The sequence below is a fragment of the Dendropsophus ebraccatus genome, chromosome 8, assembly GCF_027789765.1.
Source record: "Dendropsophus ebraccatus isolate aDenEbr1 chromosome 8, aDenEbr1.pat, whole genome shotgun sequence".
Lineage (NCBI taxonomy): Eukaryota > Metazoa > Chordata > Amphibia > Anura > Hylidae > Dendropsophus > Dendropsophus ebraccatus.
In genome coordinates this window covers 70,044,778-70,116,866 of record NC_091461.1, presented here as the reverse complement: position 1 = coordinate 70,116,866, position 72,089 = coordinate 70,044,778, and the positions used below count along the sequence as shown (strand labels likewise).

At 43.4% G+C, this 72,089-nt stretch overlaps 1 protein-coding gene across 1 annotated transcript; it reads left to right on the top strand.

Annotated features, from left to right (window-relative positions):
- The first annotated feature begins 31,083 nt into the window (after nt 1-31,083).
- On the top strand, nt 31,084-65,242 carry LOC138798644 (protein NDNF-like). Its single transcript, XM_069979186.1, has 4 exons — nt 31,084-31,467; nt 42,408-42,591; nt 62,565-62,692; nt 63,759-65,242. Exons 1-4 carry the CDS (start codon nt 31,461-31,463, stop codon nt 65,111-65,113), a joined length of 1,674 nt encoding a protein of 557 aa, XP_069835287.1. The 5' UTR covers nt 31,084-31,460; the 3' UTR covers nt 65,114-65,242.
- Nucleotides 65,243-72,089: the final 6,847 nt, after the last annotated feature.

The window sequence follows — 72,089 nt, the reverse complement described above, 5'->3', positions numbered from 1 at the left end:
TCATCATACCACTACATCCTCATCATCTTCTTGTTCCATTATCATACCACTACACCCCTCATCATCTTCTTGTTCCATCATACCACTACACCCCCATCATCCTCTTGTTCCATCATCATACCACTACACCCCTCATCATCCTCTTGTTCCATCATCATCATACCACTACATTCCCACCATCCTCTTGTTCCATCATCATCATACCACTACACCCCTCATCATCCTCTTGTTCCATCATCATCATACCACTACATTCCCATCATCCTCTTGTTCCATCATCATCATACCACTACATCCCCATCATCCTCGTTCCATCATCATCATACCACTACACCCCTCATCATCCTCTTGTTCCATCATCATACCACTACACCCCTCATCTTCCTCTTGTTCCATCATCATCATCATACCACTACATCCCCATCATCCTCTTGTTCCATCATCATCATACCACTACACCCCTCATCATCCTCTTGTTCCATCATCATCATACCACTACATCCCCATCATCCTCGTTCCATCATCATCATACCACTACACCCCCATCATCCTCTTGTTCCATCATCATACCACTACACCCCTCATCCTCCTCTTGTTCCATCATCATCATACCACTACATTCCCATCATCCTCTTGTTCCATCATCATCATACCACTACACCCCCATCATCCTCTTGTTCCATCATCATCATACCACTACATCCTCATCATCTTCTTGTTGCATCATCATACCACTACACCCCTCATCATCCTCTTGTTCCTTCATAATCCTCTTGTTCCTTCATCATCATACCACTACACCCCCCATCATCCTCTTGTTCCATCATCATCATACCACTACATCCTCATCATCCTCTTGTTCCTTCATCATCATACCACTACACCCCTCATCGTTCTCTTGTTCCATCATCATGCCACTACACCCCCATCATCCTCTTGTTCTATCATCATCATCATCATACCACTACATCCTCATCATCTTCTTGTTCCATCATCATACCACTACACCCCTCATCATCTTCTTGTTCCATCATACCACTACACCCCCCATCATCCTCTTGTTCCATCATCATACCACTACACCCCTCATCCTCCTCTTGTTCCATCATCATCATACCACTACATTCCCATCATCCTCTTGTTCCATCATCATCATACCACTACACCCCCATCATCCTCTTGTTCCATCATCATCATACCACTACACCCCTCATCATCCTCTTGTTCCATCATCATACCACTACACCCGCATCATCCTCTTGTTCCATCATCATCATCATACCACTACACCCCTCATCATCCTCTTGTTCCATCATCATCATACCACTACACCCCTCATCATTCTCTTGTTCCATCATCATACCACTACATCCCCATCATCCTCTTGTTCCATCATCATCATACCACTACACCCCTCATCATTCTCTTGTTCCATCATCATCATACCACTACACCCCTCATCATCCTCTTGTTCCATCATCATCATACCACTACACCCCATCATCCTCTTGTTCCATCATCATACCACTACATCCTCATCATCCTCTTGTTCCATCATCATCATACCACTACACCCCTCATCCTCCTCTTGTTCCATCATCATCATCATACCACTACACCCCCATCATCCTCTTGTTCCATCATCATCATACCACTACACCCCTCATCCTCCTCTTGTTCCATCATCATCATCATACCACTACACCCCCATCATCCTCTTGTTCCATCATCATCATACCACTACACCCCTCATCCTCCTCTTGTTCCATCATCATCATACCACTACACCCCTCATCATCCTCTTGTTCCTTCATCATACCACTACACCCCCATCATCCTCGTTCCATCATCATCATACCACTACACCCCATCATCCTCGTTCCATCATCATCATACCACTACACCCCTCATCCTCCTCTTGTTCCATCATCATACCACTACACCCCAAATCATCCTCTAGTTCCATCATCATCATACCACTACACCCCTCATCATCCTCTTGTTCCATCATCATCCTCATACCACTACACCCCCCATCATCCTCTTGTTCCTTCATCATCATCATCATCATCATCATACCACTACACCTCTCATCTTCCTCTTGTTCCATCATCATCATCATACTACTACATCCCCATCATCCTCTTGTTCCATCATCATCATCATCATACCACTACACCCCATCATCCTCTTGTTCCATCATCATCATCATCATACTACTACATCCCCATCATCCTCTTGTTCCATCATCATCATACCACTACACCCCCCATCATCCTCTTGTTCCATCATCATCATACCACTACACCCCCATCATCCTCTTGTTCCATCATCATCATACCACTACACCCGCATCATCCTCTTGTTCCATCATCATCATCATACCACTACACCCCTCATCATCCTCTTGTTCCATCATCATCATACCACTACACCCCTCATCATTCTCTTGTTCCATCATCATACCACTACACCCCTCATCATCCTCTTGTTCCTTCATCATACCACTACACCCCCATCATCCTCGTTCCATCATCATCATACCACTACACCCCATCATCCTCGTTCCATCATCATCATACCACTACACCCCTCATCCTCCTCTTGTTCCATCATCATACCACTACACCCCAAATCATCCTCTAGTTCCATCATCATCATACCACTACACCCCTCATCATCCTCTTGTTCCATCATCATCCTCATACCACTACACCCCCCATCATCCTCTTGTTCCTTCATCATCATCATCATCATCATCATACCACTACACCTCTCATCTTCCTCTTGTTCCATCATCATCATCATACTACTACATCCCCATCATCCTCTTGTTCCATCATCATCATCATCATACCACTACACCCCATCATCCTCTTGTTCCATCATCATCATCATCATACTACTACATCCCCATCATCCTCTTGTTCCATCATCATCATATCACTACACCCCCCATCATCCTCTTGTTCCATCATCATCATACCACTACACCCCCATCATCCTCTTGTTCCATCATCATCATACCACTACACCCCTCATCATCCTCTTGTTCCATCATCATCATACCACTACACCCCTCATCATTCTCTTGTTCCATCATCATACCACTACATCCCCATCATCCTCTTGTTCCATCATCATCATACCACTACACCCCTCATCATTCTCTTGTTCCATCATCATCATACCACTACACCCCTCATCATCCTCTTGTTCCATCATCATCATACCACTACACCCCATCATCCTCTTGTTCCATCATCATACCACTACATCCTCATCATCCTCTTGTTCCATCATCATCATACCACTACACCCCTCATCCTCCTCTTGTTCCATCATCATCATCATACCACTACACCCCCATCATCCTCTTGTTCCATCATCATCATACCACTACACCCCTCATCCTCCTCTTGTTCCATCATCATCATACCACTACACCCCTCATCATCCTCTTGTTCCTTCATCATACCACTACACCCCCATCATCCTCGTTCCATCATCATCATACCACTACACCCCATCATCCTCGTTCCATCATCATCATACCACTACACCCCTCATCCTCCTCTTGTTCCATCATCATACCACTACACCCCAAATCATCCTCTAGTTCCATCATCATCATACCACTACACCCCTCATCATCCTCTTGTTCCATCATCATCCTCATACCACTACACCCCCCATCATCCTCTTGTTCCTTCATCATCATCATCATCATCATCATCATCATACCACTACACCTCTCATCTTCCTCTTGTTCCATCATCATCATCATACTACTACATCCCCATCATCCTCTTGTTCCATCATCATCATCATCATACCACTACACCCCATCATCCTCTTGTTCCATCATCATCATCATACTACTACATCCCCATCATCCTCTTGTTCCATCATCATCATACCACTACACCCCCCATCATCCTCTTGTTCCATCATCATACCACTACACCCCTCATCATCCTCTTGTTCCATCATCATACCACTACACCCCATCATCCTCTTGTTCCTTTATCATCATCATACCACTACACCCCTCATCATCCTCTTGTTCCATCATCATCATACCACTACATCCTCATCATCCTCTTGTTCCATCATCATCATACCACTACACCCCTCATCCTCCTCTTGTTCCATCATCATCATCATCATCATACCACTACACCCCCATCATCCTCTTGTTCCATCATCATCATACCACTACACCCCTCATCCTCCTCTTGTTCCATCATCATCATACCACTACACCCCCATCATCCTCTTGTTCCTTCATCATACCACTACACCCCCATCATCCTCGTTCCATCATCATCATACCACTACACCCCTCATCTTCCTCTTGTTCCATCATCATCATCATCATACTACTACACCCCCATCATCCTCTTGTTCCATCATCATACCACTACACCCCCATCATCCCCTTTTTCCATCATCATACCACTACACCCCATCATCCTCTTGTTCCATCATCATACCACTACACCCCTCGTCATCCTCTTGTTCCATCATCATACCACTACATCCCCATCATCCTCGTTCCATCATCATCATACCACTACACCCCCATCATCCTCTTGTTCCATCATCATACCACTACATCCCCATCATCCTCGTTCCATCATCATCATACCACTACACCCCTCATCATCCTCTTGTTCCATCATCATACTACTACACCCCCATCATCCTCTTGTTCCATCATCATACCACCACACCCCTCATCATCCTCTTGTTCCATCATCATCATCATCATACTACTACACCCCCATCATCCTTTTGTTCCATCATCATCATACCACTACACCCCTCATCATCCTCTTGTTCCATCATCATATCACTACATCCCCATCATCCTCGTTCCATCATCATCATACCACTACACCCCTCATCATCCTCTTGTTCCATCATCATACTACTACACCCCCATCATCCTCTTGTTCCATCATCATACCACTACACCCCTCATCATCCTCTTGTTCCATCATCATACCACTACACCCCTCATCATTCTCTTGTTCCATCATCATCATACCACTACATCCCCATCATCCTCTTGTTCCATCATCATCATACCACTACACCCCCATCATCCCCTTAAAAACAAAAAAATCTATACTCACCTGCATGATTTCTGTAGCCCCCAGGTCACACGTGCTGGCGGGCTTCCCCCGGCGGGCGGCGGGGCTTAGCGCGGAGGGGGCGGAGCTTCGCGGGACGGGCTTCCCCCGGCGGGAGGCGGGGCTTAGCGCGGAGGCGGCGGAGCTTAACACTATGCTCACTGCGCTGGAAGTACTTCCCCACCCCCGCCGCACACAGAGCTCCCTGGGGGCCGCAAGACAGCCTGGGGCCCCTGCCTCTTGTGATCGCAAGCAAAACATTGCTTGCGGTCACAAGAGGGAGTGGGAGGCGGGCAGTGCAGTGGTAAGGGGGGGCCTCGCGGGCCCCCCCTTGGTAGCGGCCCGGTCGCGGCGGCGACCCCTGCGACCGCGGTCGCTACGCCACTGCAGGACCCCCTACTCCATCTATACAGTACATGTATATACAGGACCCCCTACTCCACCTATACAGTACATGTATATACAGGGCACAACAGGTATACCAAACTGTGACTGGATAACACTGCCAGACCTGACCAATACCGCCATACTGTGACTGGATAACACCTCCATACCAGACCTGACCAATACCGCCACACTGTGACTGGGTAACACCGACACACCAGACCTGACCAATACCGCCATACTGTGACTGGGTAACACCGACACACCAGACCTGACCAATACCGCCATACTGTGACTGGATAACACTGCCACACCAGACCTGACCAATACCGCCATACTGTGACTGGATAGCACTGTCATACCAGACCTGACCAATACCGCCATATTGTGACTGGATAACACTGTCATATAAGACCTGACCAATACCGCCATACTGTGAATGGATAACACCGCCACACCAGACCTGACCAATACCGCTATACTGTGCTGGATAACACTGCCATACCAGACCTGACCAATACCGCCATACTGTGCTGGATAACACTGTCATACCAGACCTAACCAATACCGCCATACTGTGACTGGATAACACTGCCATACCAGACCTGACCAATACCGGCAAACTGTGACTGGGTAAAACCGCCACACCAGTCCTGACCAATACCACCATACTGTGACTGGATAACACCATCATATCAGACCTGACCAATACTGCCATACTGTGACTGGATAACACCGCTATACTAGACCTGACCAATACCACCATACCGTGACTGGATAACACCGCCACACCAGACCTGACCAATACCGCCATACTGTGACTGGATAACACCCCCATACCAGACATGACCAATACCGACACACTGTGACTGAATAACACTGCCATACAGGTAAATACAACCCTGCAGGTATACAGGACACTACAGGTATACAGGACCCCAAAACTATACACTACAAGTGCACGGGACCTCCACAAAACTACATACTACAGGTATACAGGACCCCAAACTTTACACTACAGGTAAACAGGACCCCAAAACTATATACTACAGGTATACAGGACCTCCACCAACTATATACTTCAGGTATACAGTACCTCCACCAACTATATACTACAGGTATACAGGACCCCAAACTATACACTACAGGTATACAGGACCCCAAAACTATACACTACAGGTATACAGGAACTCCACCAACTATATACTACAGGTATATAGGACCTCAAACTATACACTACAGGTATACAGGACCTCAAAACCATACACTACAGGTATACAGGACCTACACCAACTCTATAATACAGGTATACAGCACCTTCACCAACTCTATACTACAAGTATACAGGACCCTAAATATACTACAGGTATACAGGAACTCCACCAACTATATACTACAGGTATATAGGACCCCAAACTATACACTACAGGTATACAGGACCTCCACCAACTCTATACTATAGTTATACAGGACCCTCAAACTATTTACTACAGGTATACAGGACCCCCGAACTATATACTACAGGTATACAAGACCTCCACCAATTATACACTACAGGTATCCAGGACCCTCAAACTATAAACTACAGGTATACAAGACCTCCACCAACTATACATTACAGGTATACAGCACCAACTATATACTACAGGTATACAAGACCCCCGAACTATACAGTACAGGTATACAGGACCTTCACCAACTGTACACTGCAGGTATACAGGACCTCCCTCAACTATACACTACAGGTATACAGCCCCCCCAAATACACACTACAGGTATACAGGCCCCCCCCAACTATACACTATAGGTATACAGCCCCCCCAACTATGCACTACAGATATGCGAGACCCCTAAAAACTATACATTGTGGGTATACAGAACCCCTCCAACTATGCACTACAGGTATACACTAATTCCACTGATTAACTCAGATGAAACAATACCTTTAGCTTGGCCTCCTGGGCACCTTAGAACAAATCTAATTAACACACTGACACTTTATACCCGGGCAGCGCCGGGTACATTTTCTAGTCTATATCATAAAAATCAAAGTCTGTCTGTCTGTCCGTCCTGTCTGTCTGTCTGTCTGTCCTCTATAGACTTCCAAACGCCTGAACCGTTTGACCCCAAATTTGGCACACAGATACATTGGGTGCCCGGGAAGGTTATTGCGAAGGTCCCGTCCCCTCCAGATGTACAGGAGGGGAGGGGGAGGGGAAAGAGAGGCGCCCCATAGAGATGAATGGGAAAATCTCCTCACTGCAAACACAGGTGATATAATTAGCTGCAGCAGACACGGCAGTTGGAGCCTTAGCAACCAATAGGATTACTGCTTTCATTTTCACAGGGAGCAATGGTTGCTAGGGAAGCTGCCTCACAACATCCACAGTAATAACTGGTAGACCCCCTACTCCAACTATACAGTACATGTATATACAGGACCCCCTACTCCATCTATACAGTACATGTATATACAGGACCCCCTACTCCATCCATACAGTACATGTATATACAGGGCCCCCTACTCCATCTATACAGTACATATATATACAGGGCCCCCTACTCCATCTATACAGTACATGTATATACAGGGCCCCCTACTGCATCTATACAGTACATGTATATACAGGGCCCCCTACTGCATCTATACAGTACATGTATATACAGGGCACAACAGGTATACCAAACTGTGACTGGGTAACACTGCTACACCAGACCTGACCAATACCGCCATACTGTGACTGGATAACACCTCCATACCAGACCTGACCAATACCGCCATACTGTGACTGGATAACACCTCCATACCAGACCTGACCAATACCGCCATACTGTGACTGGATAACACTGCCACACCAGACCTGACCAATACCGCCATACTGTGACTGGATAACACTGCCACACCAGACCTGACCAATACCGCCATACTGTGACTGGATAACACTGTCATACCAGACCTGACCAATACCGCCAAACTGTGACTGGATAACACTGTCATACCAGACCTGACCAATACCGCCATACTGTGACTGAATAACACTGCCATACCAGACCTGACCAATACCACCATACTGTGACTGGATAACACCATCATATCAGACCTGACCAATACTGCCATACTGTGACTGGATAACACCGCTATACCAGACCTGACCAATACCACCATACCGTGACTGGATAACACCGCCACACCAGACCTGACCAATACCGCCATACTGTGACTGGATAACACCCCCATACCAGACATGACCAATACCGACACACTGTGACTGAATAACACTGCCATACGGGTAAATACAACCCTGCAGGTATACAGGACACTACAGGTATACAGGACCCCAAAACTATACACTACATGTGCACGGGACCTCCACAAAACTATATACTACAGGTATACAGGACCCCAAACTTTACACTACAGGTATACAGGACCCCAAAACTATATACTACAGGTATACAGGACCCCAAACTTTACACTACAGGTATACAGGACCCCAAAACTATATACTACAGGTATACAGGACCTCCACCAACTATATACTTCAGGTATACAGGACCTCCACCAACTATATACTACAGGTATACAGGACCCCAAACTATACACTACAGGTATACAGGACCCCAAAACTATACACTACAGGTATACAGGAACTCCACCAATTATATACTACAGGTATATAGGACCCCAAACTATACACTACAGGTATACAGGACCTCAAAACCATACACTACAGGTATACAGGACCTTCACCAACTGTACACTGCAGGTATACAGGACCTCCCTCAACTATACACTATAGGTATACAGCCCCCCCAACTATGCACTACAGATATGCGAGACCCCTAAAAACTATACATTGCGGGTATACAGAACCCCTCCAACTATGCACTACAGGTATACACTAATTCCACTGATTAACTCAGATGAAACAATACCTTTAGCTTGGCCTCCTGGGCACCTTAGAACAAATCTAATTAACACACTGACACTTTATACCCGGGCAGCGCCGGGTACATTTTCTAGTATATATATATATATATATATATATATATATATATATATATATATATATCTTTTAACTAGAAGTTCAGTTAGGTTTCCATGCACAGAACTAGTGGGAGAATTGTGATTGTGTCAAGTTGTGAAACGCACAATTGAAGTGTTGAAGTGTAAAGAATAGAGCTGCCTAGGTCTCTGATGAGACAAAAGTTCGACTTTTTCCCCAGAACAAATGTTGGGAATGGTCACCTAATAATCACAGAGAACAGCTATGTCTTCCTTAACTGTTTACTTACACAGAAATAACCTGGCCAATCTGTCAAGGAGAGAGGAGGCATAGCTGCTATAATATAAACACAAAGCCACTATTGAGGCTGGGTAGAAATAGGAAATTGCCTTACTTTTGGCCTGGTACCTCTGGGTAGGAGCTCATTAAGGAGACCTCTGCCTACTAGGCTGGTAGGCACAGTTGCTGGTGGTTGCTTGCAATGGGGTATCTAGAGCAGTTTTCCCAGCTCCCGAAATGAGTAAGGATCATTTTTAACTGTATACAGTATGTGTCCACCTGCACCAGAGAGGAAGGTAAGCTTTTCTTTTTTATTTATGTTGACACAAAGTGGTTGATATTAATGGAAAAGGAGACCTTCCTAATTGTCTTCATAATTCAGGGAGATACCTATCAACTGGGGGGATGTATCTTTCTACCTAGGGTGGGGACTCACCTTCCTACTAGAGGCACTCACTTACTTACTTGGGAGCCTACCTACTGGGGGGACCTACCTATTACTAAGAAACCTACTAATTTACTGGATGGCTTACCTACATAATAGGAGATCTATCTCCTATCATAAGGGATATAGTGGGGAGGGTCTTCCTACCTAGTAAGAAAAATGTACCTTATGGAGGTATCTGAATACCTAATTGGGGGTGGGGTGGGGTTGGGATAGGTGGCTAATACATATTGGTTGCTACCTACTTAATATGGGGGACCTGCCACCATACTTGATGGGGAGGACTTACTTTTAGACTCACCTACTTAACTAATGGAGGGAACTACATACTTAACACAATCCACCCACCTAAACTCTCATCCATGGTCCTGCACTGTCTTCCTGGCTGATGCACGCATGCCCGCCTCCTAAGACACGCACACCAGCTGTCACAGATCCCGTTCCATCGTCTTTTCCAGTAAAGGCTCGCTCAGTAAATTACAAATTGACTGGAATGGGACAGCTCCGCGGCTTCTTATTAGTTGAGGGGGTTGTCATTCTTGTCTCTAGAGTGACAGTCTGCTCAGCCACTCACAGGCTGCGGTCCTCTCCCAGTGAGCCTGTGATTGGCTGAATGGACTGTCACTCCTGAAACAAGATCACAGGCTGACTAGAACAGGACAGCACCGTGGCCTGTGATTGGCTGAGTGGGCCTTCACCGGAGAAGACAATGGGACCAGACCGGAGAACAAGGACCCAGGGGGAGCACGGGCATGTAAGTATAATGAGCAGTCTGTTAAATGTCCCGAACTTTACATTAAGGTTCCGAACCTGCCGAACCAAACTTTTCACGAGTTTGCTCATCTCTAGTAAATACTAAAAGGGTGGACTAGATGGACTGGGGGGTCTTTTTCTGATGACAATTTTCTATGTTTTTATGTAACTGCACTGGATTAATATCTTTGGTGTGCAAAGCCTGTGTAGAGCTAGCATCTACTAATTTATGGTCATTGGTGATAATAATAGTTTTCATATAGTGTTTATAGCATTATGGTGGTATAATTTAGAAAATAGCATGGTATTATTGGTAAAACTGTTTTTTACTGTTACTATGTTATATAGTATGTGATAGTATGTATTATGTGATGTCATATCTTGTTAATATGATATTTTTATATTACAGCCCTACTTTTAATTATGATTTTCATTTCCATATCTTACCTTTGCATGCACATTATTAATGACTATTAGAATATTGAAGAGATTGTACTCTATTCATCATGCACAGGCAGCACATGCACTATACCAACCAATTAATAGGATTATACTTACAGAGCACAGGAAAAACATCCAATTGTTCCCTTTACTATTCTTAAAAACAATCCTATATATCAGTTACAGGTTACAGCACCTATGGAAAAAAGAAAAGGAAAACCTAAATATATATCCAATAAAACCTGTTTTTAATGTTTCCTGTCAGATAAAATAGCAATAGGTTTATTAGCCTGCTACTACTTTCCAGAGGAAGTGGTAAAATACTCCTGGTATCAAATTAATGCCTTAGTTATACTAACAAGAATAATTATTGGGAGTGACGGAAGTGCTCAGATATGAAATGTCTAGCATGTGAAATTCTTGGTCCTCTCAACTGTGAGGTTTTGTGAATCTGGTGGGATTATAAGTGCATTGACTAAAATGCCAAATAGTGATCGCATTTCCTATGAGTCCTTCCAAATGTCCAAATTATCGCAGTGTTCAGTGACTAATTAAAATTCTGTCTCATATTTTAGCAGTAATTTCATTCTGGGAATTTCTTTGAAGTCTAGATAGGCCACTTAATGTTTTGCTGCTGGGTGGGATATATAACTTCCATGGTTAAAAGGACTGTGTATTTCCTTCTGGTTCAATAAGCATCAGTCTCCCTTGGAACATTGTAGCAGGTCATGCTTCCCATTAATATGTAACCAGCAACATTTCTTTCTGAAAGTGCCTATAGCATCAAGCAGCCTTTCAGGCTAATTTCTTGTGCTAAGAGATTGATACGAGCTGCTCTTGTCACATTACTCGCTTCCTTTTTGTGTTTTCATTAGTCTTTCCTCTACAACGGAAAAAGTCAAGAGTAAGGAAATTAATTAGCAGTTGACTAGTCCACCAGTCATCGGCTTCCCATTAATTGGTCTTGTTGAAAACTACAATAGGTGTTAGAGAATATTGGAGCTTTTGATATTGGGGGTGGGGGATTCAAAGCATTTGTAATGTTAAAGAGAAGTATAGTACTTAATAACACCAATATATGTCATCTGCTCCTGGTTTTCCAAGGACCTCCTAAAATCCTACCACAAACATGTGGAATCTTTTACCCCTTCCCCAGTGGCGTAGTAACCGTGGTCGCCGCCGCGACCGGGCCCTCCCGATCAATCACTCTTGTGACCGCAAGCATTGTTTTGCTTGCGGTCACAAGAGTCCGGCTCCGTCTTCCCCCGTCTGCTGCACAGCTGCCGGGGGTGTCACGTCTTATCCCCGGCAGCGCGCACATCCCAGAGCTCTGGGATGCGCGCTCTGCCGGGGATAAGACGCGACACCACCGGCAGCCGCGCAGCAGCCGGGGACAGACCAGGAGGAGTGAGGATCAACGTGGGAGCGCGTTGTCAGGTGAGTTAAGTTTTGTTTTGTTTTGTTTTTTTATCAGCCTGCAGGGTGAGGGGGGGGGCATTTATGAGGGTGGGGGAAAGAGGGGGGCATTTATGGGGGTGGGGGAAAGAGGGGGGGGCATCTATGAGGGTGGGGGGGAAGAGGGGGGCATCTATGAGGGTGGGGGGAAAGAGGGGCCATCTATAAGGGAGGGGGGAGAGGGGGACCATCTATAAGGGAGGGGGGGAAGGGGACCATCATTAAGGGAGGGTGGGGGGAGAGGGGGCCATCTATAAGGGAGGGTGGGGGGAGAGGGGACCATCCATAAGGGAGGGTGAGGAGAGAGGGGGCCATCTATAAGGGAGGGGGAGAGGAGGCCATCCATAAGGGAGGGGGCAGAGGAGGCCATCTATAAGGAGGGGGCAGAGGAGGCCATCTATAAGGAGGGGGGAGAGGAGGCCATCTATAAGGGAGGGGGTAGAGGGGGCCATCTATAAGGAGGGGTGGGGGTAGAGGGGGCCATCTATAAGGGAGGGTGGGGGGGAGAGGGGGCCATCTATAAGGGAGGGTGGGGGGAGAGGGGACCATCCATAAGGGAGGGTGAGGAGAGAGGGGGCCATCTATAAGGGAGGGGGAGAGGAGGCCATCCATAAGGGAGGGGGTAGAGGAGGCCATCTATAAGGAGGGGGCAGAGGACGCCATCTATAAGGAGGGGGGAAAGGAGGCCATCTATAAGGGAGGGGGTAGATGGGGCCATCTATAAGGAGGGGTGGGGGTAGAGGGGGCCATCTATAAGGGAGGGTGGGGGGAGAGGGGACCATCCATAAGGGAGGGTGAGGAGAGAGGGGGCCATCTATAAGGGAGGGGGAGAGGAGGCCATCCATAAGGGAGGGGGTAGAGGAGGCCATCTATAAGGAGGGGGCAGAGGAGGCCATCTATAAAGAGGGGGGAGAGGAGGCCATCTATAAGAGAGGGGGTAGAGGGGGCCATCTATAAGGAGGGGTGGGGGTAGAGGGGGCCATCTATAAGGGAGGGTGGGGGGAGAGGGGGCCATCTATAAGGGAGGGTGGGGGGAGAGAGGACCATCCATAAGGGAGGGTGAGGAGAGAGGGGGCCATCTATAAGGGAGGGGGAGAGGAGGCCATCCATAAGGGAGGGGGTAGAGGAGGCCATCTATAAGGAGGGGGGAGAGGAGGCCATCTATAAGGGAGGGGGTAGAGGGGGCCATCTATAAGGAGGGGTGGGGGTAGAGGGGGCCATCTATAAGGGAGGGTGGGGGGAGAGGGGGCCATCTATAAGGGAGGGTGGGGGGAGAGGGGACCATCCATAAAGGAAGGGTGAGGAGAGGGGGGCCATCTATAAGGGAGGGGGTAGAGGGGGCCATCTATATGGAGGGGGAGAGGAGGCCATCTATAAGGGAGGGGGTAGAGGGGGCCATCTATATGGAGGGGGAGAGGAGGCCATCTATAAGGAGGGGGCAGAGGGGGCCATCTATAAGGAGGGGGGAGAGGAGGCCATCTATAAGGGAGGGGGTAGAGGGGGCCATCTATAAGGAGGGGTGGGGGTAGAGGGGGCCATCTATAAGGGAGGGTGGGGGGAGAGGGGGCCATCTATAAGGGAGGGTGGGGGGAGAGGGGACCATCCATAAAGGAAGGGTGAGGAGAGGGGGGCCATCTATAAGGGAGGGGGTAGAGGGGGCCATCTATATGGAGGGGGAGAGGAGGCCATCTATAAGGGAGGGGGTAGAGGGGGCCATCTATATGGAGGGGGAGAGGAGGCCATCTATTAGGGAGGGTGGAGGGAGAGGGGGCCATCTATAAGGAGGGCAACATGGGGGGAGAGGGGCCATCTATTTGGGGGGGACACATAGGGGGAGAGGGAATACACACAGGGGGGGCATATATTATTAGGGGGTCACATAGAGTCAGGGCTACCCACTAAATGAGAGTGTAAAGGGGTCAATACAGAAGTGCAGTTTGTAGAGAGATGAGGATGGTGCCAGTGTGAAGAGACCAGGGCAGTTTCTAGGTAATTTTGACTACAGGGCGAATCTTGATAAAAACGCCCCCCCCTCTCTTCTGAACCTACCAGACAAGCATGCAGCCCCCCTCCACACACTATCCCCCCTGCAGCCCCCCTCCACACACTATCCCCCCTGCAGCCCCCCTCAACACACTATCCCCCCTGACCCCACCTCCACACACTATTCCCCCCTGCAGCCCCCCTCCACACACTCTGTCCCCCTTCAGCCCCCCTCCACACACTATTCCCCCCTGCAGCCCCCCTCCACACACTCTGTCCCCCTTCAGCCCCCCTCCACACACTCTGTCCCCCTTCAGCCCCCCTCCACACACTCTGTCCCCCTTCAGCCCCCCTCCACACACTCTGTCCTCCTTCAGACCCCCTCCACACACTCTGTCCCCCTTCAGACCCCCTCTACACACTATTCCACCTGCAGCCCCCCTCAACACACTATTCCCCCTGCAGCCCCCCTCAACACACTATCCCCCCTGACCCCACCTCCACACACTATCTCTCTTCAGCCCCCCTCCAAACACTCTGTCCCCCTTCAGCACCCCTCCACACACTCTGTCCCCCTTCAGCCCCCCTCCACACACTCTGTTCCCCTCCACACACTCTGTTCCCCTTCAGCCCCTGATTGCATTGGAAGAGCGCGGGCGGGCAGAAGGTGAGGCTGAGGGGCAGCCGGGGCAAGTGTTGGGCGCTCAGATGAGCGCAGACTGGGGGCGGACCGAGCGGGTGACAGTCTGGGTGTGGGGGGGCGTGGTGCGCTATCCAACCCAGGCTGTGTGAGGTCCCGGGGGTGCCACCAGCGCCCCCTAACTGTCGGAGCCCCGTGCCATTGCCCGGCCCGCCCGATGCAAGAAACGGCCCTGGAAGAGACTAATATGTCTGTCTGGCAGATTCGGTGGATTCGTGGCTCGGAGAAGTTCTAATAACGGCCCAGGACGGATGGAGAAGAAGATGAAAAGGGAAGAACTCTGATCAGAAAAGACGTCTCCTGTGAGTCACCTGATATAACTGCACTGTAATGTATATGGTGTATAGAACCTGTGTAGAGCTGGGACCATCTCTATTTGACTGGATGAGGTGATTTAGTATACTGGATTTGGTCAGCAACAATATGGTGGTGATGGTAGTGGTTGTGGTGTGGCGGTAATGTTTCCTTCCTATACACTGGTATTACTGGTAATATTGGTCTCAGTATACAGGATTTGGTCGGTAACAGTATGGCGGTAATATGTACGGTGATAATACTTTCTCTTCCAATATACTGTTGTTATTGGTAATATCTGTCTTGGTGTGTATATATATATATATATATATATATATACACCAATAGCATCACTTGGTCGTGAAAGGAGGGGGGGGGGGCAAGTTGGCCTCTCGCACCAGGGCCCAGGAGACATTAGCTGCGCCTCTGACCTTCCCGTCAGCAATCTGTATATATACATTCCTACTGCCCATACCCCCTGCAGTAGGAATGTATATATACGTTCCTGACACTGATGGGGCTTCCTGATGTGAGCTGCAGTGAGAGCAATCCTGCTTACATTAGTGTCCAGGGCCGGAGGTAACGAGAGTCAGCTGCGATCCCGCAGCTAACTCTCATTATCCCCTTAAACGCAGTGATCTACAGCGATTGCGGCGTTTAAGGTGCTCAGTGACAGATCAAGGGGCTCCATGCTGCGGGGGTCACAATCGCATGTGCCAACAGGCGGGGGTAAGCTCCTTTCCTCCGTCCTGTTGGATCGGTGATCTATGTGTAGAGCCTGCTCTCAGGCAGGCTCTATACACAGATCGCCGATAGCACTGATCTATGCTATGCTATGGCATAGCATAGATCAGTATGTGCAATCTAATGATTGCATATTTTACAGTAAATCAAAGTGTAAAAAATAATAATAAATAATATAATAAAGTAATAAAAACGTTTTTTAAAGTATTAAAAAAACCTTATAACCCCCCCAATAAAAGTGTAAAAGAGCCCCTTGCCCATAATAAAAATATATATAAAAATAAATAAATAAACATATTACATATCGTAGCATGCGGAATCGTCCGATCTATTAAAATTTAACATTATTGTTCCCACACGGTGAATGGCGTAAACCGAAAAAAATACACCAGGATTGCTGATTTTATTAAACTATATATCACAAAAAAATTACTAAAAAGCGATCAAAATTTTTTTGTTTCACAAATATAACAGATATAAACAGATATTAATGAAAACTCGAGATTATGGCGCAAAAAATGACACCCCAACCAGCCCTGGAAAAATTAAAGCGCTATGGCTCTTACCCGGACCCGGACTTTTGTGCATCAAAGGGCTCTGTCTTGAAGGGGTTAAAGCAATCTTTAAAGCAATCTATACGAAGTTTTATCAAACTGTGTAGAAAGTGGTGTAAACCAATCACGCTTTCACCTCTGGTAAAATAAAAGCTAAACTGTAATTGGTTGCCTTTGTCAGTTTACAATAACATGTACAAGTTAAGTGATATATCTAAGAGCATGTGGTGCCCATGGTGATAAAATAATTATGAGGAGCACATTCTGTTAAACAGCACAGAGGAGATATATCAGGCTGTAGTAGTAACTAGTAACTAGTAACATTGTCTTTGTTGTCCTCAGCAACCAATCACAGCTCAGCTTTCATTTTACCAGAGCAATATGAATAAAGAAAGCTGAGCTCTTATTGTTTGCTATGGGCAACAAAGACAGTGGAATAAATCTCCCTCCTCAGTCTCTATATGATTGATGAGTGTAACCAGGGGTGCCGCTGGCTGCTGTTGTGGATGTGGGAACATTGGAACAGGTCTCAACTTGTCCTAAGGTCTGTGCAGGACCATAGGATCTTTATACTTTGCCAAGACACTACGGAACTACAGGCCTCCTAGCATGTAAAAACAGCTTTACCATCTATGCCATTAATTCAGGGGTTTGTTCTTTGTTCTGACCTAAAGTGTACATCTAGAGTTGGTCTTGTGCCAGTTCTGCAAATGCTCAGCAAGTTCCAGGCATAAGTCCTATTCATCAGGATGGGTGGGAGACCACCTCTGGATGTACAGAATTTGGTGGTCTGGTCTGGTGTCTGAATGAATTTACGGGTATATAAGAGTTATAAGAGGCCTGATATGGGGTCTGAATTAATTAGGGGTTCCCGATTATTTAGTAGTCTGGCAGCTGTAGAGGCAAGGGGACAATTATATATCAGCAGCAAACTCTGGAAAAGCGTAGTGTAATTATTGTACACCACCACAATGTCAAAAGACCTTCGCTAATATACATGAATGATCAAAGAAGGATTAGCTTAAAACATAGCTTTTATTCAAATGCAGATAAAATAGATATCCAAACAATAAACTCAAAAATTCAATAAATAAAATTACAATAATCTCAACAAAGAATGCTGCCACAATATAAAATCCCAACAGTGTGATTGTGGGAAGTAATGACTCCAGGAACTAGGTAACCCTATTGCAATGATGTCACCGTTAGTCTCCATCTGTCAAGTAAGTATTGTGTGCAGTCGTATCACAAACATGTGGCAGATACGGTACCCAAATGCCCAACAGTACCAATCAGGCCAGCCGCCTAACTAGAAGTATAGGTACCGGCAAATTTTATTGTACTGATCTACACCAATAAGGACAAAAACGTTACAAGCAAACACCAATGATAATGGCCCTGTCGCCTGGCTGTCCGTAACGCTCACGTCCCATCTGCATATACCAACACCTATCCCTACGCATTTCATAACTTGCATAATATGCATGTGAGAATAAATGCGCAGTGCAATAACTGTAAGACACAACACAAGAATATAACTAGGATGATATATGGCAAGGATCACTGAACCTGCAATCGCAGATAGGGGGTCCTATGCTGGCAGTGGCTGACCCAGGATACTGTATAAGCAAAAGCAGGGCATTAGTTTCCTATGATATATCATCCTAGTTATATTCTTGTGTTGTGTTATACAATTATTTCACTGCGCATTTATTCTCACTTGCATATTATGTAATATTCACCTATCCAGCCCCTGATAATTTTGCCATACTGGTGATTGAAGCGCGTAGGGATCGGTGTTGATATATGCAGATGGGACGTGAGAGTTACGGACAGCTAGGCGACAGGGCCATACTCATTGGCATTTGCTTGTGATGTTCTTGTCCTTATTGGTGGAGATCGGTACAATAAGATTTGCCGGTACCTATACTTAGTTAGGCGGCTGGCCTGATTGGTACTGTTGGGCATTTGGGTACCGTATCTACCATGTTTGTGATACGACTGCACACAATACTTACTTGACGGACGGAGACTAACGGTGACATTATTGCAATAGGGTTACCTAGTTCCTGGAGTCAGTACTTCCCACAATCACACTGTTGGGATTTTATATTGTGGCAGCATTCTTTTTGGAGATTTTAGTTATTTTATTTATTAAATTTTTGAGTTTATTGTTTGGATATTTATTTTATCTGCATTTGAATAAAAGCTATGTTTTAAGCTAATCCTTCTTCGATAATTCATTACGGTAACACTTCTAAAGCACTTTTTGACATTTTGACACAAAAGTATTTAACATAACATAAAGTGGGAATTTATCAAGAATTTATCAAGATGCACACACGTGTTTTGTAAGTTTGGCCATTACCGCGGATTCGCAATTATGGACAAATGGATATTTGGTTCAATGGACAATGCTGGTTCAATGTCTGCACAGAGCTTGCTTTGATGATATCTCATAGAGAAATAAAACTCTACATCAGGTAGAGACGGTAATTTGATGTATAGAAATAAAGTAATGCAATGTACTTTCAAAGCTTTCAACTTTTTATATATATACACTGTAAAATGGTGTCCAAATATGAAACTGCAGCTTAGGGAACACTGGAAATCAATGCATGCTGAGTGGTATAAATTCTAGATCATCACTTTCTAAAAATACTATTTCCAGTCTGATACAGATTACAGATACTGAAGTATTTGTTTCATCCTACAAATATTATTTAAGCAATTTACTGTAAGTGTATGGAGAGCTATGCCAAAATAACATCTGAATGTAACCAGGCTGTTTTTGTATAGCTGCAAAATGTTCCACGTTCAATATAGATATTTCGTCATTAAACAGTAAGTGGAAACTGGGCTGACATCCCATGGCATAGCTAATCATATTTCTTTGCACATGCAGTTGTCTATAATTCTCTAATGGAGAGGGAATCATTCTTTTATAAAACTGAACTGATGTGAAGTATTATTTCTTCATAATCATGTCATGATGTCCCCTCTGGGGTAGAAAGCATCTGTAATGAGATAAGGGGCAAAAGTTTAGATATCAGTTTTACAAACTGAATAAAATATTACATCTGCCAAGATCAGCCGATTGAGAACTCTATAAATTCTTGCGGCTTTTGCTTTTCTTGCAAATGCAGAAAATTTGTGCTCAGCGTTATGTTAAATCGCTCATCTTGGAACAACTGGGGATTTTATTCCACATTATGCATTTTCTATGAGATTTTAAAGCTAACCAATATTGATTAAGGATAAGCTCAACTGGTTATAATGATTTCATGAAAAATACATGCATCTAATAAGAGAGCTATTAAATATTAGCTGAGGCAGATAACATTGGGTACATTGGTTTTCTGCTATTCTAATAAACAGAGCTCACATATACATAATTTATTGCACTGAGAAAGCTATTTTCTTCCAGCTACTGATTTTTTACGACAGCATTGCCAGGATAGAATTTAATTCTTTTACAATACAACAACCTTCAACCCTTTCAAATGGGCCTCTTAGGTTCTTTAAAGTGTAACTGTCATTTCAAATAACTTTGTAGAAATCAATACTTTAAGCGATTTTAAGAAACTCTGTAATAGGTTTTAATGGGTAAAAGAGCTTCCTTCTCTAATAACAAAGCTGTTTTCCAACCCTCCCCCCACACACTTTTTATCTGTTGCAGAGAAGCAAAGTGAAGATGCATTTGCTGTGTCTAGTATAACCTGTGGAGGGGGATAAGTGAGCAGCAAGAGGAGAAATAGGTCCTGCAGTTTGCAGTATAGGAGACAGCACAGCACAACATTCTGCAATCTTACCTCACCAAGTTCCTAGACCAGCACTAAGCAGTCTGACTTGTGGCCCATCTCCAAACTGCAGAGCTTGTTCTGTCCTCTTCCTGGTCACTTATGCCCTGCGGCCCCTCCCACCTCCTTAGATTATAATGGACACAGTAAACTTGTCTTCACTTTGCTTTTCTGTAATGTAGATGACTTTGCCTGGATAATAAATATGTAAGAATTGAAGGAGGAGGCTGGAAAACAGCCTTGTGAATACAGAAGGAAGCTCTTTTGCTTAATAAAACCTATTACTGAGTTTCTTATATTTACTCATACTATTGATTTCTGCAAAGTTGTTTAAAATGGCAGTTACACTTTAAAGCTAAAGCAGGTGTTGTACCTCCCTCTGATGCCCCATGACTACTCCTGGTCAATCCTCTGCCCTACCGCCAAAGCCCCTTGCCTGTGTTCAGCAGCTGGTCTCCACAGGTGCACAGTCCTCTGCTAGTCCTGGCCTATGTTCTGCTCGGCACTGCTATGCTTCTGCATCTCTATGTCTGGCTTATAGGGGCACTCTTTTCCACATTTAAAAGGCCTGTATACACATTACTAATTCTTGGTCCACCTATCTGCTCTTGACGCTGGGTTTCTGGGGTCACATCCCACCAAGGACAACATCTGCAAAGAGTTTGTAAGCTCTCCTTTTTGTTTGCATCGGTTGCCTTCCACACTCCAAAACATACAGTATAGATAGGTGAACTTGGAATCAAGATTGTTATGAGGCTAAATGGTTAAAGGTTAAATTATTATTTAATTATGTACCTTAATGTTGGATCCTTTTGCCTATTGGGAAGGTGTGTTATCCCCATTATGCTGTCCTGAGTATTCTGACCTCAACCTTGTTTCCTAGATTCCAATTTTACCTAACCCCTCTTATGCCATTCTAAATCTCCAGACTCAGATTGTTAACCTTAACCTGTAGCGTCTGCCCTGACCATCTGCCTGTATTGCCTCACACCAGTAACATCTGGTCTGCTGGGCCAGCTGCTGCCCATACCAGGACCACATTTGTGGAGTGACCTGACACCATCTAACATCTAACCAGCTTCCTCATACTGTAGATGGATAAATGGGTAAAAACCTAGAAGGTACTTAGACTCCACTTCACGGCCATATTTAACACTTCAGTAGTACAGCTGAGCCACACTTGATCCTCACGTTATTAAGGAACATGTAGAAAATTAGAAACCTGTAAATCTGTGATTTGCTTTTGCGAAAATTTCTATACACCTCCTCACCCAGAAGCCACAGTCAGTACTAAGGTATTATTTGCATGAATGTTTATACATAAAAGAGAATAGTATTCCATAAGTTCAGTAAAGACTTATACGGTCACTATGATCCTCAAAAGCACTATTATGTCTTATATAAGTAGTTCTGATCTCAAACCTGTTAGTTATCAAAACTAGATAATAGTTTATCCAGTTTCTGAGAAATTAAGTTAAAACTACTGAACAGTAATGGCTTAGGCTGCCTTCTTGATCTGTAACGTTGGCTAAACATTAATTCATGAGCTGCACCTCTAACTTTTGACTTACGTTTTCCACATATTTCCACTATTATTATTTATTTATAAAGCACCCTTAATTCCAGAGTGCTATACAAGCGATTGGGGTAACAAACAGGAACAATACAAAATCAAAACACATTACATGAAAGCAAATGGCAGACTGGTACATGGGGGAAGAGGACCCTGCCTGCGAGGGCTTACAATCTATAAGCACCACTGTATCTGACAGAAAATAAAAACATGTTAGATTAAAGCAACTCTGTACCCACTATCTAACACCCCCAAACCGCTTGTACCTTCAGAAAACTTGTTTTAATCCAAGATCGGTCCTGGGGTCCGTTCGGCAGGTGATGCAGTTATTGTCCTAAAAACAACTTTTAAACTTGCAGCCCTGTGCCAAACGGCTGTGGTCTAGTGTGTGTGTGCATTAGGCTGGCACAACCTCTCTGTCCCTCCTGCCCACCCTCATCATTAGGAATGCTCCAGGCAGATTTTCTCCTATTCATCAGCTGTGAGAACACTGCACATGGGCTGTATTGTTAAGGCACCTGTGCAGTGTTCACTGCAGAGGAATAGGAAATATCCTGCCAGGGGCATTCCTAATGATGAAGAGGGTGGGGAGGAGGGACAGAGGGGTGGTGCAAGGTTAGGTCACAGATACTCTAGGCCACGGCAATTTGGCACAGGGCTGCAAGTGGTTTGGGGGGGACAGATTATGGGTACAGACTCGCTTTAAGTCGAAGAAGATTATTAGAGACTTCTTCAGCTGGTATCAAACGTGTTCTTTTGAGTCAAAGATAAAGTGAACCATAAGCAGTCAGTAGTTGTAATCTATAGTTTTACATAAGAAAATCGCTAGTATATGGACAACTGAAGTGTACAGTAATTTAAATAGTATTAGTATAGTATAGTATAGTATTACTGAATAGTGTTCATTTAAAGGGTTTATCCGGGAAAAAAAAGATGGATAGATAGTTAAGAAGCGGAGTGCCAACACCTGACTCATTTACTCATCTATCTATCTATCTATCTATCTATCTATCTATCTATCTATATTGGAATATAGGTAGGTGCTCTCATGGGCTCTAGGAAAACAATTATTGGAGAAAACAATTACTTACTAGAATAGACTAGACACAGAGGGAGACAACAGCTCATAGTACGCCTCTGCAAAAGGAAAGCCACTCATCTGCTTAAAAGTTGAGCCTATATTGCTTAAAGAAAGTATGTTGGGAACACGTAGCTGCCCCACTAATTTAATCAATTAATGCTGATGCTGCCTAGGAGGTAGACACTGATGGTGTGGAATAGCCCCAAACCCACACTCTACCCTTAGCAGTGTAGGCTAACTAAATAGTCTATCTAATCCATGGGGAAACCATGTTCGTGGAAGCTGCTTCCTTTTTTTCTCCCCTGAAATTGGAGTAGAAGCTGCCAGGATTTCCTCCAATTTTCTGTAGCCTGCAGGCAAGACACCTCCTTACATTTAGACAGTGGATACTAGCTTACTCGTTATGGATTGGATTGGAGAAGAAGGGCAAAGTAACTTCTCTAGAATGATGAAAATCTTAGTCTACTTTGGGAAGAAATACAGGATCAGGAGACAAGATATCCATATCAACGATCATCTAGAATAGTCATACCTCTGAAGTAAGTCTTCCTCTTGGCTGAGATGATTGCTAACTCCAAAGATACTGGCCCAGATTTGGTAAATGGGGTATTCTGGGCAAAATTTACTTAGTAACTATACATAGGAAAGCTCATCATAACTGATTGGCAGGATGCTGATGATTGGCACCACATTATACAGTGAATGGAGTTTGTATATGATACACGTATATTTTGGACCTACACGTAAGGACTTCTTTGGTGAATATGTCAAACAGGCACTTTTACTGAAGTATTAATATAGTCATAGATTTATTTTTCTTGGTTCATTCATTGGACAGTAAAGAAATTGTTCCATTTAAATTTGTGGAATTAGATTCTGTATGTTTGGAGTTACTCCCCCTAGAAGTGCTGATTCTCATTAACATGGTACATCCAATATGTAAGAAATATCCTATAGCAGGGGGTGTTTTTTGTATTTGTGCATTTGCATTATTGTATTATTGTGACATAGATTATATGTCCATTTTTATGTTTAGTTTTTGTCTGGATCGTTATGTTGTTTTGGACTTCTAAGCACTGTACTATTATAGGTTACACATGCTATGTAGATCTATAATTGTATAATTCATCCCTTTCCTTATGCATAAATTCTAGACAATGAAGGTTTTATTTTGGGTTTATGCTCACCACTAATCTGAAAATGATTTACATTTAAAAGAGATGTAGCTGTGTTTTCGTATATTAGGATGCATATGGTTTTATCAGTTTGTACCAGTAAGGAGGATTATATTTCCAATCAGCTAATGTTTTCTCTCCACATGTGGCCAGCAATCTACTTACCATTGTTATAACTTGGGGGTATTATACATTGTCCCAAGAGGTTTTCAGGAGAAAAAAATGTGTAGCAGATGGAATAACAATTTCATAGAATTAAAAGGAATGAATTAAATGATAATACTTAACATGTTCATTTTCTTTCTAGTTTATAATCAAAGGAAACTTCTTAAGTAATATTTGAGATTTGTTTTCTATTTTCATTTGTTAGTTGGCCTATTTTTAGATTGTTGCAGAAGACATTATTAACAGGAAGTATGAAGATGTGAATTGATTAACTTGGTAAAAAGTGAAGCAGAAGGGGAAAGGTTCTTTTTCGAATTTTGGAGGCCTGGCTAAGGTTTAAGAGTGTCCCACCCATGTAATGCATGGATAGGCAAGTGAGAGCCACTTTTACACTTTGGATCTTCTTTTTGGCTCATAGATTGGGCTTGAAGCAAAAGACCTTTTTTTTTTTCTACGATGCCCTTATGTTCTTATGGAAGTGTTGTGGCTCAGCTTTATAGTGTTTAAAAAATTCTCAGATTGTGCCCCTTGTTCTTGTGTTCAATTTCTTATTAAAAACACTTCCAACCTTTTTTTGGGTTTTTAACATATTTAAAGGTTTAGATCTTGGCTCCCTTTCCTTTCTAGACTATACAGGTTTAGTTCTTTAAATGTTTCCTGGTTTTATGCTTCAGACCGTTCACCATTTTTGTAGCTCATCTTTGGACCCATTCTATGCTATCAGTATCTTATAGTAGATGAAGTGTCCAGAAAAGGACACAGTATTCCAGATGTGGTCTCACTAGAACTCTATACAGCGGGATCACAATCTCCCTCTTCCTACTGGTTATACCTCTAGCTATACAGTCCAACATAGTATTAGCTTTTCCTACCACCTAGTTGCACTAGTGACAATTCAAGGCTCTCAGATACCACTACACCTAAGGCATTTTTCACAGTGTCCACCCATTGATTTCTATGGCCCCATGCACACATTCATATCCCCCCCCCCCCAAAAAAAAAAACAAAAAAAAAACACAGACATGCCATTGTGTGGCCCATAGTTGTGACATGTACATTTGACCTCACATGTCTGCAAAAACTATTCAGGTAAGGTTTGGCGAATCTAAAATAGATTTTGAGTAGAGATGAGCGAATCGAGTCGATCCGAACCTTAACGTTCGGCAGGGGCGTTGCTAGGGTCTTAAAACATCCGGGGCACGGGCCCCCTGAGTTGATTTCTGCAGTGACGTTACACACACGCGATATATATATATATATATATATATATATATAATGTGTGTGTGTGTGTATAACGTTCTTTTAAACAGATGATCACATAGGCTAGTATTTGAAATTGTGACTCACAGTTGACGTCTTCTCTGATCAGATTCGCTCACTTTTCTCTTTCTTTTCCATTCGGGCCCCAGCCATAACCCTTCTCTCCAGAATCTGCCAGGAAAAACATTTTAGGCTCCTTGCTCCAGCACACACAGAAATTAGGTCTCCTCTGTGCCCTATATGCCCTAGCTGTGCTCACATAATATAAGCCTTCTCTCTACCCCCACATAGTTGTAGCCCCCCCTTCCCTCTGTGTCTGCATAAATTATAGGCCTCAACTGTGCCTCCAAATAGTATAGCCCCCCTGCTCAGCATCCTTCCTTATACAGAATAACCCCCCTGCTGTGCAGCATCCCCATATAGAATACCCCCTGCTGTGCATTATTCCCGTATAGAATACCCCCGCTGTGCACCCAAATATAGTAATAATGCTCCCTGCTGTGCCATCCCACATTGTTAAATGCCTCTACTGTACCTACATATAGTAATGTCCCCTGCTATGATCTCATATAGTAATATTGTCCCCTGCTGTGCTCCCATATAGTAATAATGTCTCCTGCTTTGCCCTCCATATAGTAATAATGCCTCCTGCTGTGCCCCCATATAGTAATAATGTCCCCTGCTGTGCCTCAATATAGTAATAATGTCTCCTGCTGTGCCTCAATATAGTAATAATGCTTTCTGCTGTGCCCCAATCTAGTAGTAATGCCAACTGCTGTGCCCCTCATATAGTAATAATGTCCCCTGCTGTGCCTCCATACAGTAATAGTGTCCATGCTGTGCACCCAAATATAGTAATAATGATCCTGCTGTGTCCCCCATAGTAAAAATGCCCCCACTGCTGTGCCCTCTATATAGTAATATAGCACCTACTGTACCCACCATAGTAATAAAGTTCCCCCTCTGCCTACAATAAACCTGCCCCCTACACACACTATCCCACCTGACCCCCCCCCCCTACACACACACACACACACACACACACTTCCCCCACACACTACCCCCACCTGACCCCCCTATAGACTACTACCCCCATCAAATCCCCATACACACACTACTACCCCAATCTGACCCCCCATACACACTACTACCCCCATCTGAGCCCCATACACACACACACACACACACACACACTACTACCCCCATATGAGCCCCCATACACACACTACTACCCCCATCTAACCCCCATCACACACACACACACACACACACACACACACACACTACTAACCCCCATCTGAGCCCCCATACACACACACACACACACACACACAGAGTACTACCTGGTCACCATCCCCACACACTGCCAGACCCCCGCCCCCCCCTGGCGCCAATACTATTCCCCACACACTCCCCCACCTGGAATTACACATACACTACTACCCCCATCTGAGCCCCCATACACACACTACTACCCCCATATGAGCCCCCATACACACACTACTACCCCCATCTAACCCCCATCACACACACACACACACACACACACACTACTAACCCCCATCTGAGCCCCCATACACACACACACACACACACACAGAGTACTACCTGGTCACCATCCCCACACACTGCCAGACCCCCGCCCCCCCCTGGCGCCAATACTATTCCCCACACACTCCCCCACCTGGAATTACACATACACTACTACCCCCATCTGAGCCCCCATACACACACTACTACCCCCATCTAACCCCCCCATACACACACTACTAACCCCCATCTGAGCCCCCCATACACACACACACACACACACACACACACACACTACTACCCCCATCTGAGCCCCCATACATACACTACTACCCCCATCTGAGCCCCCATACATACACTACTACCCCCATCTGAGCCCCCATACACACACTACTACTCCCATCTAACCCCCACATACACACACTACTAACCCCCATCTGAGCCCCCCATACACACACACACTACTACCCCCATCTGAGCCCCCATACATACACTACTACCCCCATCTGAGCCCCCATACACACACTACTACTCCCATCTAACCCCCACATACACACACTACTACTCCCATCTGAGCCCCCCATACACACACACACACACTACTACCCCCATCTGAGCCCCCATACACACACTACTACTCCCATCTAACCCCCACATACACACACTACTAACCCCCATCTGAGCCCCATACACACACACACACACACACACTACTACCCCCATCTGAGCCCCTCATACACACACACACACACTACTACCCCCATCTGAGCCCCCATACATACACTACTACCCCCATCTGAGCCCCCATACATACACTACTACCCCCATCTGACCTCCCCATACACACACTACTACCCCCATCTGACCTCCCCATACACACACTACTACCCCCATCTGAGCCCCATACACACACACACACACTACTACCCCCATCTGAGCCCCCATACATACACTACTACCCCCATCTGACCTCCCCATACACACACTACTACCCCCATCTGAGCCCCATACACACACACACTACTACCCCCATCTGAGCCCCCATACATACACTACTACCCCCATCTGACCTCCCCATACACACACTACTACCCCCATCTGTGCCCCATACACACACACACTACTACCCCCATCTGAGCCCCCATACATACACTACTACCCCCATCTGACCTCCCCATACACACACTACTACCACCATCTGAGCCCCCATACACACACTACTACCCCCATCTAACCCCCATACACACACTACTACCCCCATCTAACCCCCCTTACACACACACACACACACACACTACTAACCCCCATCTGAGCCCCCATACACACACACACAGAGTACTACCTGGTCACCATCCCCACACACTGCCAGACCCCGCCCCCCCGGGCGCCAATACTATTCCCCACACACTCCCCCACCTGGAATCACACACTACACTGCCAGCCCCAGAACCCCCCCCCCCCCGGGGTTACAATACTCACCCCGAGCTGCAGCCTGAGGTGGAGGAGCGCGGCGGGGCAGAAGCTTGGCCCCGCTACAGCCGGCTGTGACGTCCCTGGAGCGCAGGCAGGCCAGAGCGTGCAGCGTCCTCCGTCCAATGAAGAGCGGGGTGACGTCACGAGGCATCCGGAAGTGATGCCGGCCGATCCCGCTCCCGCGGCTCGCCAGCGCTGAAGTAACAGCAGCCTGGAGCCTCTGATAGTGATCTATTACAGGCCCCGGCTGCTGTTATTTCAGCGCTGGCGGGATCAAAAAGACTTTCGGGGCTAGGCTGAAATCATTCGGGGCTTGGGCCCCGAATGATTCAGCCTAGCGACGCCACTGACGTTCGGTATTTGATTAGCTGGGGCTGCTGAACTTGGATAAAGCTCTAAGGTTGTCTGGAAAACATGGATACAGCCAATGACTATATCCATGATTTCCACATAGCCTTAGGGCTTTATCCAACTTCAGCAGCCACTGCTAATCAAATGCCGAAAGTTCGGGTTCAGATCGACTCAAGCATGCTCAATTTGGCTTCTAAATTCCCCAGATTTCAATCCAATCAGGCATCAGTGGGATACAAATGTAAGGGATGCATCATTTTGTTCGGCTTCTTTGCCACTAGCTTATGTTACCCTTAGTTAGATTAACATAAACTTAGTTTCTTTTAAGTATTCTTTATCATTAAAAAAAAATTATAATATTTTTTTTACTTGTCATAGAGACCTTGTCCTTACCTATGGGATAGGTATATTATATCATTCTTTGATCAAGGGCAAGATCTGTCCAAAACATGTTGGCAAGTTTAAATATTTTATCTGTTCTGTAAATGGACATGTTTTAATGGCTCTACAATAAACGGCTAATTTTAAGGGAAGGGGTAAGAATCTTGGTATACAGTATATTTTCTGTTATTATCATTTAAAAAAATGCAGGAGAGATTCTATAGAACTACTATAACATACTATATGATCATTTTGATCAAATTGTATTTTTCTGCCATGTGAAGGTGACCTGATATCAGATGGGAACCTAAACTTATACAGATTCACCCCTTTTGGGCCTAGGTCAGTTTTTCATATATTTACAATCTTACATACATACATATATATGTGAATAAAGTAGCCTAAAGTAGCTCCACACGTCAGCTATACTTTGTGAATGTAAAATGCCATAAATATAAGAGTATGGAATAAAGTGCTAAAACCATTATATTAACCATTATATTTAAAGGCATAAATAACCAAATAATTCATTGCCATATTACTTTAAAGGTCAACTAAAGACAACTAAAGTGCAATTGAAAGCATGAGATGCCTCAAATGTCAGTTCACTAAAAGGCATCCTGACCTACAGGTACCATGTCCTCTATATGAAATCAATAAGTCTATCATTTTTCAGGGAGTAGCAGACACTACTACACATTACATGCAGAAATGCTCCAGCATGTCGAACATGCCAGTGCTTTACCTTGTCATAGAAAACATTAACCCATATATTTTCTTAGTTGCTGGATGTACGTAACCCCGTGGTGACACATCTTTATATGATTTATATAAGGTAACCTGTGGGATTCCACACACATAAATTGTATTGACACTTCATTCTGAATGCTTTTCATTTAATGTGTATATATTTTCCGGACTTCTCTTCTGGCAGGAACCCCTCGCATGTATTCAGCCAACACATTCCTCTTTAGATATCACATGTTTTAATGAGATTGCAAAAAAGGGGAGGAGGGGTCAATCCCAGCACTCTAGGGTATTAAACATGATCTACAATATCTTCCTGCACTCACAGTAATACCAGATTATTGATATTATGAGGCTGGGTACCCTTTATCTCTATTGTGTAGAGCTCAAGAAGAGTTAAGTGGGTGCCCCCCTTTCTCTCCCTCTCTGTCTCTCATTCAAGCCCTTATCCATCTGCAAATCTGCCAACAAGCAACTCTTTAATACCGTGGAGAGGAGGAAAGCTAGTCGCTTACTAACAGGGGATACTGAGCCTGAGACCACATGGGAATCCCCGAAGCCATTCATGCTCTAGGCACAAAGTTTGATATCTAGGAAGAGACAGCTTTCACTCTGAAGGAGTCTTAAAGTGCCATCATCATGAAAAGGCTGCTGTCTTGTAGACTGTTCCATGTGACTTACTCCTAGAAGCATGATCAGCTCTGCCTGTAGTGAGGAGAGAAACACAGACTGAGGTGTCATTCCACAATGGGAGGTAGGTACAAACTTCTTCAATATTTTACCATTTAATGGTAACCTATGTTTCATCTATTTACAGCAAAATGATATCATACGCAGTGACAACTGAATAAGTATTATCAGTGTTACATGGCCGGAGAAACAGCTGTGCTTTGTTTACATGCAGAAGTGTCTGGAATGAGTCTATGCAGTGGAGCTGAGTATGCTAGGTGTAGCAGAGCCGAGTGTTTCATTTGGCACAACTCCTTGTGACATTGGAATGTGTTGTAATGATACATGAAATAATTCTGTCCCGACTTATTGGCAAATTTAACTCTGCTACATAAGTATACAGGCTGATATATATCTTTTAAGTTTAGCCTTTACTAAAAGCATCATACATTCTACTTTTACAGTGCTTGGAATTATGAGCATTGTCTTTTTACTCTAACTTTTGTATATAGCTTCTATTATGTAGTCGTGCACGTCGCTCTACAGATATGATTTACATTGATGACAGGTGATTAATATTTATATTGCTCTCAACATATTCATATATCATACCATCATTCTTTTTCTCTCTCTGAGTACATCACAGGTATGATCTATTGCATTTAAGGTTTTTTTTTTTTTTTTACTTTATGTACATTTCTTCCATTGTGAAATGATTTTTCAGCAAGGATGTAGCCTGGTAAAGCTTTATGTATATGGTTGAAGAAAGGAAAAGTTGAGCAAGTTGGAAGTCTGTTCTATGATTTGACTACATGAAACTTGTATTGTGTGTCTGCCAGCTTGGAATAATTGTTGCTTACAATGGCCATATACCATCAATGGCTGTTGATTGAACATTCGTTTAGGAGACAGCTATCATTCCTTTTTTCCTCCAAACATTTCAACATTCAGCCATGGTGTTAGGAACCGGACAGCAGGACAAGACAAACAGTGAGCCCTAAGCTCAGCCCCGCCCACTGTCCTCTACCTATTTGCCACAATCCGCCCTAAAATGGCGGCGAGCAACTGGGCGGCAGTCCCTGCGCTGGCTAGGTGGGACACAAGGACAAGACAGACAAAACACAATAACGAATGGTCAACAGTCCGGGTCACAACAAACGGGCAGCAAAAGTACAAAATCACAATCCAAAGGCAAAGTCAATATACAGGCAGTATGGTCAGGGGCAGGCAGCAAACAAGAATGGTCAGAAAGGCAAAGCAGGGTCAGAATCAACAGAGCAAGAATAGAAACACAGAACCAGGCAGAGACAAGCTCAATATCCCGCCCAGATATCCCAGACTGAGGTAGTTATATAGGAGGCCAGGGTTCTGATCCAGAACATAATTGGACCATCCCCCTGATCTCCAAGCACAGACAGCTGAGAACAAAACAGATCCACTGGCAGGAAGACCTGTCAGTCACAGCAGAACCAAAACACAGATTAACCCTGACATGGCCAGACAGAACTCAGCAGGTAGTCGGGTGTGTCTCTCAAGGTGAGCAAATAACCAGTGTTCACACACTACAAAACAAAACACAGAAACAGAATGCAAGAAAATCAGCACCTTCTCGGCCGCACAGCATGAGCAGAGGGACGCATGACGCTCCGCAAAGATACCATCCTGACAGTACCCCCCCTTTTATGAGGGGCCTCAGGACCCTCACCAGACGAACCAGACCTGGGAGGAAACGGACCTCTTACAATACATGTCTCAACATCGCTAGAGATCTCATCGTCCGTCTCCCATTCATCAGAATCAGACTCCAAGTGATGGACAACTGGTCTCCTGACAGATCTCCCATAACCGCTCAAATCGGTACCAGACACAGAGACAATTTCAGCATTACATGAAGACACAGATATGGCACAATCTCCAGGATATACAGAGCCAATTTCCACCTTACACAAATCAGCAGACTTGGTATCCTCGGCGGGACACACACTAACTACACCCACCTGGGCGCCCAGATGACCCTCCTGGTAGTCACCTGGACGCTGATGATCTGGCTTCGGGGGACGCTTGGCACAAAAGCTGATGTAGTGTCCACTTTCGCCACAATAAAAACAGAGTCCATTCCTTCTTCTGAGTTCCTTACGGGCCAGAGATCTTTTAATTTTGCCCAGTTCTGGAGGTTCCTCCATGGTGACCAGAGGACGAGACATAGTATGCAGAGGTTTGGAGGGGACAGAAGAAGGAACATTAACAACACAGGGGTGGTCATGGCATGGTCTATTTTTATTATGATCCCTTAGCGTGCGATTGATAAAAATCGCCAGGGAAATGGCCTCTTCAAAGGAGCTAGGGGTGGGGTGACTAACCCAAGCTTCTTTAAATGTCAGATATGTGTTCAGGTCCCCTGCACACTTGTCAGGCTCCTTGAGCGTGACCACTGGGGTGGCAGGAGTGGTAGCTGGTAGCTGCTGGGCTAATAACTGGACCTGCTTTGCCAGCTCAGAAACTAGGGTAGCAAGACCCTCAAAGCGGGCAGATAACTCCTGTGCTGAGTCCATTACTGGCCACAGGTAAGGAGTTAAAAAAATATAGTAAGGCCGGATATTCTGTTAGGAACCGGACAGCAGGACAAGACAAACAGTGAGCCCTAAGCTCAGCCCCGCCCACTGTCCTCTACCTATTTGCCACAATCCGCCCTAAGATGGCGGCGAGCAACTGGGCGGCAGTCCCTGCGCTGGCTAGGTGGGACACAAGGACAAGACAGACAAAACACAATAACGAATGGTCAACAGTCCGGGTCACAACAAACGGGCAGCAAAAGTACAAAATCACAATCCAAAGGCAAAGTCAATATACAGGCAGTATGGTCAGGGGCAGGCAGCAAACAAGAATGGTCAGAAAGGCAAAGCAGGGTCAGAATCAACAGAGCAAGAATAGAAACACAGAACCAGGCAGAGACAAGCTCAATATCCCGCCCAGATATCCCAGACTGAGGTAGTTATATAGGAGGCCAGGGTTCTGATCCAGAACATAATTGGACCATCCCCCTGAACTCCAAGCACAGACAGCTGAGAACAAAACAGATCCACTGGCAGGAAGACCTGTCAGTCACAGCAGAACCAAAACACAGATTAACCCTGACATGGCCAGACAGAACTCAGCAGGTAAAGTCGGGTGTGTCTCTCAAGGTGAGCAAATAACCAGTGTTCACACACTACAAAACAAAACACAGAAACAGAATGCAAGAAAATCAGCACCTTCTCGGCCGCACAGCATGAGCAGAGGGACGCATGACGCTCCGCAAAGATACCATCCTGACACATGGTTCAGCTGAGCCATTCCTTCATGTGTTCTCAGTGAACTGAGAAGAGGGAAGCTGCTGCCAGACACCTCTGGTGAATGATAGGTTTGGACAGCTAAAATCCAACATGTCGGATCCTTCCGTTCCCGGATATCATCTGTCATGAAAGAGTCAGGAGGTCTCTATACATATTAGTCAATCATCCAGCATGGCAGAAGCCAGCGCATTCAACCAAAATTTCACCAATGTGTATGCTCACCTATAAGATGGTGATATACTTTCAATACCTGCTAGCTAGAGATGAGTAAACCGGGTTCGGGTTCAACTCGATCCGAACCCGAACGTTCGGTATTTGATTAGCTGGGGCTGCTGAACTTGGATAAAGCTCTAAGGTTGTCTGGAAAACATGGATACAGCTAATGACTATATCCATGTTTTCCACATAGCCTTAGGGCTTTATCCAACTTCAGCAGCCACCGCTAATCAAATGCCGAAAGTTCAGGTTCGGATCAACTCGAGCATGCTCCAGGTTCGCTCATCTCTACTGCTAGCTGAAGAGCTTGTTCAGTCAGCCTTAAATCTTCATGAGACCCCAATATACATGCACACTCAGTTCTGCTGAGGAACACATGTCCTTGATGGAAAGAAACTATCTGTTAGATTATTTCTCTGTAGAAAAAAAATAAAAAAAAATTTCTTGGATATATGCTGAGCAAAGATTGGCCAAACATCTGATACATATTAGATGGTCAACTATTCTAAGGCAATAATATTATTTATTTATAAAGAGCCAACATATTCCGCAGCACTTTACAGTTTTGAGGTTATGTACGTAGACAAAACCAGACATTACAAACATATACATTCCTGCTAAAATCATCAGGTTAGGCCAAACTAGAGATATTCCTATCTGGTAAATATGGTTTCCTGGCAACCTCAGGCCTGCTTGCGGCTGCCAGAGGTGGTCTTAATCCTAAAAAGTTGCACCCAAGTTGCTATAATGAGAGTTGCACAGAAGGTACAGCCAGGGGTGGTTGGGAAGCTGCAAACAGCATAAGTGTGAGTATTACGCAATTTTACCTTAATGGGAGTTTAGCAAACAGCGTAGCCCAATAAGCTGTATTGTTTTACGCAACTCCTGAATCTACATTAACAGCAGGGCTATACCTTTTGTGAAACTCCCATCATAGTTAATTAGAGGTACGCAACATTTCAGCTTTCCGACCACCTCTGGTAGCCGGAAGCAGCACAGTGGAACCAGGAAGCCAGTGTGCAGGAGATGCCGGGGCCCGCACCTTCACCATGATGCGTGAATGACATCATTTCATTGCACGCTGCCTGTAGGAGAAGACTTGCAATTTCCAGCATAGACTGCAAGAGGCTGATGTGGACTGGGCATCACTGGAGCACTGACACAGACTAGGGGCATTTTAATGGGGGTCCTCAGGGGGGCAGGGTTGTTCAACTAATATACTAGGTGTTTCCAGGGGGAGGGAGGTTAATTAGAATACTAGGGGCATCCTGAAGGGGGGAGGGGTTAACGACAATAATAGTGGCATCCTGGAGGGGAGGGTTTAACTACAATACTAGGGGCATCCTGGAGGGGGAGGGATTATTTAAAATGCTAGACAATAGAGAGGTTAAAGGGATTGTCCGAGGTCAGTCTTTTTTAATATATTGCTGCTGGTGCATTTAAAACAATAAACACGTTATTCTTACCTGTCGGCACTCCCTTGGTGTCCTCCTTTTGTGTCGGCAGTGTCCCCGGCTGACTACAGAGCCTCCACTTCCGAGGCAAACTCATCTCGGGAGTGATAGCCCGCTCAGTCAATCACTGACTGTGACGGTACAGTTGTTTTATATGTACCAGCAGCAATACATTTCAAAAGGTTGACCGCCAGTCAACCCCTTTAAATACAATACTAAATACTTAGACATAATAAAACATTTTTTTGTAAGATATTTTCAAGCTATACATATCTCATAAACCAAAGCCGCTTATAATTAAACAGATATACTTTCAGTTTCTAGTTGTTTCTTTCGCACGCCATCTTGGCTAGCTGCAAAGGGTCATGTACAGTCCTGGATCCGCTGGGTAATTATAATCCTGTTTATTTATGAAACTTGTACTCTACTTGTAATCTACAGTCATGATTAGTGTATAAATAGGAAACGCCTTCACTATATCAATACTCCTGATGAAGTACCCAGAGGGTGGTGATACGCGTGGAGCCTGATCCAGGGAGCACTGCATCATGATTACCAGAGTGATTTGATATCTAAGTTTCTTTGTGCAATTTATTGTATATGTTTATGGTTTTGGTTGTACACTTTCTAGGCCTTAGCCCATTAGTATGGTTTGCATTTTACTGTTTATACTAGTTGCTTATCACCTCAGTGATTACATATTAGTATCATTAAGCTATTGTTTGGTTCGAGTATCCCTGGCAATATCTTACATTTTTAGGCTATGTTCACACAACGTATCAGACCGGCCGTTCCGTGACCCCGGCCGGGGCATCAGCGCGCGCCCGTATCAGAGCTTCCCATAGCGCACAGTAAAGCAAGCGGCCGGAGCCGCTCGCTTCACTGTGTGAACTGACAGGTCTTTCTGCGTCCGGAATTCACTGAATTCTGGCTGCAGAAAACTGACATGTTAGTTATTTGCGGCCCCGTATGGGATCCCGGCTGGAGCGTATACGATGTGTATACGCTCCGGCCGGGATCCCATATCAGATAAGGTTATGTTGCGCTCCGCAAAAAGTACAGCAGTTGTTGCCGATGGCAACAACGGCCGTACTTTTACATAGTGTGAACATAGCCTTAATATAGTAAGCATGTTATTGTCTTGATTTTCATGTGTTGTTGTATTAGGTATTTGTTTATACCAGCTCCATGTAGGATTACAAAGGTTTATTTATACAGTGGTCCTTGATTTTTGATACCCAATATGGGCTTTTAAATACTTTTAATCATGTTGCTATATCTGTTGTGTTTCAATAAAGAATTTGCTTTTGATTATATATTGTACTGAAGCGATTGATTTATTCATGTAAGGTGCCTTCTATTAGTGCCTTTCTTGTCTCTTCAGTGCTATAAATGACATGTGATGAGTTGAAGATTTTGTTTTGGTCCAGATCTACTACAACCGTCCAATTTATTGACATTGCAAGCTGAGACAGACAGATGTCAAATGTACCAAATTTTTCTCAGTGTATTAAACTGATTGACTTATCTAATGCATCAGAAGACTGTCTAGTTTAAGATTAGACCAACTATTACTTATACATGAGCCAGAATTAGTAACTGAATATGGCACAATTTTCGGTGCACTTAAAGCTACACCACTTTTTACAGAGACCACACCCTTTTAAACCAAGACCATTTTATTACCCATCAGGAAAATGTCAACAAAAGTGTTAAATACATACATGTAGTAAATGAAGCAGAAATCATATAAGTTGTTCTTTGAGCAATTGCACCAAAATTGTGCTGAAATCCTGGCACATTTGCTAGTAAATCTAGGCCTATGTTTCTACATACTGTAGCATAATTATTACCCTGCAGCCCTGTTCTATCCAGCCACAAATGTCTTCGGCAGAAGTGTGTGACTACACTTAAAGCAGAGCTCATGGTGCCCTGACCAAGCAGTCTTATTCAGCAATGCTGAGAGAAGCAATTTTAGAACATAAAAAATGGAGGAAAGGTAAATTAGGATTAAAAAAAGACACCTGTATTTAGGCTGTGAATAGTGCCAAGGAGATGGAGCCTATAAATCCCTATGAGTGCATACAGATTGTAGTAAGGCATAGCAGTGCTAGGGCCCAGGGAACAATAGGCCCCGCCACCTTGACACTATTTACAGCCTGAATAAAGATATTTAGTCTGAATAAAGAATTTATTAAGCCCAACCTATAACTCTACTGTGCTGATCCAGACAAAAGCAGAAAAAAACCTTCTAATGCAGATAATTCGACCTTGCACCTCCTGTAATCTATTACCAATAACTTGTAATATATTTTTCAAGGAAGACATCCTGACCCTTCTTAAACCTTTTCAATAAATCAATCATGTGGTGAAGAGTTCCATTCTGTGGTCTCACTACTCGTACAGTAGAAAATCCCCATCTGTGATAATAGTGTCCCTGCATTGTCCATTTTTAAGGATCTGTCTTAATACTGTAATCCACCCATTTCATTTAGCCATATTTTATAAATACACAGGATAGTCTACATAAAACTGCACAAGCCAGTGCCTGTATGTCCATAGATATGAAGTGCATAAATGTATTATGTGTCTAAAGAAGGGATCAGGTTCAAAGGGAAAATGTAGAGAATGTTGGGGGTATATATAGGAAGTGTGAAATGACTGCCTATAGAGATCTGGTACAACACCAGCAAAGTCTTGGAGATGGGAGTGGGAGGTTTGGCTCATGGAGTATGTAAAGGCCCTATTACACAAAGCGATTGTCAGCCATATTCAAACGATATCGACCATTACTGCAGATAATCGCTTAGTGTAATAGAAGATAAAGATCAGCCGACATGCACAATGTTGGCTGATCGTTGTCTTTCTTAAATAGTTTTCAGAATATGGAGCCTTGGTAGGGAGCCCCATTAGATGTAGGGTGGTGTGGCACTGTGAAAGCTTTGAGGGTATGTTAGGATTGATAAGTTTAAATTGTTTTCTAGAGTGAATAGAGAACCATACGTGGGCGCAGGATAGAAAGTTGTACTTCAAAAACATAACTGACAATAGTAAACAACGCTACTGGGAGAGAAAACAGACCCGGACAGATGGAAAAGTTGGCCAGAGACTAATGAAAGACAACAGAGCGTAAACAGGAACATGTGTACTGGAAACATTGTGACAATAGACTGTAAATTACATTGACCTAGGTCTTATTAACCTTTTCTAACAGAGCTCCTGTGAAAAATTGGATTGGAAACATTGTAGTCAGGCTAACAATTACTTCTTATCCAAGAAAGGTCACATGTCCACGTGTAGGAAAGGACATTCTAAATGAAAAGCCAAGAAGGATGAGAACTGTAAAACAAATACTCTGTAAGACATGTGTGCAGACATTCTACGTACACACGATGAATATAGAAGAGTTAAATTAAATCCTTTCACACACTATTCATGATGGGGATGCTATGTGCATACAGATCTCCATTTACCTCACTGTCAGACATGACCCAAATAGACTCATAGTAAGGACGCTAAAATGCAGTGTATATAGAGAGATAGAATTACTGTTCTTATGGCTAAAGGCACAGGCATAAAGAACCTGTATGCCTGCTTATTTCTAAGGTGATCAACTATAAGGTATTGTATTTTCTGCCTATTTTTGATACTCTCTTATATATTTTGCCAGGATAACTGAGCACCATGCAACAAGAAAAACACATTCAACTGCTTCATTTCAATACAACTGTGTACTAAATCTGTATAGCAAGTGGTATATGTTTTTTTTTTCTTCTTTTTTTATAATAGCCATAGCAGACCTACGTATAGTAATATAGTTGCACACATCTCACCATGTGCTTGGGGCATGGAGATGTACAACTCAATGCTGGAGCATTGCAAAAACAACTGTATGTTGTCTGGGGCATTTCATACACAAGTATAATTAAAGGGATGCTTTGGACATTCACATGTTTTATATATACAGTGGGGAAAAAAAGTATTTAGTCAGTCACCAATAGTGCAAGTTCTCCCACTTAAAAAGATGAGAGGCGTCTGTAATTTACATCATAGGTAGACCTCAACTATGAGAGACAAAATGAGAAAACAAATCCCGAAAATCACATTGTCTGATTTTGTAAGAATTTATTTACAAATTATAGGGGAAAATAAGTATTTGGTCACCTAAAAACAATCAAGATTTCTGGCTCTCACAGACCTGTAACTTCTTTTTTAAGAGTCTCCTCTTTTCTCCACTCATTACCTGTAGTAATGGCACCTGTTTAAACTTGTTATCAGTATAAAAAGACACCTGTGCACACCCTCAAACAGTCAGACTCCAAACTCCACTATGGTGAAGACCAAAGAGCTGTCAAAGGACACCAGAAACAAAATTGTAGCCCTGCACCAGGCTGGGAAGACTGAATCTGCAATAGGGAACCAGCTTGGAGTGAAGAAATCAACTGTGGGAGCAATAATTAGAAAATGGAGGACATACAAGACCACTGATAATCTCGCTCGATCTGGGGCTCCACGCAAAATATCACCCCGTGGGGTCAAAATGATCACAAGAACAGTGAGCAAAAATCCCAGAACCACGCGGGGGGACCTAGTGTATGAACTGCAGAGAGCTGGGACCAATGTAACAAAGCCTACCATCAGTAACACACTACACCGCCAGGGACTCAGATCCTGCAGTACCAGACGTGTCCCACTGCTTAAGCCAGTACATGTCCGGGCCCGTCTGAAGTTTGTTAGAGAGCATTTGGATGATCCAGAAGAGTATTGGGAATGTCCTATGGTCTGATGAAACCAAAGTGGAACTGTTTGGTAGAAACACAACTTGTCGTGTTTGGAGGAAAAAGAATACTGAGTTGCATCCATCAAACACCATACCTACTGTAAAGCATGGGGGTGGAAACATCATGCTTTGGGGCTGTTTCTCTGCAAAGGGTCCGGTACGACTGATCCGGGTACACGAAAGAATGAATGGGGCCATGTATCGTGAGATTTTGAGTGCAAACCTCCTTCCATCAGCAAGGGCATTGAAGATGAAACGTGGCTGGGTCTTTCAACATGACAATGATCCAAAGCACACCGCCAGGGCAATGAAGGAGTGGCTTCGTAAGAAGCATTTTAAGGTCCTGGAGTGGCCTAGCCAGTCTCCAGATCTCAACCCTATAGAAAACCTTTGGAGGGAGTTAAAAGTCCGTGTTGCCAAGCGACAGCCCCAAAACATCACTGCTCTAGAGGAGATCTGCATGGAGGAATGGGCCAACATACCAACAACAGTGTGTGCCAACCTTGTGAAAACTTACAGAAAATGTTTGACCTCTGTCATTGCCAACAAAGGATATATAACAAAGTATTGAGATGAAATTTTGTTACTGACCAAATACTTATTTTCCACCATAATTTGCAAATAAATTCTTACAAAATCAGACAATGTGATTTTCTGGATTTGTTTTCTCATTTTGTCTCCCTTAATTGAGGTCTACATATGGTGTCAATTACAGGCCTCTCATCTTTTTAAGTGGTGGAACTTGCACTATTGGTGACTGACTAAATACTTTTTTTCCCCACTGTATATTGCTGGGGTTGCAGAGAAAATAATACAAGTCATACTTATGTAACATGAAACTGCCACTAAATTCAATGTCATTTTGGTGTATATACTGTACATAGCATATTCCACAAATAACAACAGCACAGGTAGTAGAGAGAGATTGGGGAGTGCACGTCTCAAAAAACCAGGCCAAGGTCTGTAGATAATCCAAATATGCAAAGTAAACAGCACATCCAATAGAAACGTAAGTTTTAATATCAAACCAGGTGCGCAACGTTTCGGCTATCTTCACTGCTTGAAAAAGGCTAGACAAAAAGTTGCCCACCTGGTGTGATATTAAAAGTTACATTTCTTTTGGATGTGCTGTCTACTTTGAATATCTGTACATAACATATATAGCATATATTCACATGAAGAGAAAGATAATTTGATTACAAGAAGTCTTTAATAATTTGATCACATGTGACATTTCCCATAGGTAAAGAAACAAACAAGCTTCTCTGGGGCGTTCACCTCGCTGTTCTTCTGGCTGGATGCATGGCTCATTCCAACCTTCCACTGTCTGATGATTATAAGAAGATTTATTTCAACCCGTATCAGTCGCTTATTCTACCAGATGGCAGAGAAACCACAATCTACCTGTTGAAGGATATCACGAAAAGGTAAGAGGACATTATCCTTGTGTTCAGCTAAGCTATCATTTTCCATGCACAGTTTCAGGAAAGATTTGGCCAAATTTTGCTTTGAAAGGGAATGAAATAAAAGCATATACAAGTTTGTTGACATGTCCTATAGTGGTCTACTTTATTGTAGCTTTAATTACACAGAAAAATTACCACACAAACGCAAAGGGTTATGAGATGAACTGACTTTAAAGTGTCACTGTCGTGAAATTTTTTTTTGCAGAAATCAATAGTCGAGGCGATTTTAAGAAACTTTGTAATTGGGTTTATTATCCGAAAAATGCATTTTATCATGAAAAAGCAGTTTGAAGCTCTCCCCCCTGTCTTCATTGTTCTCCTATGGAGAGAGCTAAAGAAAAGACCAAAACAGGACAACAAAGAGTTAATCTACAAATCCCTCACGGGATATCTCCTGTGACAGTCACCAGTGACCTGTCTGAGCTCGGATTACAGCTGTCACCCAGCTCCGTGCCTGTAATCCTCTGTTATCTGCTTTCTGCTGCCGGCTAACTCCCTCCTTCCTCCTCCTCCCCCCTCCCCTCTCCCTAGAACAGACAGCGTACGACTCCTGCAACAAGTCACAATTTTCAGATTTTTCAGAGTGGATGAAAAAGAGGAAGGAGGGGGGGACCTGGGAAAAGGCTTTTTACATGCAGATAATGCCAGATTTGGCTAATAAACCCAATTACAAAGTTTCTTAAAATCGCCTGGACTATTGATTTCTGCAAAAAAAAAAAAAAAAAAATACGACAGTGACTCTGCTCCTAGCTGCACCTGTACAAGATTTGCAGGTAGATTTGGTTGAGTAGTGCAAAGCAAGTTGCAAAAATTAGACCTTAGTAGTAGAGATTGCTCAGCATTTGAATACCGGTGGCTGACAAAGTTGGATGCAGCCCTATGGAGTCTGGAAAAACATGGATACTACCCATGGCTTAATTCATATTTTCCAGGACTCCCTAGGGATGTAAGAAATTTAAAGGCGTTGGCCACTTTATAGTAAAATAGTTCAGTGTACAGTATTAATAAGTGTACTCACTGTATATACTGACAGCAGCTCCCTGTGTACCTCATAGAGCTAATAACAAACTCCCCTCCTCCAGGCTGGGCTCCCTGCTCTGTTTTGTTTCTGTCCATAAAATGGCTGACATGGAGGAGCATGTGACCACCACTGAGCTTGTATATGTCTATGGAGGACACAGGGGACAGGACATAGTCACATGCTCCTCCATGTCACCTGTTTTATGGACAGAAACAAAATAGAGCAGGGCAGTGCAGCCCGAAGATGGAGAGTCTGATTTTAGCTCTATGAGGTACACAGGGAGCTGCTGTCAGTACATACAGTGAGCACAGTTACTAATACTGTACACTGACCTATTTTACTATAAAGTGGCCAATGTAACGCCTGGAGTAGTGGATCCACTGGACCGTCACTAGCGATGGCACTGACCTCACCAGGGAGCGGAGTCTAAGGGGCCGCTGGTTTTCACCAGAGCCTGCCGCAAGGCGGGATGGACTTGCTGCGGCAGGCGACCCCCAGGTCGCTACCCCTGGCTTGGTTGCTAGTGACGGCAGGCGAGGCGTGGCAGGAGCAGTAGGCAGAAGATAGTGCAGGCAGAGGTCTGTAGGCGTAACCGCAGGTGACAGGCTGAACACAGGAGCGATAGTGTGACAGAGGAGCAGGAACCAGGAACAAGGACTAGGGACCAGGTAGCGGACAGGAATCAGGAACAACAGGGAGCTGGGCCAAACGCTATGGGAAGCATGTAGAGGCTCCAACACCTGTTGTGGGGCAGGGCTGGAATTTATAGGAAGTGATTAGTGCAACTTCCAATTAGGGGCGGACTGGCCCTTAAAATCTGAGACAGCCGGAGTGCGCGCGCCCTAGGAGGCGGGGACGCGCGCGCCGGCCGGCACAGTGGGTGACAGGAGCGGGGCGAGGATTCAGAGGTCAGAAGTTCAGTGTAGGTCTGGGAGCTTGGTTAGATTAGATTGCACGATGATATGCTGTCAGGGCTGCTTTTTCTCCTCTCTGTGCTCACTCACCCCCATCGACGCCTCCATAGACCATAATGGACACAGAAAAGCTGGTTCTTTTGAAGTGAGGGGTGGATGCTGCAAAACAGCTTTTATGACTACAGAAGGAAACTTCTTTTGCATAATAAAACTAATTACAGAGTTTCTTAAAATCATTTGTACTTGGTACTGCCAGGAGTTGTCTGGCAGTCTGCCTTTTCTTTATATATTGCTGCTGGTGCATATAAAACAATAAACATATAAAACAACAAACAATACCCATCTACCCTCCTTCGGTGTCCTCTTCTGGTGTCGCCAGTGTCCTTTGCTGACTGCAGAGCCTCCACTTCCAAGACAAACTCAGGAGTGACAGCCCCCTCAGCCAATCACTGACTGAGACAGATGTGGTTCACATCTGATTCTACCTTCTTTGTTTGGTGAAACCACCCCTTTAAGTATGTATGAACGTACTATTAGATTTAGCTTCAGCCCAGGTAACTGTGGTTTAACCAAAATTAGCCTAGGACCCAAGCGCTGCAAAGCAACCACTGCACTGGGGAAACTGTATTAGGCTATGTTCACACACGTAAATTTTGAATTAATCACGGCTGTTGCAAATTGCAACAACGGCCGTGATTAATTCAAAAAATACTTTCAATGGAAAATGAATGGGATCCCGGCCACAGTGTATTCACATAGTGTGCGCTCCAGTCGGGATCCCTAGCGGCCCCAGCGAAAACTGACATGTCAGCCTTGTGCGGCCTCAATTCATTGAATAGCGGCTGCACAGACATGTCAGTTCACACAATGGAGAGTGCGGCTCTGGCCGCACTTTCCATTGTGTGCTATGGTGAATTGTGGTGCGGGCAAACACTGATGCGCCTGCATCCCAATTTAATAGAATTGAAGTTCATCCAGCCGGGGCTGCAGTTCCGACCAGGATGATCTTCACAGACAGAGGCTGTTCTGTGACACGGCCAGGTGTCCATTAGTGCTTTAACAAAAAGAAGGTATGGAGAGGGACAAGGGGGGGGGGGGGGACATGTCATATGTTTCAGATGTTGGAAAGTCCATGATATCCCATGTTGGAGCTGACACTGTATTCCTTGTGTCTGCAAGTTCAGAATATTAGATCTATAAGCTGATTTTGGAAAAACTATTATAACATATAAAAGACCCTTTTCATGTCAATGTAGTTAATGTGCTCTGTAATTTGGTATTCCCACCTGAAAGAATGAACTCAGCTTTTGTTCTTTCCCATACATCAATGTATCATGTTAGCAGGGACATGTCACTAAATGTGGAATCAATTGATGTAAAATTCAGCTTGAGAGGAAAAACAGATCCCTGGATATCCCAGTGCATATACTGTTTGATGCTGTCCATGTTTGTCACAAGTGGGTCTCATGTGAGGGGGAACCTGCTGAAAGGGATTTGGTTAATGTATGGTCTCTGTCAAAGATGACTTTCTACAATTTGATCAATGGCATTTTACAGAGCTTGTCAGTTTATAGGACATGTTCTGGATTAGCAAAGTAAATATTCCCTCTTGTCCTTATCTTTGATTTAGTGTATTTCCAAAAGATCCCTCGGTACCATCTGCGTCTGGGGTTTCTTGCTCTCCTTACTTAGATTTTATTTCTTAAAACATGGTATTTTTTTCCAGAGATGGGCAGTTTAGGAATTTGAAAATTGATGCTGAACAGCTTATAAAGGAGGGTCACAACATAAAAGAAAAGAAATAAGGTAGTACTCATAATGTGAAGTGAAAAAAAAAATGTAATTGACCATAAAGTCTCTTTCACAAATGGGGGGAATTTACAAAGGCTGGACACTTTGGCTTTGACAATGAGGGGTGTGGCCTATTGTAGGTGTGGTCTAATGAGGGGTGTGGCTTGTGGGGTTTGGCTCGTCACCATGGTCTTTGCAGAATTTTTCCTATATTGTTCACATAAACCTTACAGTTTGGACAATACCAAAGGATCATCACAGACCCCAGTATTAGGCCCTCAGCATATTACACAACTTATTATCAGACCCCCAGCTTATAATAGACCCCAGTATCAGTTGCTTGCTGGCAGTAACATGGAGAAAATGTAGAGAGGGAGAGAGGAGGTCCAGAGAGGAGGTCCATGGAGGCTGAGAAGGATGAAGAAGGAGAACATAAAAGGCCAAAGAGAAGAATGGAGGAGGACAGGGAGTCTGTGCAGGAGAATTAGGGAGGAGGATTTCTAGAGGAGGAGGAGGAGGAGGAGGGAGGAGAGCATGGCAGCTGTGAAGGAGGTGGAGGGAGAAGAAAATGAAGACTGAGGAGAAGAATATAGGAAGACATCGAAGATGAGGAGGAGGTTGAAAGAGGATGACAGGGAGGCTGCAAAGGAGAATATGTTAGGAGGACATGGAGGCTGCACAGAAGTATGAGAAAAGAGGATCTGGAAGCTGAGGAGGAAGGAGGGCATGTAGGCTGGGAAGAAGGATGGGGAAGAGGAACTGAGTTAATAAGGGGCATGAGAAGGGAAAGAAGACTGAAGCAGGGGAATGGAGGAAGGAATGGAGGCCCCAAAAACAAGCCAGTCTCCTGGACACACCACAGGAGGTGCTGAGCCTGGGGAATGGCTGATAGTGGGGTTTCTGGGCAGATCTATTTATGGGGTCTACCACTGACCATACAGTTAGGGCCAGAAATATTTGGACAGTGACACAATTTTCGCAATTTGGGCTCTGCATGCCACCGCATTGGATTTGAAATGAAACCTCTACAACAGAATTCAAGTGCAGAGTGTAACGTTTAATTTGAAGGGTTGAACAAAAATATCTGATAGAAAATGTAGGAATTGTACACATTTTTTTACAAACACTCCACATTTTAGGACCTCAAAAGTAATTGGACAAATAAACATAACCCAAACTAAATATATTTTTTTTCAATATTTTGTTGCGAATCCTTTGGAGGCAATCACTGCCTTAAGTCTGGAACCCATGGACATCACCAAACGCTGGGTTTCCTCCTTCTTAATGCTTTGCCAGGCCTTTACAGCCGCAGCCTTCAGGTCTTGCTTGTTTGTGGGTCTTTCCGTCTTAAGTCTGGATTTGAGCAAGTGAAATGCATGCTCAATTGGGTTAAGATCTGGTGATTGACTTGGCCATTGCAGAATTTTCCACTTTTTTGCACTCATGAACTCCTGGGTAGCTTTGGCTGTATGCTTGGGGTCATTGTCCATCTGTACTTTGAAGCGCCGTCCGATCAACTTTGCAGCATTTGGCTGAATCTGGGCTGAAAGTATATCCCGGTACACTTCAGAATTCATCCGGCTACTCTTGTCTGCTGTTATGTCATCAATAAACACAAGTGACCTAGTGCTATTGAAAGCCATGCATGCCCATGCCATCACGTGACCTCCACCATGTTTTACAGTGGTGTGCCTTGGATCATGTGCCGTTCCCTTTCTTCTCCAAACTTTTTTCTTCCCATCATTCTGGTACAGGTTGATCTTTGTCTCATCTATCCATAGAATACTTTTCCAGAACTGAGCTGGCTTCTTGAGGTGTTTTGTGGCAAATTTAACTCTGGCCTGTCTATTTTTGAAATTAATGAATGGTTTGCATCTAGATGTGAACCCTTTGTATTTACTTTCATGGAGTCTTCTCTTTACTGTTGACTTAGAGACAGATACACCTACTTCCCTGAGAGTGTTCTGGACTTAAGTTGTTGTTGTGAACGGGTTCTTCTTCAACAAAGAAAGTATGCGGCGATCATCCACCACTGTTGTCTTCCGTGGACGCCCAGGCCTTTTTGAGTTCCCAAGCTCACCAGTCAATTCCTTTTTTCTCAGAATGTACCCGACTGCTGATTTTGCTACTCCAAGCATGTCTGCTATCTCTCTGATGGATTTTTTCTTTTTTTCAGCCTCAGGATGTTCTGCTTCATCTCAATTGGGAGTTCCTTTGACCGCATGTTGTCTGGTCACAGCAACAGCTTCCAAATGCAAAACCACACACCTGGAATCAACCCCAGACCTTTTAACTACTTCATTGATTACAGGTTAATCAGAGTTAATTGCAGGCCTTAGAGTCCATTGTCCAATAACTTGCTATGCATTACAGAGCTATGCATTACAGAGCTATGATTCCTAAACCCTTTCTCCGATTTGGATGTGGAAACTCTCATATTGCAGCTGTCAGTGTGCACTTTCAGCCCACATTATATATATATATATATATATATATATATATATATATATATATAATTGTATTTCTGAACATGTTTTTGTAAACAGCTAAAATAACAAAACTTGTGTCACTGTCCAAATATTTCTGGCCCTAACTGTATACCCAAGAAGAATATACAGTCGGTGGGTGACAAAGTCGCAGTGATTGCAATGTAGCTAGCCTGTTCCTAATAGTTTCAGAAGCTGCAGCCTGGCCTCCCTCTGTTCTTACTGGGCAGGCTGCAGCATACTCACGTGCTTCTGGCTGAGGAGCGGAGGAGCTGGCACAGCTGCTTGAGGCTGGCACCAGAATGGAAAATTCACCTTAATTTTTACAGGGGTGAAGGTCACAGTGCCTGTGCATGGATTCCTCCACTGGATGCAACAATTCCACTGCTTGGTCCTGCCCCTTCCCCCTTCGGTGCCCCACAGTCCTCTCCCATAGACGTACAGCATACAGGCTGGGGGAATGATCTGTATTCACTGATTGCCTGAGCACCACACACAGAGCTGGCAAGCAGCATGGGCGGCCTTGGGGATGGGAAAATATTCAAATAATAGTGGACCCTGATGGTGGATAGCCTGCTTACAATCCAGCTCTGACTATGAGCACCCCTGATGATTGCTTATAGTTGGATGTTAACTATGTAAGGGCTCTTTGGGAATACTTATAGATAGAAGCTTACGAGGAAGGGGCTTCCCGGGCTTAACTGGAACATTCTTTGCCAAGTCTCTTGAAAAAAGGGGCTTTTGACAAATATGCATTTCATAGCCCAGTCTTAAAGCAAAACTGACAGCTAAGAATAACATGTATCGCATGTTCTAAGATTCGTAAATGAGTACTCCATTGGATTTTTTTGCTGTTCTCCCTGAGTTCAGTGATTGTTGTGTTTTGTTGGTATATATATATATTTATATATATATATATATATATATATATATATATATATATATATATATATGTATGTATGTATGTATGTATGCACAGTGGGGGGCAAATAAAATACACGTCATCAGGAGGAGGGGGCAAATGACATAAGCGTCATCAGGAGGAGGGGGCAAGTGACATAAGCGTCATCAGGAGGACGGGGGCAAATAAGTGTCATCAGGAGGAGGGGGCATAAGCGTTACCGGGAGGAGGGGGCAAATGACATAAGCGTCACCAGGAGGAGGGGGCAAATGACATAAGCGTCATCAGGAGGAGGGGGCAAATGACATAAGCGTCATCAGGAGGAGGGGGCAAATGACATAAGCGTCATCAGGAGGAGGGGGCAAATGACATAAGCGTCATCAGGAGGAGGGGGGCAAATGACATAAGCGTCACCAGGAGGAGGGGGCAAATGAAATAAGCCCTCCTCCTGATGAGACTCTTTGCAAATGCAACTAGTTTGGGGCTATGCAGCTTTTAATATATCATTAAAAACCCTGGCTATACTATACAGAGGCTCAGAGAGGTCCAATGCAGTGGGGCCTATGCTTCATGCAGCCAAAGAGGGTGGTCCAATACTATGTGGGGATAGAAAGAAGGCCTATAATCTATTGGAGCACAGAGAGGGCATATGGGGTACAGAGGGGACCTGATACTATAATACTATATAGGGGTGCAAAAGTGCTGGACTACTATTTCGAGGCATATACTAGGCCTTACTGCTTATAAGGGGGTCAAAAAGGGAGCAAGGTTGCTGTAAATCCTAAATTGTTTGGTAGATCCTGCAGAGAGGAGTCATGGCCGGAGAAGTCTTCATAAAAGCCGAGCAAGAAAAAGAGAATAAGTTCAGCAAAAATGTCACTTGCAATTCATGCAGAGAAGACACCTCCTGTGAGTCACTGGACATAATTGCACTATAATTACTTTTTTTGTAATCATCCTTTTTATTACTAGACATCCTTTTTATCACAGCGGCATCCAGCAGCACATCCACAGCAGAATAGCCATGTATGTAAATCAGTCAGAGCAGGAAGGGGCAGGGGGAGGTGCAGCTGTGGCTTGTCTCCGCCTCTGTGACACTTCAGGTGGTAATAAAAAGGATGATTATAAAAGTTTATACTAGACTAAAGGTCCTGTCGCTTATATCTCCCCGCACCTGTATTCCGTGATCTACAGCTTTGTACTTGGTATGGACCAAACAGATCCATTGCTGATTTTGTGCTGCTGAAATGCGTAAATATGCAACAACAAATCCACAGCCGATTATGTTGTTTTTTATGTGTTGATGGTGAGCTTCATATATTTAATGAAGTAATGAGCAGAATATGCTACATCATGTTCACCACTATCTATCATATATTGGGTAGGATATGTTATGTGGACTGCTGAGGTTTGAGTGCCAGGGCTGATCTTAAGTCCCAGTCTGGCCCTGACTGCACACAAGCAGAAACAGCTCCAGTGGGCCAAACAATACATGAAGACTGACTTTAACCCCTTAACGACATCGGGCGTAAACTTACGCCCTCGCGCCCTGGTACTTGGCGCATCAGGGCGTAAATTTACGCCCGATGTTTCCCCGATCGCTGCGTGTTCACACACAGCGGTCGGGGAAGATGGCCTGCTATAAATCATAGCAGGCCATCATAGCTTCACGGCACGGGGGGTGGTTAACACCCCCCGTGCTTACGATCGCCGCTATAGGCTGATCAATTCAGATCAGCCAATAGCGGCGATCGGAACCTTTCCGGGTCATCGGCGACCCGATGACCCGGAAAAAAAATGGCGGTCGGTGCTGTCCGAGGACGGCACCGACCGCCATTACTGTAAAAAGTAATGGTGATCGCCGTGCCACCGGCCCGATCGCCGTGAACGGCCGGCCGGCCGTTCACGGCGATCGGACCGGTGGCACGGCGATCAGAGTCCCACAAAATAGTAAATACCTGCCCTGGACCCCTCAGCTAGGTAGCCGGGGGTCCAGAGCAGGTATTTGTACATTACTCACCTGTCCCGGGCTCCTGATCGGCATCTTCCGGGTTCGCGGCGTCCTCGTCTTCGTTCGGGTCTTCGGCTTCTTCCGTGACGTCACGTTCGGCTTCTCTCGGCTATTTTCGGCTCCAGCGTCGGCTTTTTCCGTATTTTGCGCTCTGCTGCCCTCTAGCGGCTGATATGTGTAATACACTTATCAGCAGCTACAGGGATGTTCAGAATGTAGAAAATTTTTTTTTTTTTTCAAATTTTTATTTCTTCTATTTTCCGCACCCTATCGCCGCTGAGTGTTGATCAGCATCGCACGAAAGTGCGCTGCTAATCAGCAAGTCCTCCTTTTTGGCGTAGGGTGTTTTTTTTCTATATCCTACTGCCACGGTCTGCTGATAAGTGCCGCACATAAGTGCGGCATTTATCAGCAACTCCTTTGTTGGCGCAGGTTTTTTTTTTATACTTACTGTAAAAAAACACGTAAAAAACACTACATTACACCACACTACATTGAATAAAGTTTGACACTACACCACTACATACCCCATATACCAATGCCCGTATAAAGATGACCCCAAGGGTGTTTTCGGCGTCAGAGGGATACGCTATTGCCTCCGACACCGAAACAGCCAGTGAGGATGAATGGGGGATCCTTCTTTCCTCCATTCATCCTCATCCTCATCATCCAATGACGTATCTGGGGGTAGCGTAGCGTACGCTGCCCCCCAGACACGTCTTTTCCGCCAGTACCGTCCCAATAAGAGATCACGGTATGGAGTGAAATTCTACAAACTCTGTGAGCGTACCTCAGGGTACACTTACAGATCCAGGGTACGTGCATACTGCGGAATGGCGAAGGATAACCCTTTGTGCATTCCGCAGCTGGCACCCGCCGGCGGACTGATGCGGGCGCATGTCTCTACCCGTGTCATAGACTCCATTCTATGCACGGGCGGATTCCGTCGTCCATCCAAAGAATGAACACGTTGGAGAGCGGAATCCGCCCGTGCATAGAATGGAGTCTATGACACGTGTGGAGACGCGCGCCTGCATCAGTCCGCCGGCGGGTGCCAACTGCGGAATGCACGAAGGGTTATCTGTCGCGATTCCGCAGTGTGCACGTACCCTTAGAGTGTATGTAGGAAGGGACACCAGAATCCAGCCCCAGATGCCCCCTCCCCCCCATCCTCGGAACAAGTGGGAAGATCGTCCGGGAACTGATCTTCCCACTGCTGGATAAAGGTCACCACCTGTACGGGGATAACTTTTATACCAGCACCCCCCTCCTCTGGTCTCTCGCTGCCCGAGCTACTGTAGCTTGCGGCACGATCCGAAATATCAGAAGCCATAATAGTGCCCTAATATTTAGCAGCCATGGAGCGGACCCAGCGCTTCTGGATATGAAGGACCCCGTATCGCACCAGGACAACATTTTCCAGGTGACGTCCCCCACACTGGAGAAAGGGAGACCCCAGAAGAAGTGCAGAGTGTGGCGTAACAGGGGGATCAGGAAGGACACCATTTTCCAGTGTGCCACCTGTCCTGATCGCCCCGGCCTCTGCATACTGGATCGCTCCAAGGCGCACCACACCTCATCGGAGTTCTACATTATCTAAATTCTGTCCCTTATTCCTATTTCAGGGGTCACGTTGATCCGGGGATTATTCTGATCGCCATTATGGAGTCGGGAAGGAACTTTTTCCCTGTGATGAGGCTACTGTCGTCTGCCTCACGAGGGGTTTTTGCCTTCCTCTGGATCAACACAGGTTGAATTTGATGGACACCTGTCATTTCCAACCTTATAAACTAATAATTGGCCTAATACCCCCAAATAAATTAGAATTGTCCCTTTTCCTCAGCTAAGTAGGTATGGCCGCCATTCCCATTAGAGGATGCCATTATGCAATTACAAAGCCTCTGTGCGGCCAGGACAGTAGAAACCCCCCACAAGTGACCCCGTTCTGGAAACTGCACCCCATAAGGAATCTAACAAGGGGGGCAGCGGGGATATGGCCCCCTGGTGACGGCCACATTTGGGACGTGAAAATGAAAAAAATTGTATTTTTTATTTTCTCGGCACATGTTCTACGTAAGTGCCCGTCACCAGTGGGGTCCATATGCTCACTGCACCCCTTGTTAGATTCCTTATGGGGTGTAGTTTCCAGAATGGGGTCACTTGTCGGGGGTTTCTACTGTCCTGGCAGCACAGGAGCTTTGTAATTGCGACGTGGCCTCCATCCTCCATTCCAGCCTCTAAATGGCGCTCTGTCCCTTTGGTGACTTGCCCTGTGCCCATATGGCACATTATGCCCACATGTGGGGTATTTTCGTACTCAGGGGACGCTACCCTACACGTTTTGTGTTCATTTTCTTTTTTAACCCCTTGTGGAAATGGAAAAAAATCAAGGCTAGACCAACATTTAGTGTAATTTTTGTAAAATTTTTACTCTAAATCATTAATCTTGTCATGATTTTTTCATTTTCACAAGGGGTTAAAAGATAAAAAAAAACATTTAATGTGTAGAGCAATTTCCCCTGAGTACGGAAATACCCCACATGTGGACATAAAGCGCCATGCGGGTGCAGGGTAAGCCTCCGAAGGGAAGGAGCGCCATTTGGTTTTTGAAGGCTGGATTTGGATGGAATGGATTTTGAGGGGCCATGTTGCATTCAAAAGGCCCCTGTGTTGCCAAGACAGTTGAAACCCCCCACAAGTGACCCCATTATGAAAACTGCACCCCTCAAGGAATGTAACAAGGGGTGTAGTGAGCATATGGACCCCACTGGTGACGGACACAAATGTGAAACAATGTGGCGTGAGAATGAAATATTAAATTTTTTACACTATAATGTTGGTTTAGCCTTGAATTTATCATTTTCACAAGGGGTTAAAAGAGAAAAAAACACACAATATGTGTAGAGCAATTTCCCCCGAGTCCGTAAATACCCCACATGTGGACATAAAGCGCCATGTGGATGCAGGGCAAGCCTCCGAAGGGAAGGAGCGCCATTTGGATTTTGGAGGTTGGATTTGGCTAGAATGGATGATGAACGCCATGTCGCATTTACAGAGCCCTCGTGCTGCCAAAACACTGGAAACCCCCCACAAGTGACCCCATTCTGGAAACTACACCCCTCAAGGAATCTAACAAGGGGTGCAGTGAGGATATGGACCCCTTGATGACGGGCACATTTGTGCCATGAAAGTGAAAAAATGAAATTTTTCCCTTTCACGTCACATTGTTCCACATTTGTGCCCGTCACCAGTGGGGTCCATATGCTCACTGAACCCCTTGTTAGATTCCTTGAGGGGTGTAGTTTCCAGAATGGAGTCACTTGTGGGGGGTTTCCAGTGTCTTGGCAGCACGAGGGCTCTGTAAATGCGACATGGCCCTTGAAATCCTTTTCAGTGAAATTCAGCTTCCAAAAGCCAATTGGCGCTCCTTCCCTTTGGAGGCTCGTCCTGCGCCCCCTTGGCACTTTATCGCCACATGTGGGGTATTTCCATACTCGGGAGAAACTGCGCTACACATTTTTTGTCTTTTTTTGCCTCTTATCCCTTTAAGAAAATGAAAAATTGAAGGCTAGAACGTTTTAGTGTAAAAAATAAATTTTTCTTTTTTCACGCCATATTGTTCGGAAAATCTGTGAAGCACCTGTGGGGTCCAGATGCTCACTGCACCCCTTGTTACATTCCTTGAGGGGTGTAGTTTTCTAAATGGTGTCCCTTTAGGGGTGTTTTTTAGGTTTTGGCACCCCAGAGCCTCTGCCAACCTGAAGTGGTACAGTCAGAAATGACCAAATATAACGGAGGCGTTGAAATTCACTAGGCGCTCCCTTATATCTGAGGCTTGTGGTTGCGTCAAATAGCGCAATAGGGTCACATATGGGGTATTTCTATAAACTGCAGAAACGGGACAATAATTATTGGGGTGCATTTCTCTGGTAATAGGTTTATAATTATGAAAAATATTGGATTACAATAAAATCTCTGCACAGAAAATTAAAATTTTCAAATTCCTTACACACTTAGCTTTTATTTCTGTGACTCCCCTAAAGGGTTAAAACACTTTCTGGATATGCTTTTGCAGAGTTTCGGGGGTGCAGTTTCTGAAATGGGGTGCTTTGTGGGGCTTTCTAACATACAGGCCCCTCAAATACACTTTTTAAACCTGAACAGGTCCCTAAAAATATCTGATTTTGAAATTTTACTGAAAATTTGGAAATTTGCTGCTAATGTTTTAAGCTTCCTATTGTCTAAAAAAAATGAAAGATAGTTTAATAAATGCCGCCAACATAAAGTAGACATGTTGCTAATGCTATTTAATATATAATTTATGTGGTATAACCACTTTCTGTATACGCAAAAAAGTTTCAAAGTTGGAAAAATGCATTTTTTCACATTTTTTCACATTATTTGGGTTTTTTTCATAAAGATTTGTTATGAGTATCGACTCCAATTTACCAGAAATGTAAAGTACAATATGTCACGAGAAAACAATCTCAGAATCAGCCGGATAGGTGAAAGCATCCCGAAGTTATTAATGAATAAAGTGACACTGGTCATATTCATAAAATTTGTCTCTGTCATTAAGGCCATTTCAGGCTCTGTCCTTAAGGGGTTAAAACTGTTTTGTTCACCGATGAGTGCCGTGCAATGCTCGATGGTCCAGATGGATGGAGTGGAGGAAGGCTGGTTGATGGACACCCCATGCAAACATGGCTACAGCGCCAACAAGGAGGAGGTGGAGTAATGTTTTGGCTTGGAATCATGGGGAGAGAGATTGGTGGCCTCTTTAGGATCCCTAAAGGGGTAAAGATGAACTCCATAATGTATGTGATGTTTCTCAAACAGCACTTCCTACCATGGTTCAAGAAGAAGAACTGTGCATTCCACAGCAAGATCATTTTCATGCATAATAATGCACCGTCTCATGTTGCAAATAACACATCTGCATCTCTGGCTGCTATGGGCATAAAAGGGGACAAACTTATGGTGTGGCCCCCATGCTCCCCTGACCTCAACCCCATTGACAACCTCTGGAGCATCATCAAAAGGAGTGTCTATGATGGAGGGAGGCAGTTCACACCTAAGCAACAGCTCTGGGAGGGTATTCTGTCCTTGTGCAAAACAATTGATGCAGAAATTCAATGGACGAGAGAGTTCAGAAGCTCCAACAAGGGGTCCTATGTGCAAATGTAACATTACCGAGAATAGATTTTTGACTTGAAAACTGTTTGATTTCAGTTTGTAATAAACTGCTTATGCTTATAATATCACAAATGACCATTTTTTGTTCTTAATAGAAATAAAAAGGTAGAAAACGCTGCTGTGCATAATAATTTAGAACATGCATTTTGAGTTTTAATTTTTTTTTATATATTTTTATCTTAGACAGTTTGTTCAAAAACCTTTTAATTATACTCAAATAGTTGATGACTAGAAAATTATAATGACTGCAATTCATAAAGGTAATTTTGGAAAATATGAGAAAATATAATTTGCATAATAATTTGGAACCCAGTGTATTATTCACAAGAATGCCTTTTTAGGTGTCACAGAGGCATGTCTATGACACTGGTACTGCCGCCCCCTGCTCCTTCACAATACCTCCTCACTGTGAGATTGACAAGCAGTGTTCTCACATTGCATTGCTACAGCACGGCCATGGTGAATGGGACAACAATGTCATGTTTTTTTTTTCCAATAGAGATATAGTCACTTGATAAGCCACTGTGGCTGACTGGTTATGCAAGTAGGCAGGGGTCCCATTTTCTTCCTTCCTGGGCCCCCCTCCTGAACTCACACTCAGGATGAGGGCCCACACATGCTCTGCATTGATCTCTTTAAGAGATCAGTGCAGTACTCATAGTTTCCCAAGGGGACTTCAAGTTACTGTAATAAAAAAAAATAAATAAGCAAACATATTTGCTATCACCATGTGTGGAATCGCCTGAACTGGCAAACAGCATAAGCTGCCGAGGTGCAAAAAATGCAGATTATTGGTCCCATCTTATTCAGAAAAATGTTAATAAAAAATGATCAAAAAGTCGCATATACACATACAAGCTACCAATAGAAAGTAAAGATCATGGTGCAAAAACCTCACACAGCCCCATAGACCCAAACACAAAACATTATAAGGATGGTAATAGAGCAATTTTAAACATATTTAGCGAACGTCATAAAGACAACCCCCCCCCCCCCAAATGAAAAATAAAAAAGTTTATTTTTTCAGTTTGCCTGCGTAAATTTTTATTTGGTTTCACTGCATATTTTATGGACAAGTTAAGCCTGCCATTGCAAAATATGCAGGTGATATGGTCTTTTAAAACAAAAGGAGGACAAAATAAAAGTGAAAAGTGGCTGAGTACTGAAAGGGCCACTTGGCACAGCGGAGACATGAGGGCCATCCGGGGTGGCGGGATATCATACAAAACTGGGAATATCCCAAAAGACCCAGGACAGTTGGAAGATATGCTGTACATGACCTCTTTATGTGGTTGACCCTTTCTATATTATCTCAACATTCAGGGGGAGATTTATGAAAGGGTGTAAATATACACCTGTTGTAAACTGGCCACAGCAACCAATCACAGCTCCTCTTATATTTTACCAGAGCTGAAAGCTGAGCTGTGATTGGTTGTTGTGGGCAGTTTACACCAGGTGTATATTTACACCCTTTCATAAATCTCCCCAAATGTATACAATGGTCAGTTTATTTCTCTTTTTATTTTGTAAAGGAGAATTAGTCCCAACTCCAGTATAAGAAGCTAACTCTGGGATTTGTGCCAATCTCCGGCAATGGTTTTAGCATTTTTGCTTTACAGCCAGTTCGGTTAACCATTGAACTACATTTGCATATATTTATTCTGTATATGAAGAAATCATTGTCGTGAAGACAAGTGGATGCAATAAATGGTATAGTGCAGCGCTAGCTGGGTGTAGTAGTGCACAGTTTATGTCACATGGCAGGGTGGCAATGCTAGTGTCCCCTGTGTAACACACATACACATACACACACACTTATTCATTTTTAATGAGCTGTTGTAGTAATACAAACTGCACACAAATTACCTCTGACACTTTGAAAGATTCTCTGAAAAAACTTAAAATTTTACTAGCAGTTCTTCTGCAAAAATCCAATAAGCATAAAGTCTTGTAGTGCACAAGGCAGATACAGCTTTTAAAGTGACTCTGCACCCACAATCTGTCCCCCCCAAACCGCTTGTACCTTTGGATAACTGCTTTTACTCCAAGATCTGTCCTGGGGTCCGTTTGGCAGGTGATGCAATTATTGTCATAAAAAACAACTTTTAAACTTGCAGCCCTGTGCCAAACGACCGTGGCCTAGAGTATCTGTGCCCTAACTTTGCACCACCCCTCCGTCCCTCCTCCCATCCCTCTTCATCATTAGGAATGCGACTGGCAGGATAATTCCTATTTCTCTGCAGTGAACACTTCACAGGTGCCTTAACGATCCAGTCCATGTGCAGTGTTCTCACAGCTGATGAATAGGAGAAAATCTGCCTGGAGCATTCCTAATGATGAGGAGGCAACACTACTAGTAAGGGAATTTTTGGTCACTTTCCTTTAAAATCACTGTGGATAATAGAAGTTAGCTTTAATGCATTTTATGTTTACTCTTATTTTGAGTTGTTCAATTAAAGACAAAAAGAAATTTGTATATACAATAAAGACAAGAAGCAATTGCAGAAACAATGAAACAAATGAAACAGTTCCAAAACCAGGCACAGTTATAGAGTACTGTCAGGGCAGTGCATGCTAATATAGTTAATACCAGGACCTTCGTATCCTACCCAGTAGTTTATTTCTGTAGTCAGGGTTTGGATCCATGAATACAAATCCTACAAATCAAGTGCATGGCTCCTTATTCAATAGGTCCTGGCTATCAAACTTCTGTAGGACCCTGCCCTATAGCCCACTAATATGGCACACCTTATTGCCTGGCAACATCTTGGTATATAAGACAAAAATCCAAACATCCAGAGACTCACAATGGGGGGCGGGGGGGGGGGGGCAGATAAAAAGTACCAGATATCAGATAAAGGGCACAAATATCATCATAATATCTGTATGTACAAATACAAAAATTAACAAGGAAAGGTGTAAGTATGAGTAAATACAGTACACTCAGAGAAAAGGACTCATTGCAGGATATTCGTCACCTCCTTTATGCATTCTGACATCTCTACACAGGTGTAATGGGTAAATTTAGCGGTTTTCATACCTTATTTTATATCATACGTCATGGTGCTTGTTCAAGTAAAACGTCATCTTTTATCAACTGCAGATTGTGTTAAGTGGGCGGGGCCTCACAGCATTCGCACCACTTAGCCCCACCCACAACACCACAGTTGGCCCCGCCCCCTCGCCTGCCATTGGAACAGGCTGGCCGAAAGGTCTAGACCCCACCCCCTCTACGGCGACCAACCAATGGGCGTCAAGCGGGCGGGGCCAATCTGCAGTTGATAAAAGGACACTTTTTACTTGAACAAACACCATGACGTATGATATGAAATAAGGTATGAAAAACGCTAAATTTACCCTTTACACCTGTGTAGAGATGTCAGAATGCACAAAGGGGGTGACAGTGTCACTTTAAGCTAGGAAACTCCACAAAAGGAATCCAGGGCCACCATACAGTATGTTTAGGAATATTTGCATGTGGTCATGTACCTCAAGTCTTTGGATATTTTTGCGCTCGCCAAACCACAAGTGAACGTAGGCAAATATGTTGTCTCCCAGTGTCGTGATACAATAGTTCCGGCTGCAGCCAGCAGACCCCTCAGCATACTCTTCTTGTGGGACCAATGTGCCGGGCAGTAGTGAGAGAAGAGTAACTTAGGGAGTATTCACTCTTCTTTTCCCTGAATAGGCCTCATAAAGTCTCAATTCGCCGCCCCCAAAATGGCTTCAGCTTTGCGCAACCCCACCAGATATGTTGAATGGAGCCCTCCACAGTGTTACACTGCTAGCACCTATCCAATACCTCAGTGCAACAATGTTGGACACTGATACCACCTGAAGAGGACTTTGAAACTCTTCTCTTTTAAGGCCAGGACAGACCGTGAGGAAAAAGTACATATTTTGAGTATGTGTTCAGGTGAGAAAGTATCACCAATGTCCTTCTCCCATGCTAGTGGTATTCCCTATAGACATAAGCACACTATTGATGAATTCCAAAAGAGGGTAAATACTTTACTAATAAACATAAAGGTAAAAGGGTCCTGTTAATATAGCAGCTAATATTTACAGATATAGATAGATAGATAGATAGATAGATAGATAGAAGATAGATAGATAGATAGATAGATAGATAGATAGATAGATAGCCACGTATCTTTCTTACCAGATGTTTGTTAATAATAAAGGAAATTCCAATCCATCGTATCATTTTCATTATTACTTTTCACATTTATGCCTTAAAAGCAAATATCAGGTGGGTTTTGATTTCAGCCATATGCATATTTAAACTCTGGTTTAGAATTACAGTATAAGCTCGGTTTTCATTCTGCAAAAAGTATATAAATGCCTCCTCCCCCATTTCATAACATTATAGTTGTGTTCTACTTTTAGTTGCTTGGTGTAATAAAGTTTAAAAACTTGAAATAAAAAGGATATATCCATTTCAGCAAATGAGGCTTATTCCTTGTGTAAGGAAACATTATGTACTTTTTAATATTCTTGCAATTTCTATAAAATATGATCAGTGTAAGAGATCACACAAGTGCAATGCTTATTACAATTACTCTACCATTGTTAGAGCCAACCATACCATAATAATAGTCATAATGCATGCACAATGGGGGGAAGTTATCAAGACAAATGTCTCATATGCCTGTCTTAAATCATCTCCCATCAGTGCATAGGCATGCTGGTGTTTATGGGGAGGCGCATGTCTCTATGAAAACCTTCGTGCAGTTGATCTGCCAAAGTCATGTAGGAAAAAAGGAAAAGTAAGCAATGTTGTCATAGTTCACAGTGTTTTATTACAGTACTGGTTCAAGAGTGTTGCTGTGGAGTGATGTGAAAGTGCATGGATTATAAGCACTGTTAAGTCATACTATATGGATATTAAGTCATACAATAGGGATATTGCATATTATGATGTCATAATCTATATGGGGTGATAACATAATGATCTTACAGCTAATCGCTAAGAACTTCAGCAATGTAGCAATTTCTACATTTTTTTTATGGGTTTATTGACAAGTAACCTATTACACCTTGTGTATAATGTGCCCTGCATGTAAAAAAGATAGCAATACAATTTAGGGTACAAACCCACTTGACGTATTTGCTGCGTGAATCAGTCTTAAAAATAAGCAGGCAAAACGCAGGTTGGCTTTATACAATTGTTCTGCGTTAAAATACGCAATTGCGTATTTTTGAAGCGTAAAGCTACATGCGTTTTTCGCACAGGTTGTTAACAACTGATGCTTTCCTAACAACAAGCTTCACGCTTCAAAAATACGCAATTGCGTATTTTAACGCAGAACAATTGTATAAAGCCAACCTGCGTTTTTCCTGCTTATTTTTAAGACTGATTCACGCAGCAAATACGTCAAGTGGGTTTGTACCCTTATAGTGACATAATGGATGTATTCTGTAGTGGGGGGGGGGGTCGAACCATCAGAATAATTTGCTCTGGTGGGGCCAGGGAAATCAAATACTGTACAATACTATACATATATTGAAAGGAATTCTATAAATGTTCTTGTACTTGTGTTTATGCAGTACTTTGTATATTATATTTTATTTAGATACATATGTGAGTAATGCTTTATGTTTTTTTTTCCAGATACCATTTTACATTGGGAGAAAACTCTAGCCGTCATTTCTCAATCACTGTGACACCCTGTGATGTTCCAATTGAATGGAATATTTTACACTACAAAGCATCACAGGCGTTCTATGGAAAAACAGCAGGTAATCTTGCACCAGGTTTAATATATGCAATAAATCATTCATTTGGGCAGATATTGTTGTTTGAAGTTGCTGCTTTTTCAATGAATGAGTACTCCATTGGATTTTTTTTTTCTGATGTCTCTGAGCTCAGTAATAGTTGTGTTTTGCTGTTTATTCTAGATTATATTTTTTTACAGCAATCTGTTTTTGTAAATCTGGAAGGTTCAAATTGTTTTACAAGTAAGTTATATTTACGATTAGAGGATCCTACTATTATTTTATGAACATCATTAAAAATTCATGGTAACATAAATTCATGTCATTTAGGGTAGATTATAGAAATGACAGAAAGGATATTACCTAGCCATTTCCACCACTGAGTGGCCTCTACCACAAAATCCTCTACAGCACTGCCCAGATATTCCCAGTTGATAGACATGGGAGTGTTGCAAATGTAAAGGTAGCCATACATTAGCACATAGAAGAAGTGGAAAAAGCAATGGCTTTCCTGTCCATGTGGCCCAGGATTTGGAGGGTGGCCTCCTTGAAATGCATAGCTAAAAGCAATTCAAAAAACTTTTTCACCAGAACATGAAGTCAGTGTCTGGTAACATTGAGGAAACCTAGTGATCCAGACATTAGACTCCTGGGCTAGACGTTCTGGGTTAAAAATGACTGAATTTACAGTAATAACAAAGTAAATTGCTTAGTTAGCTCTGAAATCCGCTCATTAGCCTGCTTCCGTTTACCTGACTGCCGCTCTTTACCGCTCCTCCCTGGGTGCTGGGAAAATCTGGATCCAGTCCTGGGTAACCTCTCCCACTTTCCCAGGACCAGATACAGCTGTTCCCAACCCCCCAGGGAGTAGCGGCACGGAGTGGCAGTCAGTTAAAAGGCAGCAGGCTGATGAGCGGGTTTTAGAGATAACAAAGTGATTTGCTTTGTTATTACTGTAAATTCTACATCCTAAATGTACACATTTCCCAAGCACTAATGGACTATAATTTACAAACAAGTAATTACTAAGAAATAATTTTTCAGTCTCACATACAGTAATAACCTTGTCTTCTGTTTTATAATATTCCAGCAAAATATCGACCCCTTGATGACCTGAAATCGCATTCCTATTACAAGACTGTGTCTACGCTTTTCCACTACAAAGGAAACTCTGTTGAAAACTATGTTGGGACTTTTTTGTATTCTTCACTTTTTGTCCTTGAATTTTTATCAACTGAAAGAGACACTCACATCTCAGTGTACCTTACAACTGACTTAGCCCATGGAAACCTTTTTCCAGAACTTCCAGGAGATCCTCGAATTGATGTCACAACAGTCAACCATAACTCTGTTTCATTGGTCTGGAAACCAAGTCCATCAGCGATAAAACAGAAAGACCTCATAGAATATTGTATTCTAGTAAATGAAAAGCATAATTATAAAAGTATGTGTGCTGCCGATACAGCTATACGATCTGCAGGCAGGAAATGGCCAAAAGTAGCAATGTTTCCAATTTCAAAATATCTTGATGAAAATCAACGGGTTATGCTCCTTTCAATGAGTGATTTACATATTATTCACAAAACCAACAATATGGAGGTTAGGCAGATATGCATTGGCAACAAAAATAGCTACATAGTATCAAATTTGAGTTCAAATACACAATATTACTTTGATGTATTTGTAGTTAACCTGTACACCAATGCTAGTGCTGCCTACACAGGCACCTTTGCAAAGACATGGTTGGAACCTAAACCCAAGGATATACCCTTAAAGAATGGAAAAATTGTTCAAATTAAGTTTGATGGCAAAAGACCAAAAGCATATAGCTTTCAGTACCAGGCACTGCATAAAAAGGTCCACTTCAATTTACAAGTATGCCAAGGCCAACTGCGAGCTCTGATATCAAAAAATGGTAAATTGCTGGTTTCAGAAACTGTGCAAGGTATAAGACATATTACTCTTAATGGTAAATTTATGGATAAATACCTTGCTGTTTTCAAGCCAATAGAACCAATGGCAAATACATCTGCAATGATTCAAGCTTCATCCCACATGCGGAAATCGGTATTCCCTTTTTTCCCAAATAGTCTAAAAATCAAGTCTTTCAACAAACTAAGAACATGTAACTCAATAACAATTGCCTGGATTGGTACCCAAGAAAGGAACATGTACTGTGTCTACAAGAAGAAACTTGAAGAAGACCAAGTTTGGAGAGAATTGTCTAGTATTAACACTTGCTCCGGGCCTGATTCACGGCCAAAATCTGAGAAAGTTTTGTGCAAATATTTCCATGAAATCAATGTGCAAAGAGCAGTAACTACCGAAACAGTTGGAGGTTTAGAAAGAGGCACATCCTACTTATTTGATGTCTATCTTGTTGGTTCTTCGGGAATGCTGGTTAGATATCAGAGTAAAGTTGTGAAAACCAGAAAAACATGTTGAAGATTTTGGTATTATAATTAGAGATGATTGAATCGCTGATCTAAACAAAGCGTTTCATTTGATTTGTGCTCTGTTCATTAAGATGCCGGCCTTTCAGCGCTGCTCCGCTTCCCACCCGCTTCCAGGATGCCGGGAGAAGCTGGATCCAATCCTGGGAAACTTCTCTCAGTTTCCCAGGATTGGATCCAGCTTTTCCCCAGCAGCCGGGGTGGAGCGGCAGGGAGTGAAGCAGTGCTGAAAGCTGGTGGCTTAATAAGCAGAGCGCGGATCAAATGAAGCAATTCGCTCATCTCTAATTTTTATATCTGTTATGACAGCTTAAGCTTTTAAAAGCTTTAAGAGGTTTCCTGGGCAAAATTTACTGATGAGCGATCTACAGGATAGGTCAATAGGAACTGATCAGCGGAATGCTGACCACCACCTATCAGCTGTTCAGCAAGCTACACAGTGAACAACATTTGTCTCCATTCATTGTGTAGCTATGGTGATGGTAACTGCAACCATGGTAACTGCAGCCCAGATCCTATTTACTTAAACAGGACCTGAGCTGCAGTTGAAAATCGGCACCACTACACACTGATCGGAGATAAACTGTTTACTGGCATCAAACAGCTAATTGGTGCAGCCAATCTGGGGATAGCTTATCAGTACATTTTGCCCAGTAAACCCCTTTAGGCTATGTTCACAAACAATATTCTGCTCAGTATTTTGGTCAGTATATTTTCAACCCCCCAAAAAAGAATGGGTTGAAAACACAGAAACTGTGCAAATCTTTCCATTATAAATTTTCTCTGTCCGTTCCACTCTTTAAAGTGTCACTGTCGTGAAATTTTTTTTTGCAGAAATCAATAGTCCAGGCGATTTTAAGAAACTTTGTAATTGGGTTTATTATCCGAAAAATGCATTTTTATCATGAAAAATCAGTTTGAAGCTCTCCCCCCTGTCTTCATTGTTCTCCTATGGAGAGAGCTAAAGAAAAGACCAAAACAGGACAACAAAGAGTTAATCTACAAATCCCTCACGGGATATCTCCTGTGACAGTCACCAGTGACCTGTCTGAGCTCGGATTACAGCTGTCACCCAGCTCCCTGCCTGTAATCCTCTGTTATCTGCTTTCTGCTGCCGGCTAACTCCCTCCTTCCTCCTCCCCCCTCCCCTCTCCCTAGAACAGACAGGGTACGTCTCCTGCAACAAGTCACAATTTTCAGATTTTTCAGAGTGGATGAAAAAGAGGAAGGAGGGGGGGGACCTGGGAAAAGGCTTTTTACATGCAGATAATGGCAGATTTGGCTAATAAACCCAATTACAAAGTTTCTTAAAATCGCCTGGACTATTGATTTCTGCAAAAAAAAAAAAATACGACAGTGACTCTTTAATTTTGGCTGCAAATACTGATCAAAATACTATGGGGGAGATTTATGAAAGGGTGTAAATAAACACCTGGTGTAAACTGCCTACAGCAACCAATCACAGCTCCTCTTATATTTTACCAGAGCTGAAAGCTGAGCTGTGATTGGTTGCTGTGGGCAGTTTACACCAGGTATATATTTACACCCTTTCATAAATCTCCCCCTATGTGTTAACATAGCCTTAAAGTGAATGTTTTCCCTTGAACAATTTTTTTTTTCTAGATACGTTAAATATTTTTTTCAGAATACTTCCTTAAAGGATTTTGATCATTAATTAATTTATCTATGGTGTATGTAAGTCATACTCACCTACCCAGCTCCTTGCTACTTATGTCTTATGCAATACACTCCCTACTCATTGACTCTTGTTCTTACTTCCAAGATGAGCTTTCTCAGCAGGAACTACCCACTCAGCCAATCAATGCACATAGCGGTGTCTAACTACCTCAGTCAGTGTGTGCCCAAGTGGGCAGTTCCTGCTCTAGGAAGCAGGAGGAAGAAATGATAAACAGGGTCCAGATGATGTCAGACTGGGAGCTTTAGGGGCTCCCAGCAATATATAAAACAATTTATGGACAACCATTTTAAGATATATTGATGGGGTTAAAATTTAGTTTTTCTGCTTTAGAGCTCCACATTCTTTGTATTGATGTATAAAAGATGTACTTGCTGTCTGTAGGCACCGCTAAATGAAGCATAGTAGCTACCTGCATACTGTTCTATTCTTGTGTTCAACATCTGATGCATGCAGTTAGATCCTCAGCTCCCGTTAGAGAAGGCTAAATGTGTCCAGTATGTTTTGTTATAAACTAATGTCTATGTCTTATATGTATATGTATGTATAGAGATCTGTGTCAGAAAAAGAGATCCCCATTCACCATAGAACTATATTAAAGGGGTTATCCAGCGCTACAAATAAATGGCCACTTTTCCCCCTCTCTTGTCTTCAGGTGTGGTTTGCAATTAAGCTCCATTTACTTCAATGGAACTGAGTTCCAAACCCCCTGGAGACAAGAGAGGGGGAAAAGTGGCTGGAGTAGCCCTTTAAGATACAATTCAACATAAAATTCTGGGAATGAAAATTGAGTCCAAATGCAGACATTTACTTAAGTAGAAAAAAACAACACATTTCTCTTTTACTTTTGTATAATGACATCTAGTAAGGATTTGAAAGGTGTTCTATAATATGCTTACAATGTTTAGCAAGTTTTTCTTTGTAGCAAATTTTTTTTTTTTTAAGTTTCTGTTATTGCTCATGTATTTATAACTAAGAGGGATCAATTATACCTTAATATAGAAGAGGCAGCATTCACAGTAATAGCAGAATTAATATCCTATTGTTTGGTTGGAATATTATATAGATCCAATTTCCATTCTGTACAGATTTGTATTTGTTCTTAGTCTCCCAGTCTCACGATTATGCTGTTCAGTGAGGAATCTTTGTCATCAATGAATTCTGGTAGACAAGAAATGACACACAAGCTCCCATAGTGTAAATAGTTGTTACTCTATATGTGTTTAGACGTTTAAAGTCAAACTCCATCTTTTAAAACCATTGTTAAATCCAGCATTCTGTGCTGATATACAATATCCAGCCTTGGATATATTTCTATAGCAGTCAGAATTATTTTTTTCTGATGGAGAGCTTCAGTTGTGGTTTCCCGCTTCTTCTAGCAGAAGGAGCTTTGGAGCTTACTAGTTTATTATTGAGTTTAATGTTTAAATTGTATGCAGAGAGAACCTGAGCTCCCTCTAGTGGTGGAGAAAATTAAGTCAAAGTTCTTGCTGCAATGTGGAACCTGCTGGTTACTTTGGATTTACTTTTGGGCTTAAAAAAGAGTGTATATTTAACTACCAGCTGGTTAGAAGTATCTAACCTGCTGTTATGTCCCTATAGTGCACAGAGCACTGAGGATGAAGGTAATTTTCTTCCATTGATCCTCAGCGCCATTGTCTTGATATTTGCAGTTTATTTAATATGCTAGTTAGGTGATTTGGTACAACGGAGGTGGTACTACTACCTTCAGTACAACGAATCCCCCTGGCAATAGCTGGGTATGGACAGCAACATAGAGAGACCCACGTCAAAAAGTAGCAGAGCTGATATGTATACACAAGAGCTGACCTGAATAGTAGAAAATACAAGTGCAAACTGTAAATGTGACAAAATAAACAGGATTTAATTCAATAGTTTGCAGATTGCATTTTCCCTGCCATGGCTTTTTTTTAATAGCCAGTCCAGTATCTAGACACATGCAGTTCAGCGAATCCGTGTGAAACAGAAATGATGTAAATATGTGTTCCTATAAAACCTATTTCAGCAATGTTTTCCAAAGCCACTCTGCTGAGTAGAGAGCATATTATTGCTTTCATCTCCTGGAGGCTTCTCATCCCAAGGCTTCTGATGCCTGACTGGTAAGAGCCCCAATCAATTCTTGTAGTATGAAGGAGCAGTCTGCTCAGTAGCAGATAGAGCCACCTGTAACCACTTCAGTAGCTACATGCACTCCAGTGGTTCATAGGCAGCCTGCAGAATACGATAAAGTTTTAAAGGGAACCAATCCCTGCCAAAATGTCCAGAAAGCTACAGTATATGTACATCTTAATGAGGTCCCTTGTATTGTTTCCAAATGTATAACTGATTACAAAATGAAGTTTGTAAATGTCCCACACTATATGCAAATTACGCTCAACTAGTCATGTGGCCGTTTCTCAGCACCAAACTACTCATGGACAGCGAGCTAGAGTTAGTTGTAATCCAGCCTTTCTCAGAGTGTTGGTGCCCAAGGACGGCCCCTCTGGGCAGGGGCAATTTAACTTTACCATAGGCCCTGGACTGTTCACCAAGCCTGGGCCCCCCAACCCCATTGTAACTATGGTAACAATAGTACAGAATAAATAATGTCATGATGCCCTGCTTTGTGCAAAATTACGGAAAAAAAAGCTGTGTTTTTTTTTGCAAATCATGGCAGAACTGTACCCAGGAGACAATGCACCACTGAAAGTATAAGTCTTTTTTGGTCGCCATGGGGCCCCCGGGCTACCGCCCAAAACTGACCTTTTGTAATCTACTACTGCCTCTGGGTGTTGTTCTCAATGCAGGAGCCTGCTGCATGTCACAGAGGGGCCGCTCCTGAGCGCCAATGCTGCCAGGGAGGTGGGATTACAGCCAACTTGAGCGTACTATCCAGGACCAGTTCAGCACCGAGGAACACCAACATGACTAATTGAGGGTAATTTACATATGGCACCTTAATATAGCTTCCTGAGCATTTTAGCAGTGATTAGTTCCCTTTATTAAAATAAATAGAAAACAGTTATCACCGTTAAAGGTGTACTGTTGTTTAAAAAAACATGAACATGTCACACAGACAAAATTTTTGATTGGTCGAGGTGACAGTATTGAGACCCCCACCAAACTCTAGATACAGCTACCAGAAGCCCACGGCAGTGCGCGTCAGTCCACGATTCAATGCTTTCTCCAACTCATTGCAGAAGACGGGTTCTACTATGAGTCTATGAAACCCAACTCTTCACATGAGAGGGATCGACCGTCAAGCTGGAAAGTGCACTTCTCCTGGCTATATATATAATAATAAAACAGTAATGCTTTACATTAGACGTTATAAATGTTATACTCACCCTTTAACAGTTTCAAAACTTTTATGGATACAGAAAAGATTAAGTAGCTTTGTAAATACATTGCATTACTTAGCTTACATTGTTCCTGACATATATAGGCTACATTGAAGTGCAGAAATGCATTCACAATTTATTTGACTTGAGAGTTGAATTCTCTGCGAGCTTGCTCTAGTGATTTGCATTCCCAGATCTGACATCTTTACATTAAGGCAGGGAATCAAACTGTCCAACTGCATTATAAGAGCCCCGCTGAATAGTAAGGGTGTGTCTCTTATATATGCTTGCTGACTGTTTTATATAGAAAGCAGCAGCATGTGACTGTAGCCCTGAGCTACAATACAGGAAGAATACAAAGGGATCTTTACAAAGAGGGATTACTTATCAAAAAGAAATACTGCCCAATGCAAAAGACACAGCGATCAGCCAATAAATGAGCAATTACTTGTCTTTGAGCTGTGTAAATGGCCCATGGGCGCCAATGTGCTAGATCATATTGGACATGGTTCTGCCTATCTTAAAAGAGCCTACCTCGGACTCGGTGCAAAATACATGAATCAATGTATTGGCTAAGTTGTTGGAATCTTTTAGTATAAATTATAACTATAGGTAAGCTATAAAATGGTGTTCAAAGGTAGACATATTGAACATCATTGCTAGCACTAAAGCAATCCACCAAAGATTTGATAGATACAAAGTTGTTAGCGTAGCTATTGTAGTACTTTAGCTTCCTGCATAGTGCTGTTTAAAGTTCTTTAAAGTTTAGGTAAATTACATTGATGGCAGAACACCAAATACATGTCTTTTATTATAGCAATTTATTGTAGTGCGTAAAAATGTATCACTTAAGTCAGTTGTTTTCTATTTGCTGTATTTTCTATTTAATCTGGAATAGCATCTATAAGCAGAGATACATCATTAACTTCTCGATCAAAACTAGAAATGATTATGTTACATATGGTGTACGTTGTAAGTCTCTGTAGGTTTTCTATTAAAATTCTATATTCCCAGTGTGACTCCTATTGAGTACAGTAATGAAGAAATAGAATTCTTCTGGTGCCGTGGTCTGACTTTCACTGAGCTCTTTACATCACAGGACAACTATTTTAATTTGATGGAAAAACAAAGCCTATACCGTGTTATTATCACTGTGAGGACTGTTCGTGGCTAATAATACAGACGGAACAGGGTTTGAATGGATTTTTAGTACATATTTGGCTTCAATGATATATGTAGGACAGCACTGAGGTGTCTAGTAAAAATAAAATAGTTCTTTAGGAGCTCAGGTAAGCATGTCCTGGTCTATCATTACAATATCCCAAGGCTGTATTAAATACTTGTGCGTAATATATAGCCTGCACCTTTGGGATCTATCATATTAATGTTATATTATAACTGATCTTTGGAGCAAAACACTTGGGCGGTATTTATAAAAGTTAAAACCAACATTTTATAGAGGCAATCCAGCCATTTAAAATTTTTGATGCCTTGTGGAGAACATAACAAATATGCTATTTTTACCTCTCCATACTTCTCGGGTGTCCTCCTACGGCTACTCCGTACCCCACTAAACAGTCCTGTCTCCGCAAACTTGTGTCAGCAGTGATTGGCTGAGTGGGCTGTCACTAGAGATGAGCCAACGGGTTCGGGTTCGAATCAATTCAAAGCCGAACGTTCAGTATTTGATTAGCTGGGGCTGCTGAACTTGGATAAAGCTCTAAGGTTGTCTGGAAAACATGGATACAGCCAATGACTATATCCATGATTTCCACATAGTCTTAGGGCTTTATCCAACTTCAGCAGCCACCGCTAATCAAATGCCGAAAGTTCAGGTTCGGATCGACTCGAGCATGCTCGAGGTTCGCTCATCTCTAGCTGTCACTGTTGAGTGTATTCGAAAGGGCAGTTGGGATCGTTCCACCAGTGAC

Bases quoted from the DNA above. Each gene is read 5' to 3' on its own strand.
- LOC138798644 (XM_069979186.1), top strand. The intron at 42,592-62,564 runs GTAAGAGGACAT...TTTTTTTTCCAG, and splicing joins TTGAAGGATATCACGAAAAG to ATACCATTTTACATTGGGAG. The intron at 62,693-63,758 runs GTAATCTTGCAC...ATAATATTCCAG, and splicing joins GTTCTATGGAAAAACAGCAG to CAAAATATCGACCCCTTGAT.